Source organism: Gymnodraco acuticeps, unplaced genomic scaffold (genome assembly GCF_902827175.1).
Source record: "Gymnodraco acuticeps unplaced genomic scaffold, fGymAcu1.1, whole genome shotgun sequence".
NCBI lineage: Eukaryota > Metazoa > Chordata > Actinopteri > Perciformes > Bathydraconidae > Gymnodraco > Gymnodraco acuticeps.
This window is the reverse complement of record NW_022990025.1, coordinates 801,419-873,507: the sequence shown is the minus strand read 5'-3', so window position 1 is coordinate 873,507 and position 72,089 is coordinate 801,419. Positions and strand designations below refer to the sequence as shown.

Sequence of the window (72,089 nt, the reverse complement as noted above, 5' to 3'; positions counted from 1 at the left end):
AAAAGTAATGCTACAGGAAGTTTTACTGAGCTAGAAGTGGGGCCAAAGGCTCATCTGTTGGTCTCATACAGTATGTGGAACAACCAATTGCTTGGTGACAGCTTTCTGCAATTTGTTCATGTTGATTAACGTTTTGGCTATCACTGCGATTGCTCAGATACTAATTCTGGATTTTCACAATGTTTGTTACAGATATTCATGGACCCCAGAGGATGAATTTGAGTATTTTCCGTGGACACATGAACCTCCGGTATCAAAATCCAAATAGAATTCACGGAGATAATTCCTGTTCCCAGACAATGAACCACATATTATTGAGGCTCGAAAAGCAACATTTTTAATTTGTGTTTTTCGTTCTGACAATTTGTAGTTTGAAGTAGGGCTGAACGATTAATCGATTTTAAATCGAAATCGCGATTCGAGATGATGCGATTATCAAATCGCAAAGCCTGCGAAAATTTTTTACTTTTTCTTTTTTTTTTACATTTTTTTTTTTTTCTTCTTCTTATGTGTCAGTCATCCACACCAATCAGAAGTGCTGTGCTCCACATGTACCAGCCATTGTTAATCAATCAGAAGTGGCCCATGATAGAAGGTGATAGACAGATTGATCCAATCACCTGCCAAGTGCTTTTGAAAGTGCCTGCCCTTTCCAAATGGCTTCCAATGGAGCTTTCCTAGATAGTTTGGTGAAACAAACCATCTGAGTCAGGTTAGTAATGCTCCATCACATGTTCTACATCTAAAAGGGTGAATCTTTAACTGAAGCTTGACTTTAAAAAGCAACCCAACGGAAGTTTCATGTAAGTTTAGTTATTTCACTCGTAGCTTGGGCTGCGGGGGTGCTAGAGACGGGAGTATGTTGATACGACCTTCCTAGCCGGAGTTATGGCCGCATTTTACAATAACCTTGCGTTGGGTCGCTTAAAAATAAATATCGCAATTCGAATCGCAATATTTGTCAGAAAAATCGCAATTAGATTTTTTCCCAAAATCGTGCAGCCCTAGTTTGAAGTATAATGAATAAACGCATCCTTGTGGAGCAACTAGTAGGGCTTTAGAAATACAAATCTGAGCAGAGATGTCTCTTGCCCTAGTGATAAAATATTTTAATAATGTTGTATAGTGAACCTTTTAAAGGGTGTAAGAGCTTTGAAATTGTTTGCATCCAACATGTTGTTTGTTAACACTAATATGACCAGGACGATGGAACAGCAGACAGCCAGTTTTCATTTAATTGTGGTTTTTCATTTTCAGCTAAAAATGAAAACCTGGATGTCAGCTATGGAGTAATCTGTTACTAGTTTATTTGGAAAAAACACAATTTATTGAAGCAGTTTTAGGAGTTTATACCTGTGCTTCTGTTGAATTGTATTGTGTTATTGTCTTATGTGGCAAAAATGCTCTTAATATACACTTGTTTATTATTGTCACTATAATTACACTTTCAAATAAGTGAAATATGTTTTGCAATACCCTGTTCAGGGTCTGTAGGTGTTCTGAAAACCACCAATGAACACAAAGTCGATTACTGTTGTTATGTTGTTTAAGGAAATTGATTTTAAGTGATTATTATTCAGTATTGTTGTTTGAATGTTGCTCACAGCATGTTTTGTCAACTGAAAATTATAACACTGTGTGACACTGACACTTATTTCATTTGATTGTATACAAACTAAACACAAAATGTGTATTATTTTGGAGATACGTGTACAACATCTAATATGTTAGACATTAAGGGGCTTCCAAACTAAAAAAAACTAAAAAGTTGACTTTATTTAAATGTATTATGTCAACAGATTTCTCATTACTGTATTAGGTTAGTTGAAAGCAATAATATTAAGTTTAAATAAATAAGATTAGGTTCAACTGAATATTATTGCTTTTAACTAACCTAATCATTTTATGTTACATTTGTTGACATCATAGATTTCTTAAAGTCAACGTTTCAGGTTTTTCAGTGCATGGAAATTCAAAGTTGGCAGTGGCCTGTTCTGTTTGTTATGTCTGTCGATATGTGACGCTTGAAACCAGCCAATAATGTTGTAGTCTACAAAAGGGATATGATTGACGTCATGATGGTCACATTTTATATTGACAACATCTAAACATTAACAAAGCAGTAACAAACTAGAGTTATTGGAAGCTGCTCTGTAAAGGTTTCCTTCTCGGGTGGCTGAACACATGTTTGAATAAAGAAAGCCATTATAAGGTTAAACACATAAACACGTGTGTGTTTATAAGGTGGATCCCACAGTGCTATAGAGCTGTGTTTATGTTCAAGTATTGGCTGATCAAGATGCCAAGACATGCTGCAATGTGCCAACAAAGTCAGGGAGAAAGAAGACTGCAAGCTAGTAGGATTGGATTTAAATTAGCCTTAGAAATGTTTTAATAAAAGGGAAACACACTGGGCCCATGTGGAAGAGCTCAATATACCCATCATGGCTTTTGTTGAGTATAAAGAACACTGAATGGGCTGACAGGGCTCCTTTTTAATGTGCACCTCAACTCTGTACAGAATATGCATTTGCATTGATGTTCATGTAATATATGAGTAAAAGAACAATAAAATAAAATGAATAAACTCTGTCTTATTAACCCAGTTTGCTGAACATAATTTAACTGTTTACATTCCAAAACCAGAATTTAACCGTTACTTATTGTTACAGCTTTGAGCTAAAGAACAGCACATACATAGTGATATACAGATCTATACTTTCAAGATGTTGATCTAATAAGGCAATCAATGATATGGCAACATCAGTGATAAGGTTTTTTTTTTAAAGCTTGATGGATATTTAACACTTTCTTCGGTTGAGGATTAAGCTGCAATTGCCCCGTAATGGTTTGGAGTTTCATGCTCCATATTGCCATATCGTTATGTTGGGCAATCTCTGTCTTTGGGGTTAATTTACCTTATTTCTCTTTTTTTTTCTTCTTTTTTTTCCTTTATTTATACAGATAAATCCCATTGAGATCATTGATCTCTTTTTCAAGGGAGACCTGCTCAAGTAGTTCCACATGAAACATAAAAACATAAATAGAACAACAAAAGGACATCATACAGCATCATTTACATAATTATCCATATAAACAGGTACCTATAGCTTCCGATTGAGTAGCATCCAACCGAGCTTTAAAAACATTTAGTGGCACCAGATTGTTCAGTTTCCATTTAATTTGCAGACTATTCCAAGACAGAGGAGCTGCGCATCTAAAAGCTGTCTTCCCTAAGACAGTCCTAGCAGTTGGCACATTTAATAAAACCACAGCATTCGATCTCAGGCAGTAGCCACTTACAATTCTCCATGAGATCAGGGAGCAGATATAAGATGGAAGTTTCCCTTACATGGCTTTGTATATAAAAATGTACCAGTGACTGAGCCTCCGTACAGTAAGTGAAAGCAAACCAGCCCTTGCATACAGGGTACAGTGATGGGTTAATGCTTTACAGTTTGTCACAAATCTCAGTGCGCTGTGATACGCAGCATCTAACTTGATCAGGTAATGGGCAGGTGCATTCATATACATCAAATCACCATAGTCCAGCACAGGTCAAAAGGTCACAGAGCCTTTTCCTGGCCTCAAGAGAGAAACAGGTCTTGTTCATGTAGAAAAAACCTAGCCTAACCCTCAGCTTTTTAAGCAGGTTATTGACATGAAGTTTAAAAGTGAGACAATCATCAAGCCAGATACCAAGGTATTTGTAACAGGTAACCACTTCAAGTTTTATTCCTTGCGTAGTTACAATATCTAAAACAGGCTCTGGTGTCTTTAGCTTTAGAAAAGAGCATTACCTTGGTTTTCTCAACATTTAAAAGAAGCTTTAGTTCAGAGAGCTGAGTCTGAATAATGTTAAAAACAGCCTGTAATTTAACACCAGCCTCCTTAATGGAGGGACCTGCACCGTACATCACGGTATCGTCTGCATAAAAATGTAAAGTAGCTTCATCCACATTTTCACCTAAACTATTGATGTAGATGGAGAATAAAAGTGGACCTAAAACAGAACCTTGAGGAACACCATTTGCAATGTTCAACCACTCAGAAGACAGCCCATCAAAATGAACACATTGGGACCTTTCAGAGAGGTAGTTTTCAAACCACCCCACTGCATGGCTGGACATGCCTATACTGGCTAGCCTCTGCTTTAAAATGTGATGATCGACGGTGTCAAACGCTTTGGAAAGGTCAATAAATAGAGCTGCACAACTCTGCTTATTATTTAAAATACTCGCCACATCATTCACCACTTTCATTGTGGCAGTGATGGTGCTGTGTTGCTTTCTGAAGCCTGATTGATGTTTAGACAGGATGTCATTTGTACATAAAAACTCCTTTACCTGTTCACTCACTAAGCGTTCAAGAACCTTAGCCAGAACTGACAACTTAGAGATTGGCCTATAGTTATTTAATAAAGTGGCCTCCCCTCCTTTTAGCAAAGGCAGGACATACGCTGACTTCCACAATTTTGGAATTGTGTTAGTGCTGAGGGAGAGATTAAAAAGAGTAGTGTGAGGTGGAGCAATAACATCTGCAGCTATCTTTAAAAAGAAAGGTTCTACGTTGTTCGAGCCAGCCGGTTTGTTAGGATCTAACTTGGTTAAAGCTTCACGAACAACATCAACAGTAAAAGGGGTAAAACTAAAAGGGTTTTCCAACACACGTTTTTCAGAGTCACATACTGTAGTGTTCACAGAAGCAGAGTTAGTGACAGAATCAAATAGAGAACCACAGGACACAAAATGCTCATTAAAGCAATTTAGCATAGTAGCCCTGTCCGATATAATGCCAGATGCTGTGGTAATGCAAGGAGGTAGCTCATTACGGATATCGCCGGTGGATAGCGGTTTAATGGCTTTCCAACATTTTCCAGGATTATTCAGATTCTTTGTGGTTACTGACAGATAGTACTTTGATTTAGCACTTTTGATATGTGAAGTGAAGCTATTCCTTAGCTGCCTAAAATGCAGCCATTCTACCTCTGAGCCTGATTTCCTAGCCTTTGCCCAGGCCTTGTTTCTCTCATGAAGGAGACTGGAAAGATTAGCAGAAAACCAAGGATTGTCTCGTCCCTTTACTCTAAATTTACGCAGGGGTGCATGTCTATCAATGATCTCCATAAAACCAAGATAAAAATAAGACCATGCGGTTTCTACATCAGCACACAGATCGATTTTACCCCAATCAAAATCAAACAGATCATGCACAAAACCCTGCTCCACAAAATGTTTTTTGTCTCACTTAAAGATAATGCGAGGTTTAACCTTTTGGACCTTAGTGTCCCCTAATTGTGGCTACAACACAGTGATCACTCAGATCATTTGCAAATACTCCCACAGATGAATATTTATGGGGAAGATTAGTTAAAATGAGATCAATTAGGGAGGATTTATTAGGGGACTTAATGTTAGGGCGAGTAGGACTGTCCACAATCTGAGTAACATTTAAAGAGATACAAAGGTTTTTAAAATCCTCTGACACTGCAGTTAACCAGTCCCAGTTAAAATCTCCAAGTAGCACTATTTCCTTGTAGTCTAGTTGTGATAAAATATTTGCTAGTGAAGACAAGGAGTCTTTGACAGCTGAGGGGGGTCTGTAACAGGGGGTTACGTATTGTAACCCTAGTTATATAAGCACAGGCGGAGCCCTCTACTGGACTCTATGGGTACTACTCTCTATCATGCTGTGCGTGCTTTCACCTACTGAGTTTTCGTAAACGTAGCCAGCCAATCCTATACACTCTTCAGCGAGCGGACTAGGAAAGACAGGGCCCCCAGGTAGAGGGCTCCGCCTGTGCTTATATAACTAGGGTTACAATACGTAACCCCCTGTTATATTTCACACAGCCCCGATGTTTACACGCCCTGTCATCCAACAACATCGACCCACCACACCGTCCCTGACCGGCTTTTGGCTAACATCCATTGCATCCCCACTTCCTCCCATCCGGTTGTAACCGTAGAGAAGTTGGGGCTGCAATTTGGATAAGGCACACTCACACACGCTCAACTCGTGTAGAGTGTGCATGGAAAAGATCTGTGTGGAGACTCCGTCTGGAGCCAGGTCCCTCAGGAGCATGGGAAAACATAAGTGCACCACGTCCCCCACACTCACACACGCTCTGTGTAGAGTGGGCATGGACAATAGTGAGGAAGGCTTTCCCAGCCTGCCTCCAGTCCAGCCCTGTATGGGGCTGATTGTGCACCATGTCTCCCGAGTCCCTCAGGAGCATGGGAAAACACAAGTGCTTTATGTCCAGGGGGGGGGGGTCAGACACCTGCTGACCCACAGCCACCCCCCCTCTCACCAGTCATGCGTTGCCTCGGCAAGCACAGATGACGAGAAGGAGCCATAACATGTTATGAAGGAGCCTGGCGTAGACCAAGACGTAGACCGACGTGCATATATCTTCTACACTCACGCTGCTGAATAAGGCTGTTTGACACAGCCCGTGTAGAATGCGCATGGACCCCAGTGGGGAGGGCTCTCCCCGCCCGTCCATAGGCATGTGTAATGCACCCGCATAGCCATCCTGTTAGGCGCTTCTTGGAGAGAGCTTTTCTAGCCACACCATCCCCAAAGCACACAAACAGCTGTTCAGTGCGTCTAATGGCAGCCGTGCGCTCTACATAACATGCTAGCGCACGCACTGGGCAGAGGAGGTGCAATTTAGCCTCCCTGGCCTCAATATGGGGTGGAAGATTAAAGCCACCTAACTGAATAGCCCTTGACCTGAACGAACTCCTTAGGCTCTTAGGAGTAAAGGAGGGGTTCGGTCTGAGTGTCGCCCCGCTACGGTCACCCCGGATCAAAAGGCAGCTTGGGTGCACCGACAGAGCGGTCAGCTCGGACACTCTTTTGGTCGAAGTCAAGGCAAGTAGCAATGCTGTCTTCCATGACAGTGCTTTCAGGGAGGAGAGCTCCAGGGGCTCAAATGGTTCTGTGACCAGTGCCTCGAGCACCAATGGCAGGTCCCACTGCGGGGCAGAGGCATGCTCTATTGGGCGCTGTCTCCTGACCCCCTGCAAAAACCGCGACATAAGCGGCTGACTGAAGGCTGACCTGCCTCCAAATCCCTCATGGCAGGACGAAATGGCTGCTGCATACACCTTAATTGTGGAATGAGCCAGCCCCCTGTCCACCAGTATCTGTAAGTAGGTAAGAATAGAGCCCAGCGTGCATGACAGAGGCTCTGGACTCCTTCCTTCACACCATCGCCGGAATCCCGCCCACTTTGGCCTGTAACAGGCTGTGGTGGATTCTGCTCCTGCTGCTTGGATAGTCTGAATAACGTTGTCAGACAGCCCCACCTGTCTCAGCCTGTCCCTCTCAGGAGCCAAGCCTGGAGAGGTTGGCCCAGAGTGGGTAACGCCCCTATTGCCCCTGCTTCCTGAGACAGCGCTCCCCAGACCTGAGGAATAGCCCAGGGCTGGCCCACCATCATCTGTGTTACCCCGCGTACCACGGCGCCAGGCGGCGATCTGGGGCCACTAGGATGACTGACAGCTGCTCCCGCCTCACCCTATCCAGAAGGGGGGGGGGATAAGGTGCAGCGGTGGAAAGGCGTAACGCAGCTTCCTTGGCCATGGCTCGTGTGCAAATGCGTCCACCCCCAAGGGCGGATTGTCCCACTGGGCCAGGGAGAACCACAGGGCACAGTGGCTGTTGCACCGATTGGCGAACAGGTCCACCTCTGCTCTCCCGAACTGAGTCCAGAACTGCTTCACCACCTCCGGGTGAAGCCTCCACTCGTCTGGCAGGGGTCCACCTCTTGACATGAGGTCGGCCCCCCCCGTTCTCCCATCCCGGGATGTGCAGGGCCCTTAGAGACAACACAATCTGTGAAACCCACAACCACAGGTTCTCTGTCGTGGTCAACAAGGCTATTGAGCGGACTCCGCCTTGCCTGTTGATGTACGCCACTGTGGTGCGGTTGTCGCTCCTCACTAGCACATGTTTGCCCTGTATTAAGGGTTTGAAGTGCTGTAGGACCAGCATCACTGCTTGCAGCTCCAAGAGGTTGCTGTGCCGAGCCTCTGTCAGAGGCCAGCAACCACCTAAAGCTCTCTCTAGGCACGTCCCCCCCATCCTGTCACTGAAGCGTCTGTAAAGACTGTGATATAGGAGGTCACTTGCCCCAGTGGAGCTCCCCTCCGCAGATTCTCTGGGGACCCCCAGAATCGGAGGTTGCTCTCTACTGAGGGGGGGATGATCACCAGACGTCGTTTGTGTCTTGAGATCTAAACGAAGGCCGGTAAGCCACCTCTGTATGCGACGTGCATGCAGAAGTCCGAGTGGCACTACGGAGTGAGCAGCCGTCATGAGACCCAAAGTCTGCATGATGATCAAAGCTGTCACCGTCGCCCCCTGACACAGCCTGCAGACTGCCCGCAGCAGGGATGCCTGTCTGCTTTCTGTCAGGGTGGCACGTAGTCTGCCTGCATCGAGCATCACCCCCAGATATTCTACCTGCTGGTGAGGTATGGGGGAGCTCTTCTTCCAATTGACCGCAACTCTTTTTCAACCCAACTTGGTTAGGTGTAGGATCAATTGGGCTGTGTGAAACATTACCCATTCCCTGGACCTGGCCATGACTATGAGGTCGCCCAGATAAAAGAACACCCTCATGTCATGGTCCCACAGCGGTTGCAGCGCCGTAGCGTGCGTGGGGATAGGGAGTAGCCGAACGTCAGTCTGTTGTACTCGTAGGCTACCCCCTGGAAGGCAAAACGCAAATACTTTCTGTATTTTGGAGCAATTTCGCCATGAAAGTAAGCGTTCTTCAGGTCGATGGTTGTGAACCAATCGCCTGGCTGCACCAGTCCCAGTAACTGTTCATAGTTAACATATGGAACTTCTTGCATGCAATGTGCTGATGCAGGCATTTGAAGATCCAGAATGGGCCTGAATTCTCCTGTCTTCTTGGGAACCAGGAAGTACAGGGAATAGTGCCCCTTCTCTCTGACTTGAGAGTGCACATGCCAAGAGGAAACCTATCTCCTCCTGGGATGACAGATTTGCCTCTCTCATGACTCTGAACGGAGGAGGGATGCTGCAAAACTGGAGTGAATAACCCAGTCTCAGTGTCCTGTCCGTCCGCCCTGTTAACACACCACTGATTTTCCATTCCCCATAAAATTGTGTTAGGGGATGTGCAATCAGCTGCGGAGCCGCAGCTTTGAGGCTGTGGTACTCTCTGGTGGCCCACTCCGCCGTCAAACCCTCCATAAAAGGAAGTTTGACCCATGGGGGGCTGACACAGAAAGGGCCGTTTTTCTATAATGCAGTTTCCACTCAGAGAACAAAACGGCCGATTTTTCACTGAGGTCCCTGAACACACCACGGCACGCACAGTGAGAGAAAGAAGCATAATCTGAGCTTCTTTAATAATAATCCTTATATTTATTATAGCGCTTTATCAATGCTACTTTCAAAGCGCCTTTACAAATACACATTACAGATCATACATTCATGTAATGGTCATCTACTGTGGACAATACCCACAGGAGCAAATTCGGGTGAAGTGTCTTGCCCAAGGACACAACGGCCTGACGCAGTGGGGCAGGAGTGGGTTTCGAACTGGAGTTCCCCAACGCCCCCTTGATCTGATGATCAAACGCACAGACCACTGCGCCACCCCGATATTGTCCATGAACGCACCACGGCCCGCTCTCGGGTGGGGGTCGTCATAATGCCGTCTCTTTGAAACGGACATTATGGGGAAATGTGGAATGTGGAGAGAGATGTGATTGATTGATTGATTGAAAAAGTTTTATTAACAGCTTGTATATTGGGTACAGTACAGTACAGCTCAAAACATACAATTGTTAAGGGGATGCAGACCAGAGAAAGACTTTCGTCTTGTTTACATCAGGGTCCCCCATTTCCAATTCATCATGTCATTTAAGACATATAAGACATATTTGACATACAGATGGCTTATTTACAATGTACATACAGGTGGTTTTTTACATACAGATTGCTTATTTACAATTTTCATTTTAGATTTCGTTCTAATACATCCTAACCGGACATTTAAGACATACCAAGTCTACAGATATACAGTTAGTAACAGAGTCTAAAATGCGAGTATATACATAGATGGGGGGGGGGGGGGGGGGGGGGGGGGGGGAAGATGTCCATTGAACGACAGGTTGATATTTGTACCATTACCGGGGCCAGTTTTGGCCAGTAAGATGACTCTTACTCTGGGATAAATGCACTCGTTTTCTACTGAATGCATTTTACACACACATATCACTAGAACTAGAGTTACACTACGTAACCCACTGTCTTCTGCGGAGGTCCCTGAACGCACCGCGGCCACTCTCACGGGGGCCGCGCCTCATAATGGGTGTCCAATTAACATCGTATGAAAACGGCCTTGCCGATCTCAACGAGACTTTATTGGAAAATGTGGAATTGTGGAGAGAGATGACTCTTACTCTGGGATAAATGCCATAGTTTTTACTAAATGCATTTTTCACACACACACATCACTCTAGAACTAGGGTTACAATACGTAACCCACCGTTCATGCAACAGGGCCTCTTTTCGACTTCCTGTTGAAAGGAAACCTATCTCCTCTATTGCCCCTGAAAGGAGGAGGGACGCTGTAAAGCTTGAGTGAGTAACCCAGTCTCAGTGTCCTGCCCCTCTACTCTGTCAGTACACAGCTTTTGTGGGGCTTCCATTCCCCACAAAACTGTGTTCAGGGGACATGCCAGCAGCTGTATTCTCTGGTGGCCTACTCCGCTGCCAAACCTTTCCATAAGAAGGGAGTTTTGGCTGACACAGAAAAGGGCCGATTTTCTACTGAGGTCCTTGAACGCAGCGCGGCACGCTCCCGTGGGGCCGCGGCTCTTTGAAACGGACATTATGGTGAAAAGTGGAAATGTGGAGAGAGATGACTCTTACTCTAGGATAAATGCAATCGTTTTCACTTAATGCGTTTCTCACACACACATCACTCTCTCTTGAACCCGCACAGTGTTTTGACAGCACTTCAGTTTATTCCACTCACGTGCACGCGCCCACCTGCTGGCTCCTATACTGGAGTTTACAGAGGGGGCGGGGAGTGTGGGACAGTGTTATTTCCTCTGGGGATGAGCCAGAAGCAGCCACGCTGCGACTACTCCTCACCAGGGGCGGATCTACGGGGGGAAAGGGGGGGCAGCTGCCCCCCCACTGTAGAGCCTTGCCCCCCCCAGCTGCCCCCTAACTTATGTTTCCCTAAAACTGTACTAAAACAAACCTACACTATTTCCACAAGCTTCTCAAGCAACGAAACAAGCATTACATTAGTTAAAAGTGAATCATTTTAAATATCATTTTAGGCCCGTTAAAAACGCAGCTACGGCCCTGCATTAAACTGTGGAGCGGCGTTCACACAGACCACGGCTCACACCGCTGCAGAGAGGGAGCGAGCTGTCCCACCACCTATGGATCAGCTTCCCCTGGGAGCATTTCCCTTTCCACTAGTTTTGTTTTTACTAAGGACGAGAGCTTGAAACTAAATGTTAATAAAACGCTGCCATTTGAATCGATAGCGTTTAACAGACGGGCGCTGTTTTACGTTACAAAATACTACGCAGACAGCGTTAGCTGGGAGATCGATCACTTTGCTAAACTACGCGGTAGCCTACTATTAAATCCACGTAAACTACACATCACAGCGATGAGGCCAGATCAATGAAACCAGGATACATCCTTTACTGTAAAAACTGGATCCAAACACAGCTGCCTGTGTGCGCTTGATCAATACTTTCTGATGTTATATGCTACATATTAGCTAGGCTACATGGCCCTAACGCGTAAAGTTATACAAGCATTTGTACCAGTGCTTTTCACAAGTAGACTCTTGCAGGCCAGAGTATAGGAGTGATTCAACAACAACACAAAGACATATGAGAAGTGATCAGGACGAACAGAAAGAGGAAAAGGAAAAGAGAGTTCACTGAAGAGACCAGGAGGGTCAGAGCATGAGGAAGCGGAGGAGATGAAGAGACCAGGAGGGTCAGAGCAGGAGGAGGAGATGAAGACATTAGTGAAGAAGAATAAATGTATGTGAGGAAAGAGGGCCAGAGGCAGGGATCAGGAGGCAGATGCAACTCCAGCTGTACCACATGGTATGTTCTTATTCTCCTTACATATTCCATTACAGCAGCACAATCTAGCAGCTCTTAGTATTGACAAATATTGATTGAAATGTGTTGCTGCACAGGTCACCTGTAGCTCTCTGAAGAGATGGGTGATGTCATTTGTGTACTTAATTATAAATTGAAATGTTGAGCTTGTCAATCTTAATCTGAAAATACAAAAACTGAAATATAGGTAAGATAAGAAACTGACACTTTTGTGATGTAATTCCCTCAATGCAGATCACACATGGACTGATCCATTATTTTAATAGGAGGGTAAATGGTATGGCGTGACGGGGTTGAAACAAACTGAGGGACAATATTGCAATTTCATAGATAATTCAAGTATTTTTTCAGAATTTATTTTTGATCAGTTAAAGTTGACAAGCATATGATTATATTAGCAGCAACATTTTTGGGATAATTGGCCATTTTGATTGGTTTGATATTAAATTAATATGTAATAATGCTTAGTGAGGACATGCAAATATGTCTGTCTAATACTAAGAAAACCAATTTTTTTAAAACAAAATATATATTTAGTTTGACATTGTAATGCAAAAAAACCTGTTCCATTAATTCATTGCTTTAAAATACATTTTGTAGTTTCCTTTCATTTAAAATTATTGAAGTAAGCTTGGGGGACTCAAAGGGCATCCGATTGTTTGTCTGAACACCTTGTTTCTCTTGTGCATTAAGAACACTTGTGTTAGGGCATGAATTAACAATAAATAGGTTATATACAGTATAAAATACCACGTACTGTCCGCCCTCCCATGCCACACTGGCATGACCTCTTGCCCCTCCTTTGCCCCCCCCATGTAAAATGTTCTAGAACCGCCACTGCTCCTCACCCATGTAACCAAGGAGATCGATCCAAAGAGCCCTTCCGTAAACACGGGGGCTCCCGGCCCGGGAGATCAACAACACGGTCCTTTTGGAAAGTCCCATGCGGCGTGATCCCTCACCGGGATATCACACGGCAGACAGCGGCCACGACCAAGCTACAAATAATCGCTCTGATCTGGTGAGGTGGGGGCATCTCCAGCAATGAGCGAGATGCCCAACACCCCCGTGTTTATTTGCAGTCGCCTTGTCACGCGGTAGCGTGGCAGAGCTGTTTTCAGCTCCCTGCCCAGCCTGCTGCCCGCTGGGAGCAGCTGCGCTCCGCCGCCATGGTCATCACCTAGGGCGGTGGACCTCCATGGACCGGACCCGGAAGTGCCCGACAACGGCAAACGGAGCCATCCGCCCCGCTGGAATAGCGACGTGAATGGCACCGCCTCGGCCATATCCTGGTCCCCCAAACACTCTAAGCAGAGGTGGTGGAGACCGGCACCCGCGATCAAACCAGGGCAGGTGCATGGCCGAGCTTCCAGTAATGGTGAGTCCATTTTTCCTTCTAATCTTCGTTTGTTTAACTCTTCGGTTGTCAGCTCGTCTGAAGAGAAAAAGGATAGTGGGCGGCGGGTGTAGCTGCCTTTATATAATGTGGGCCTGCGTGCGCATTCAGGTAGGCTCGCCCTGATTGGCCGGCTACGTTTACGAAAACTCAGTAGGTGAAAGCACGCACAGCATGATAGAGAGTAGTACCCATAGAGTCCAGTAGAGGGCGGAGCCTGTGTGAAATATAACAACTCACTACCATGACCTGTTGACCCTTTGCCACTTCTATATTTATGGCTAAAAATTCAAATTGCTTACTGATCGATTTGGAAACTAATGTGGTTACACTGAACTTATTCTTAACATAAATGGCAACGCCACCACCTTTATTAGGCCGGTCGGTACGATACACATTATAACCATTTAAGGCAATGTCAGAGGCCAAAATATATTTATTTAGCCATGTTTCTGATAAAACAATGACGTCAGCGTCAGTTGAGCTCGCCCAGATACGGATACGGAGTAGCGATCTGACTACTACTACTGGGCGGACCAGGGTTAGGTTGTACATTTCCTGACAGTGATAACAACAACAAAAAACAGGCATCTTTTCCTCTTAAACGACACACATACATTGTCATCTAATTTAGAAACACCGGAAAAGTCTGCGAGAGTGTGATTTGAGCTTAAGAAGCAGTCTTGAAGAACCATCATCGCAGGAAAACAAAAAAGACAAACATATTTTGTCGAGCAGATTGTCTGTGACAAGGCAACCGGTAATTGTTTGAGCAACACATCCGAACCTTTGCAGGGGATGCCCACTGCGGGTGGCAGAATAGACCTGAATCCAGTAGACTTCTCAGAATGACTAGAGATCTTCTCATAGTCCAAAACAGTTAACAGGCACAGCAGAATCCCGATATGGGCCATTTTCCCAGACCAGCACACAGTATCCGCGATGTTCCTGGAGCAAAATCAGCACAGCAGCAAAGGACAGGCGAAAACAGCAGCGTGGAAGCGCTCCGGTCCCTCTGTGGTATTCCCGGGGTGAAAGCAGGCCTCTGCAACAGCAGAACCAGGACAGGTGGAAAGCAGGCCCCAGCGGTGGTAAAATCCTCCTCCGTACAGCAGCACACGCCCGGTGGAAGCAGGCCAAGCCCGAAGCGTGGATCCACTCCGTCTCTCCGCGACGACTCCGGGGTAAAAACCTCTCCAGTACAGCCGTATTCTACAGGTGGGAGTAGGCCTCCGTAGATCGCAGATCGCAGGCAGCAACAGGTGGAGCCGCTCCGTCTCTTCGCGACGAGCAGGCCTCCGTAAATCGCAGATCCCATGCAGCAACAGGTGGAGCCGCTCCGTCTCTTCGCGACGTCTCTGGAGGAAAAACACCTCAGTACAGCCGCACTCGACAGGTGGGAGTAGGCCTCGGCAGATCGCAGACAACTAAAACTACTACTTGTATAAGCAGGGATGGCTAAAAGTTTGTAAGCAGGAGAGCTAGATGCTAACAGATGCCAGATGCTAACAGGTAGTGCGAGCCTGTAGAAATTGCGACTGCCTCCAATGACAGCGACTGGTTCAGGTGTATTTAGCTTTGACCTTACCACATCAATTATTTACACCTTCAGTTGAGCCCCGAGCCTGTTTTTCAGGCCTCGAAAATGACATTCCCAGAACAAATGACCATATTTTCCCTTCTAAAAGGGATACATTAATAATCCTTTTTCTCAAAGTAATGATAAACCTGTGAGTTGGATGTAGAAAAGTCAGAATCAATATAGATGTTTTTTATTTTAAAGTAAATTCAGATTGAACATAGTAAACAAATGTAAATGATTGTGTCCGTCCACAAAAAAAACATTACTTATAGTGAAAACCACCCTTGAATGATGGGATAGTAGACTAAAAGCTTTGTGAATCCACACTATAACATATAAGTACCCTGTATCAAGATTGATGCAAAAATGAGTGACATTTGACTGAGATTTTTTAATTTTTTTAAACAGTTCTGGGGTCATTTGGGTGCATTTTCCATACCTCTGGCTCCCGTTGGTCGATTTTGATGATTGACACCTCTTTTTAATCGTTAGAGCCAATAGAATCGAGGGGAAGTTCCTCAAATCCATCTAAACATTACCCATTGGTGAATGAGTGATGCGTAGCCAGAATGCCCCGGAACCGGAAGCTGTCATACACTCTAGTAGCTATCGTAGCAGCCAGCGCCGTAAAGCAGCTACAGTATAGAGAGGTGAAGTCCCGCCCATCTACTTCCGACCCTTGGGACCTTATTTCTGAAAAATTATGTATTGAAGTCAATGGGGAGAGAAAGATTATCTTTCGATCCCGTTTGAATTGTGCCACGAATTACACATATGATGTTTGTCAATCTTAAAAAAAAATTCCATGTAAAAAAAGTCACAGTTTGTCGTAAAACTGTTGAAATATAAGACTATGAAAAATACGCAACTAGAAAGACTACAAATCCCAGAATCCCGGTCCCGCATGCTGGCTCTTACGGAACCGACTAACTCCCCTTGTGTGTATGTACAGTACAGCTCTCAACATGCCCAGACTTGTAGTGGTTTTCACCTCGTTTAATACTTTTCGCCTCATTCGGAAAGAAAGAAGTGAAATATGCCAATGTGACGGCCATCTTGGTGTGTGGTGCGAGACGGGAGATGTAGTTCATTGAGAGTTTCACCCTCGCGGTGAGGCCCCCTCCGCGAGTTGAGGCCCCCTCCGCGAGGTGAGGCCCCACGCAGTCTGTGTGATCAGCCTGTCTCCATCTTCCTCTGTAATGCCAAAAGCCTGCACACCGTTTCCAGACATCTACATGTTGCCTCTCGTTTTGTCTTTCACCAACAAAAAGAGGCATGATAATTTCCTACGGTATAAATGTTAGGAGGTTTTTTGTTTTGATTTTGTGATTTTTCAATAACAAAAAAACAAAAAACTCCTTTTGCACTATAACAGAAACATGGATTGTACCCCATACTGGGGGGAAATGTAAACAGCCACATTCTGTTACAACTCCATGTACTGAGGAAGATCATGTGATGTGACGGAAAGCACCGGAACAAGGGACGTAATGGTAAGGCTTTATCTGTTTGAATTTGAACTAAATTGATCAGCACTTATTGTAAGTTGCTTAAAGGCAAATAGTAATATGTTTTTCCAATTTAAACAATAACTTAAACCCTTAATACAAATACAAATGTTTGTAATAGAAAAATGGCTCAGGTACATTTTTTAAACCATGAATAAGCATTATCTTTTTCTGTGATTGCTGTTCAAAATAAAAATGACAAGGAGCTAGTATCCTGCAATAACAGTAAGCTGCATAAGAGGTCCTGGCCACACATACTAGCACTATGGGTGTTGTAGGACGGAGTCAGGGAATCATGGGAGCTGTAGTGAGCTAGTGTGTGTTTAACTGCAGTGACAGATGAGATAGCTCAGCCAAGAGGAGGGTGTATTTCCCCCTCAACAGCACAGTCACAGTCGCCAGCAGCATCTTTATTCCTCTCAAGCTTTTTTTCCCCCGTAGGCATAGCTTTGTGCCCCCATCCCAGTCTCCCAGCATCTCACCCAGCCTGCCTCCCTGCCCGAGCCTCACTGAGCATGCATTGCCTACGTCACTCCTTTCAGCAGATGGGGAGGAGGAGGAGGGGGGAGGGTAAGACAGAAAGAGAGAAAGGGGAGGAGGAAGAGGGAGCTGTATGCCTATCCTGCATCAGCGTCAACATCACTGCCACGCCGGCCCCGTCACAGGAAAACAAGGAGGAAGATAGGCGCACAACGGAGCTTTAACACCATCAGCACCAGCAGCTCCTCCACCTCCACCAGACGTGCTTCCACAGATTAGGCCATAACGGTTTCCAGAGCATCTAAAGACTCCCCCAGGCAGGAGGGGCTCTCGCTGACATGACCTGAGAGGAGAGGCAGGAAGCCATCGGTATTGCTATCAACATGGGCAACCAGGAGGCGAAGCAAAAGAGAGCTGCAGCAGCATCCGGTAACGGGAGCTACCCTTCCCTGGATGAAGGATGGAAAGAGGGAGGAGGCGACACCACCAAAAAGGGGGGAAAGAAACCACACAGTAAGCATGGAGGTAAAGGAGCAGGCAGCGGTGGAGGAGGAGGGGGGATGCATGGCACAGGACCAGGGAAGAAGAAAAACAAATCCGAGTCCAAGTCCTCTGTTTTCTCCATCCGGAAGAGAAAGGGCAACCTGAAAGGGAGAGGGGACGTGTGCTCGTCAGTGACGGGATCGAAGGAGGAAGTTTTATTCTCCCAACATGAGGAGCTGGACACCAAAACACCTGACCTGTCTGCAGACGAGCTGGGGCAGTCGGACACTGAGGTTGAAAAGAAAAAGAAACCAGAACCGGGGAAAAAGAAAGAAGAGCCAAAGCAGGAGGTGCAGAGGAAAGCCTCGACAGCAGCAACCTCATCCGCGGAGGATGGGGGGCCGAAGAGGGGCAGCTCAGGGTCCGACACTGACATCTACAGCTTCCACTCCGCAGCCGACCACGAGGATCTGCTAGCAGACATCCAGCTGGCTATCAGGCTCCAGTATCAAACGCAGCATGGGGAGGTTTATCCTACTTTGGATGCACAAGGACCGGGAGAAAAGGATCTGAGTCTGAGGGGAGGAGAGGGGAGGAGGAAGAGTAATGGGGAGTTAAATGTACTCCTCCAGAGGTGATTGACCTGACTCCAGAATTAGAGCTGGGGTCCGATGCCCTGTCATTCCTGGAAACGGGAACTGTGTCCAGCTCTGTCAAGCTCACGGAGCAGACACCACACCCCTCACCCACTGAGGTACATGAGGGGGGGCTGGAGCATCCGGAGCTAAATGAGAAGGGGCAGAGGGAGAGAGAAGCCCCTCTTTGTGTTGCCACAGGCACAAAGCAGAAGCATGATTGGGTGCAGGAGCCCCCTCACACTACCATCACCATGGCTACAACAGGGGGGGAAACAGTCAGCCCGGTCTCCATGACAACCAGTGGTAACAGCTTCACTGACCTCACATTTGACAGTGCTGAGACCCCGGGGGAGAGAGCAGGAGGTGAAGGAGAGGAGGAGATGGATCCGGGGGTGGAGGTGGATCTCAGCCCTCCACCAGCAGACCCCCCCGAAAACGTGCTGAGCTCAGGGGTCGTGTTCAAAGAAGGTGAGGGTCTGTTGGGCTCGGGTACCAGTGCAGAGTCCCTTGAGGACAGCCTGAGTGTGGGGTCTGCTGCCCCCCCCTCCAACCAGCAGTGCAGGAAGAGCAGCGTGTGCTTCACCCCGCTGCCCCCCAAGGAGAGCCCCACATTAGCCAGACATCTCCTCAGGTCCACTCACTCCTCCACCTCCTCTTCCCCTGTGGTGAAACCCTACCCTCCCATCTTCCCCTCCTACATCAAGACCACCACCAGGCAGCTCAGCTCCCCTGGACACTCCCCCGCCCCTGTCCCCCTCCCACAGCCCCCTGTCCCCGCGCAGAGCCCACCACCACCTCCACAGGTACCTGGGGTGAAGTCACTTATAATAATGTTATTATTTCTGATTTGTTGATACAGTATGCGTTTTAACAGTCACAAGTGATGTTAATCCTTTGCAGTTAAAGTGTATTGTATTTGTTAGATAAAGAGGATAATTGAAGTTTATTACAAGATAGTGTTATTTTAGTAGTTAGAAACATACGAATTATTACAAAGGTTATTGATGGGGTCTGGGAACTTTGTGTTGCAAAAACAGAGTGTAATGATGACTGATCAGACAACGAACCTCCAGGTTGGTCAAACTTGGTAAAATGATCAAGTTATAACCCAAACATCCATCACAGTTGACAAACAACCTTCTTACTTAAACACTGACCCAGTGTAGTTTACATGCACAGAAAGAGATTAAAAGCAACACCACTTGCATAGTAACGTCACCAAGTTCCCAGATCTCATTACCTAAGTGAATATAATGTAGGGATTAAAAATGCACAAAACTATAATATCTAAATCTAACCAAAAGGGCACTCTGAGCATCGGCATCAATAACAGCGGCAGCACATGTTTCACGAATAAATCTCCCCAAAGCCAACAGGGAAATTAAATGTGATGTAATCAACAGCAAGTCCGCAATATTTTGAGGGTTAGGGTTAGAATGCTACCCGCTAGCTGTTTGCTGTAAGTGTCAAACAATGCTAAACTAACACCAAATAATAAAGTGAATACAATTTTCAAACACAAAATGTAGTAAACAGTCACACATTAAGGAAAGCTAATGTTATGGGTTTCATTAAGCAAGAAACAGCTTGGTTAGTAATGCAGATGGGCCTACGCTTCGTTAGCATTCAGTTAACAAACACTCAGCTAATTTATCTTTGTCCAGATGATGCACCTGGCTGTTAGAACTAAAGGTCCTGTACCCTATGTTTGTCCTGTTTGTGGGTACAGGACAAACATAGTACCCACAGCAGGTGCCAAATAACACATCCACACTCAGCTCTTTCTATAAATATCCTGTCATGTCTGTAAGGAACATTGGCACAAAAGTAATCCATGTCTGAATAACAGAAAATCAACACTATATAGAAGATAGATGTACCCTGCAAGGTTTCATATTCCATTTCTGAAAGGGCTTTAACTCAGGCATGTGGTTCCCTTCATATCCATTTAGTTTTAGAGCCCACTTGCATCCTTGTGATGGGCATTCCTTTAAAGTCAGAATGATGCCTGCTATTGTTTTTGAAGTAGCACTACTGAGTGAAATTCATAAATAAATAAAAGTATATATATATTTAAATTAATTTAGACCATTGGCTTTTGGAAAAATCCAAATAAAATGAAGTCTGAAAAACTGTAAAAGTTGTGACTTCTGTCTTTGACTATACAAGGTGTGTCGTTTATTTTCAGGCTTAACACTCACATTTCAAAACAATTGTTGCTCCTTTCAACAATCTACATTACCATAGTAACACACTGACACTGTTCAAATGTTACTGTGTTGGATTTGAAGGTAAAACATCACAGTAAAGGCACATTATTTGGGTGCTAGATTTAACCAGACAGGGGGGATTTATGTCCTTTGAGTCTGCTACAATACTAAAAGTGGGCTACTGCCAAATTTGAAGAACATTTGTAATTTGCCTGTTTTTATTGTATCATTGTAGTTTGCCCATTGTAAAAGGTGTTGTGAGGGATCTGTTTCCAAAGCAAAGCTAACCTGTAGTGTGTGTGTTGACAGGACGATGGCTGAGAGTCCTCGGGTCCGGCGGCAACGCTCTCGAAGCCTCGCTGGCTCTCTGAGTCGCTCTGCTGACTGGACGGAGGCGCTGGAGAGGAGGCTGAGGAGCAGGGAGGAGGAGGGGGGTGGTTCAGGGGAATATCTGTTGAGCTACAGAGGAGGAGGCAGCCAGCCCCTCTGTGCCACCAGAAGATCCTCCTGTGGACAGGTTTCTACCTGCAGCTTTCAGGACATCTTCACAGGTGAGCAGGAAGCAATGTCACTGTGGGCAAGAAGAAAGCAATATGCTCAACGTAACAAGTTGGAATCAATGGATATGCAGACACAAACAATTCAGTGTATGCTTAATTGGATTTCTTCTGATTAATTCAGCTAGATGTCAGCTAGAGAAAGTGACACTGGTAATTCCTAAAATCACTGGAGTATTCTTTTGAATGTCATGCATATAAGGGTCCATTACCTTGACAAGCTGATTGACCAATGATTTGCCAATACAGATTTTTGCTGGAGAAAGTGGAGTTCTTAGCCATGTATGAGATACGTCCTTGTTTGTAGAATAACTCCATCCAAAGTCCAACTTTAACTGAAACTAACACAAAGTGACACCTAGTGATGGTTGACTATTTGATAACTAAAGACTCTTCAAGTTCAATCTTTTTGTTCAATGTGCTGTCAGTAACAACTTACTACAGTGCATGTACACCCTGTTTTTATTCAGCTAGGATTTTGAGCAAATAGCGTTTGTTTGATCATGGTCTGTCAGGGCGAACCCTCCTGGAGAAGCTGTTCCTGCAGCAGCAGCAGCAGGAGGAGCCGGAGGAGGCGGAGCGGCTCTGCTCCAGGATCCTGGCCATGGGGCTCCTGCTGCCGTTCGCTGACTGCTTCAGAGAGCAGCTGGAGGGCAGCACCACCCACCTCCCCTCCACAGCATCAGCCAAATTTGATGTATGTAGACACACTTCATAAAAGTTTTTCAAAGCTGTGGTTGGGCTATGTTTGCTGCTGTGTTCTTAATAGAACCCTGGTACTTGTGGGTTATCTGTCGCCATTTTCTAGGTTTAGGGTTAGGGTTGGGATTGGAAAATGTAATTAAAAAGTGACGACAATTATTGGGGATTTGTGTTTGATCTTTATAAGTATTACCTAGGTGCCATACAACATACAAAGTGTAGGCCGGGATTGCCTGAGTAGGGCTATTTCTTCTTACGTCAAAAGTAGTGCTGTCAGTCGTTTAACACATTTAACCATGTCAATCACAATAACAATATTACTAATCATTATTAAACACATGATTACATACTAGTATTTAATTGTATTTAAGGTGGAAATAAAGTCAATACATGTGTCCCTAAACCTACATTTAAAAAAAAAAGTACCTAAATTATTTCTAAAGTGAGAAGGCATCTAACAAACTGAATGCCATGTATTTTAGGAAACAAAGTGAACAGTCCCTTTTCACACTGTGTCGAATAACATTACTCAGTGTGAACATTGTTGTCCTTCCACTAGTCAACTAGTTCATAAAGTACCTTTCTTTAGAGCAGTTGCACAGGCAGACGAGCTTAGCTAAAGCATTGACAAAGCCACTGTTACTGACATGCCCTCTGTATAATGTGCTCTAGACAGGGTTACATCTCAACACCGGGGGATATCTCCTCAGTCATCAGTTTATCTCTATTTGCTGTGTAGTCACACACATTTATAAAGGTTTTAGGTTTCCAGAGACCGCAGGTGTTAATGCGTTAACGTGTTTGGGAACATGTCTAGGAAAAATGGAGGTGCCAAAAATGGCAACTAGCAGTACTGGCAGTGCTAATAGTGCTAACAGCGCAAACAGGGACAACAGTGCTGACAGAGCCTACAGTGTCTAACCTGGAGGGGGGGCAGCAACAGCTGTATGAGCGACTGTGATTGAACAGCCAGTGGGACACACAGGGACTCACCTTCACTAACATGCATGCACGACGGGCGGCCAATGAAACAATGCAGAAGATCTGAGAAAGTGACTTCATTCTGAACCAGATTATATTTTGTCTTAGCAAAGCAAATATCTGTTTGCTATTACATTCAACCATACATCATCATCATGTTTGTTGTGAAGGTTCTGTGCACATACACATCCTGTGATCTGCAGTGTGGTCTTGCAGAGCCCACACACGCCATATCATCTATCTTTTCTTTGTTTTGGTCAGTGGATGTTTTGGCATTGCAAGACCACAGCCTATACTGTATGTAATGTATATTAATTTCCTCACCAATATATGCATTAGCACATGCTCATGATTGCAGGGGCAACCTAGTCCAAGAGGATGTGGGATGTGATGAAAAGAGTATAACATATTTTTACAATCTCAGTTTCAGAAAATTCTATATGTTTTTTATTCTATCCTACGTATGAACATTTCGTTGCTACTACTTACAAAAACGTAAAACATACTTGTTACTACGTACTTGCTTTTAAATGTACCTAACATACTGTATGAATATTTTGTATTTTTTCTCCTTTTTGTGTTAACCCTGTGTGACATATTTCCTATTTTGACTCACAATGCTGTGAATCAGAATTAGTTTGTTCACAGCATCGTTACTAAGGCAACATACTGTTAAATGGTGGAGTAAAAGTACAAATATTTGCTGTACATTGTCATATTTGTAGAATGATAATCAAAAGCCCCCCCCCCCCACAGCATGACCAGCTGTATACCTGGGCAGCAGTTAACCAGCCCTCTCACTCCCTGGATTCTCTGGAGGGGAAACTACCGGCGCAGCTGAGGGGCCCCTGGGCTCCTGTTAAACCAGGAGGGGACACCAAGACTGGGCTCAAAGCCACAGAGGCGGGTAAGATCAACACAAACTCATCATCTATATATATATATATATATATATATATATATATACACATATATATCGCAAGCTGGCTACTTAACAGGGCTGATAAGTCTTTCTCAACGGTAGCTCTTTATTTGTGTAGACAGTAGATTGTTGGAAAGATGCTGAGATTTATGTGAGTCCCTCAAAGTTTGGAACTTAGGATCAGAATTTGTATCCACTGACAATCATCTTGTTTTTTGGACTAGTCTACTTTGTGTTAGTCCCATTTTTCATGTATTATAATCTGTTTATGCTTCACAGTATGTGTTAAGATTTGCTGGGTGTGACAGCCATGAGAGATGTATCCATTGAGTCCATGTTCAGTCTAGAGATACACAGTTTTGGACAGTTGTTAAGCCCAAGTGAGCACATATTCTTAATGTCTGACAGTTCCAGTACCAAGAGGTAGATGTTAGCTAAAGGTTCAGTGTTCTTGAAGAGGAATACCATGAGTTGATTAGGTCAAACATTGATACAAAACTGTTACTGTTCTTTTCAAACCACAAAGAACAGCATAGAACTGATTTTATGTTAGTATTACAGTAAGATTTATGAATTATTTACTTAATTGTATTCTGCCACATGTGTTTTGTTGAGTCTCTTTCCCTCCTAAAGAGGAACACATTGGGGAAAAAGGCAGGGTGGAAGCTAGCATCAAGAGGGAAGCATTGTTATGTGTGTCCAAGTGCTTAAGATTCACTGATGATCGGCCCAGTTTTAGACAAGGATTCTCACCTTTGTATTTGTTTTTCTTCCTTTTTCCATATCCTATGAAGATAGGATATGGAAAAAGGAAGAAAAATGTACATACAAACCAATGAACATCCCATTCAGATCTTAATGGGATGTTCATGCTTTGGCATTTTAGAAGTCAATCAAGGTGAGTGTAAGGGAAACTTCTGCAGCAATGGAGAGTCAGGACTCAGAGAGACACAAGGAGAGTTGGAGCTTTGTTCACATCACAAGTCACACAGCCAGAGATTCTGACTGCCCTGGTGGGTTGCCATGTCAAATCTGACCAGCCTCTCTCTAGATAGACCTTTTAACTAGTTTACAGAGAGTTAATCCACATATTGGGGGATGGTGCGTAAACACCTGGGAACACTGGAGATATCGCCAACATCTGTAAATACTGAATCACTTGTCTGTGGGGCTTAGAAGCCAGCGTTCTCACAGTCCTAAAACCCTCTGTGACCGATAGGTCAGGCCATACAACTGGTAATGTCAACAATAGCTGAGACTTCCCATTCCTTAAGGCGAGACACCCCAGGTGAATAGGGTAATTTTTTTCACTTAAAGGTATCAGCTAGAAATTTCTCCAGTTAATTACTTACAATAAGGCAATTGTCTTTTGTATTACAAGTGTTCTGAAATAGCATGTTTAAATATGCAAATTATCCATTATCTCATTAAATATGCACATATTTTAACACATTTCAGGAATCGAAATCTGAACTTTGGATATAGCCAGATTCAAAATTCTTGTTTCATTTTGTAGTCATATTAGTATCTAAGGCTTTTACAGAAGGGATATTGGATATCTCTTTTTATCACTCCATAAATCAGAAAATACTGTCAACAGCCCTAAAATATCCATTTTCGCCATGTTTTTAGGTATACAATGTTGTATAATTCAGGATATGAATTATATATGAACAAACCCTTATGTAAAAGCCTTCATAATATTTATAGGAATATAACTGGAAGGTTTGGTGTATCTACGTTCTACTGAAGTTGACATTTCGAACTCAGAGTTGGAGAAAAAACTCATTTTGAGAAAACGACCTTTAAAGATTGCAGTGAGGCGCTAGCTAAACCCTCCTGTTCTTTGAATGACAGCTTGCGCATCGACGCACTCCGTGAAGGTATTTCATGTTCAGGGTCATTTTTTTTTTATAACCTTGCTTGTGCAAGTGACAATTGTTGTCGTCTTCTCTGTGAACGTTTTTTTCGCCGTTCTTTTGGCATTTTGAGATTTCAATTTCTAGCTGAAAGCTAACCAGGAAGTGTTTTAGCACACCACGTGACGCATCTGAACGAATCACGTTGTCAGAAATTGACACCAGCCAATGAGATTTCGTTTCTTGGTTTAAGACCCCTTTGTGCTTTCACGATTGGTTGCTGATACAAAGGAAATGACCATATTTGGATCCGATGAGATTGTGCAGGAGATACACAGCTTTCCAGCGATACCTCTGTTGACATGGTGCACACAGCGGTCGCGGTACTTTATGTTACGTTAGAATGCTAACTTTTGGTGAATTTAGGAGAAATCTACAGACGCAAATAGACAAACTATAGTAAAATAAACACTTAAATGTGTATTTTGTACGTTTTCCTTCCAAAAGCCTGAAAGAAAACATGTTATGGAATCAAAATAGCACAAAATCTCAAAATTGACCAGTACTTGAAAAACGATGTTTTTGCCTGCCGTGTCTCGCCTTAAACGGCCCGTACACACAGCAGCTTTTGGCGATTTGTCCACCGCTTCCAGCGCGTCTCCGCCCATTGACTTTGAATGGGGATGACGTCACTTTCCCTCGCTTGTCGCCGAACTGCATTGTGGGGGGGCGAGGCGAAGATTTCCAGGATTTCCAGGATGTTCACGGCCCGTCCACACAGCAGCTTTTGGCGATTTGTCCACCGCTTCCAGCGCGTCTCCGCCCATTGACTTTGAATGGGGATGACGTCACTTTCCCTCGCTTGTCGCCGAACTGCATTGTGGGGGGGCGAGGCGAAGATTTCCAGGATTTCCAGGATGTTCAGGATTCCAAAGTTGAACATTGTTCAACTTTTGAGGCTGAGCTGGAAGCGACAGCCAATCAGATCCGTTTATGCAAATCTGACAGTTCAAGCGCTAGCCAATCAAACCGCGTGCAAGCTGGGAGAACGAGACCCGCAGTTCATTTCTATATTCCACAAAAATGGAGGAGAACTTAGTTATTGCGGTAGCAAATCACCCGGTTCTTTATGACCAGTCCCTATTTACTTACCGGGATACAAACCGGAGGAACCAGGCATGGGGGGAGGTGGCAGAGGCAGTGGGTGAAACTGGTAGGTTTTCGCTCGTTTGGGGATTTTATATCCAGTTTACTTCGTTGCTAGTTTACTTTGTTGATAGCAAGCATAGACAGTATCATTAGCCAGCATGGAATGTAGCATAAAATAGCACCATAAACATTAATCTCATAAATGTTCAAAATGTTAAAAAAATAAATGTTCATCATAGCCCTTCCTATTTGACAATAGTGTAGAAGAACCGGGTTTTTTTGCTTTGTATGTCGGGGGGCGGGATATTCATGTGATATTCATGTGATTGGTTGTTGGTCGCGAAATCCCCAAGCTGTCAGACACGCCCAGCTCCAGGATTTTCAAGATTTGGTCAAAGCTGCTGTGTGGACACACCGTTAAGACAGATAACAGACTCAGGGGGTTGGTCGTAAACGTCAACACACAGAAAAGGTTCAATATCTTAGGAGTAAGGAAGAATTATTCTTTGACAGTGAGTAGTCATTTCTGTAACCTGGAAGCCAGAGGATTTGCAATTGCTAGCAGATTGAGATTGATGGTACGGGGCTATGATAATATTAAGTTCCCTAAAGTATGCTGAGTCTTTTAATTTAACTTTTCTTTTTTAATCTGACCTCCTATTTTGTATTACACAATTTCCCGCATATACATTAGTGCTCTCTAAAATAACAGTGATAGGGCAGGGACACCATGATGACATGGAAAGTTGGTGTTTGGCAGCATCGTTGGAGAGCTAAATGCATCACTCAGATTACACTCTAATGCTCACCTCTCACTGCTGGCATGTCAAAGACTCCTACCCATAATGTCAAATTGCTCTGAAAGCCATCAGCCGTGTGTGAGTGTGTGTGTGAGTTAGATGATAAACAACGCTTGGAAAGCAGCCTTGCCATCAGTGAATGAATGTGTGTATGGATCATAGGTATGGATGAAGAAATGCTGGCAGGTAGTGTAACAGTGCTTCAGGTGGTCAGAATACTCTTTTGTTTATGGTATTGTATTTTGTCATTTCAGCAAATAACAAAAAACAAATACTTTTTTATATACCATTTGAATTTGAATGTGTTGATACATTTTGTCCTTCAGTACTATTAATTAGTATTATCTCTCTATCTGATAACACTTTAGTGGGTCCAGTTACTCATGCTGACACTCTGCTGTCCACAGGACCAGAGGGACCCCCATCTCTGTTTCTATATTAACCTTCTGTTCAGCTTCAAATCTCTTCTGATTAAGAACTAATTTTCCTTCAACAAATTCATATGAAATTCCTAAATCTATCCAAGATGTTAGGTGTGCCAAGAATTGAGTGTGTGCAGCTTAATGTGTTTTTTGCTACATGTGCAGTTCATTTTCATGTACATGTACATACAAACCAATTTAAATACTCTTCACTGAGTGCCACAGATTAAACCCGGCAGAGACACTTGTGATGGGATTTCCCTTGAGCAATACAATTGGAAAACACAAAGAAGCTGCTGGAATTTGGAACTGATGTCTAACAACATCGACAGTTTAATATAAAGGCTTGTGCAAGGGAACAAACAGAACACAGAGAAGTGTGTCCGGCTGATCTCTCTTCTGCTCTGCATATTTAACTGACCCTTAGATAATAAACAAATATACCTTCAGGCAAAACATGTTAACACTCCAAAAACAGAGACGCCACCTAACAGCTGCATGGTGTGACATGAAACCTACTTAAGTAATTCCTAACACAAAAACAGAAAAGGACATTCTAATCAGAAAATATGTATAACATCCAATGTTTTAATATATATTTATATATACTGTACAGTATGCATTGCATCATGTATCACAAATAGTACTTTTTCATACCAAGGACCACTTAACCAATAAAAAAACACTCGCGGACCACCTAACTCCACAAATATCCAAAATCACATCGTTTTTCTAGAACAGATTACAAATCGCCTGAAAATGGTACAAACAAGTGGAAAGGTAATAGTTCCTGAAATCTCAAAAGAGCACCATGTGTAAAGAACTGATTCATGTATTCAATCAAAGTATTGAAATCCTGGAAAATGTGGAAACCCTTACCTGTCTATAAAGTATAGGGCATCTTCCACCCCACACTCAGTCCTCTGCTGCACATCCACAAATCTTGTATGCCTCAGAAGAGCCTCCTTCAGAGGGAGTTTATTGATGCCATACTCCACAGCCCTGACCAGAAATGCCAGTGCTGCCTGTTGGAATAGCTGCACTTCCTGAGGTGTGATGTCTCCAGCCTCAAGGAGCCTATTGAGGGTAGCTCTGGTGGTGAAGCCAACATTTAGATTTTCTCCTACCAGACAGAGAACAGAAAGAGATAGAGAAGCAAATTAAGTCCAGGTAGTTTCAACAATATGCATCAGGTAGAGACAGGGATTTCACTTGGCAATTTAACTCAAAACTAGACAAACAGTCAGTGTATAGATTCAGTCTGTCTACTTTTGAGCACTATGTGCACAATAAGTGCAAGTGGTTGAAGGTATTCCTCTATGTAAGCATACCATTTTACCCATAAACTACACAAGCATGGTATGCCTACACACATGCTTTTTAACAGCCATAACAGAGATATCACCCAACTCGCCCAATAACAACAATCTTCCCAAAAAGTATATTTGAGGTCAATGAGAATACAGACTCCTTATATGAAACTTTTACCTGGCAGTTGGTTTAGTGGGTCCTTGTAGAGGATGTCATGGACTTGTCGGCCCTGTAGTGCTGACGGCTTCATGAACCTCGCACACAGTTTCTTGATGAACTTTGTCATCTGCAAATTTGTAGTTCATAAAACATTTCCATGTATTACTTGAAAAAGGACATATCAGCCAATTCAAGCAGACATACTGTATTTGGCAGCAGGATGGCCTAACCCTTGCATTTTACCTCTCCGTGGAGCTGAAAGATGGAAGACCTTTCTCTGGAGGAGGAGGTTCAGTAGGGTGAACACTGGCAGCGTCGCTTGATAGAAGAGTAGGTAGACTTCAGTCAGGGGGTTGGAAAATGCATCCACCAGCCTTCTAAATCTTGGTTGTTTCTCATCTGTGAATAAACAGTCAGTGCTTAAAAGTACACATTTAGTCTGGTGTAATGCACCTGTATTACGTCAATGAAACAAACAACATACTTAAAGACTTAAAATAGCTGGTAAGTGGCCCATACTGTCGCAGAATTTGTGTGATGCACCTCTCCAGGCTTAACCATCGCACTGAAATGTGCAGCAGCATTTCCATGTACTCGCTCTCATGGAATTCACAACATTCTGGAAAATATAAAACATAACATCAACAGTAAACAAATTAAAAATGTCTGCATTTTGTTGTATAACAGTAGAGCTGGTTGAATCACAAACCTGCCAGGTAACCTTTACGGTTGGTGCTTCCTTTAAACCAGTACCCAACATCCTCGGTCAGATCCTCTGGATCAAATCCGGATATCTGCAATACATGAATTCAAGTATCTATTGCAACACTATCAGCAAACTGTTTTACATGGCATTGGGCTTAACGGATTGGTAATATAGAGTGTACATGTTTGAACTTACTTCCATAAACTTCTGTTTGGCAGTGTTGTGGATGATATGACAGGGGCATCCATGGATGTAAATACTGCCATTTTCCTTCAACATTCTGGCTGAGATTGAATTTCTGGCAGCTGTATTTACAGGGGCATTGTCAATAGAGAGACCTACACAATTTCTCCAAGGGATGTCATTTTCCTGCAAGGTGTCAATGATGTTTGTGTAGATCACTTCAGCGGTGCCACAGCTCCTCCCACTGGTGGTGCACATATCAAGGAACCTGTGCACAACTTTGTTGGTGTCAAAAATTCTGACAGTGAGAGGATTCATCTTCTCTAGACCTGTAACAATAAGGACCATAACTAAAACAATATGTTGTTCAAATTGTATGAGTGCATGTAGAAATGGATAAAAAATAAGTACTAATTACTGATAGAAGTTGTTAAGCACATACCAGTATCATTCGAGCCATCTGTGACAAGTGTGAAGGGATTCTCTCTCATCTTCATCACCAGTTCCTTCTTAAAATGAGGTGCCACTGCTTCATTTATGAGACACGTTGTTTTTGTGCTTGCGCTCTTAAAGCCCTGAGCTGTAGGGGAGTCTCTAAAACATTCTTTGTACAAGGGGCTGAAATGGTCAGCAACGGCAAAGGGAACATTGTGCTGCACCATTGCAACAGCAACCTTCACCTCAGCCCTCCTGGTCTGCAACAGAAACAACTGATTACATACCTCATAACCTTAAATACGTTTTCAAGGTAATATGACCATCAATTTGAAGAGAAATGTAATTCATCAAACATTGCCACCAGCTTTTTAGTTTTCCTGTGCTACACTATACTGTATGTACCTTGGCCTCTTGTACACTCATGCCTCCAACAGAAGTTTCTGGCACATAGAACTGTGCAATACTGCTGACTGAGTTTAGAGACTGTTCTTTGGCCCGATGTCCCTTGCCTTCCACATGCCTGCTTATGTCCCTCACGCCTTGATGAGCACAGGAGTTCTCTTGTCTGCACACTGAGCACCAGTAGAAGGAGCTGGTGGTTCCCATTGTGATGAATGGCCATCGAGTTGACCACTCCTTCTTAAAGGAACACCTTTATGTGGCTGCTCCACATAATCCTCTCCTTTTCTCTGTTTCCAATGGGTTCTCCCCAGTCTCCTCCACTGCCTCCTCTACCTCCTCCACAGTCTCCTCTACTGCCTCCTCTACTGCCTCCTCTACAGTGTCCTCTGACCTGGCCACCTTTTTAGGGAGCTGATTGTTTTTGAAAGCATGAAAGAATGCTTAGTTGCCTCTTTCCTGACATCTTTGAAAGACAAATGCAATAATTATTAATATGCTTTGTTTTCTGATAAAATATACACACACTCACGCCAGGGATGGAAATGAACACCAACCATCAGCCAAATGCTGGTAAAACATAACAGTGGCTGGTAGATTTTAAATGCATAATACAAATGTACCATTGGTTTACTACTGAATGGCTGGTAGTTTTTCCCCAGTGGCTGGGAAATGTTCATGTGTTGTTTTGAAAAATGTATTTCCAGCCCTGGTGCGCGCACACACCGGAAAAATAGGAGACACAGGGACAGTCCAACAAGGGAGCAAATAGCCTTGGTGCTTACTACAATAACAATAATGATAATAATAAATAACAATAATAATCATTATAATAAGTTAGTGTAGGCGCAAAATTCCGAAGAAAACAAGCGTCAGAATAGCTGCTGAAATTAGCTAGCAGTGATTCAACCGGCTAGCTAGGCTAGTTCATGCATACTCTAGTAGTCTAGTCAGTCAAACTGTTAGCTAAAAGCTCCCTGGACATATATTCCATAACAACGGAAATCAATGATGAGATGTGTAAACCTATGGGGGTTATTCCCTATCTTTATTCAAGAGCGTGGTATTTAAATTTGAGAGCATACTTTATGTATTTATTTCCCTCAAACCCTGTCCTCGCACTCAAATAGTGCCTGCTTGCACTTAGATTTGCTCTGCTTGTGCTCAAACTGTACACTTGCACTCAGATATATTGCTGCTTACATATTTTTTCTGCTCTCAGATTTATTCTGTGCGCGCTCGAAACTTTTGTGCAACAATCCTGTCAAAATCCCTCAACCAATAGGAGGCCAGGTGTCCTTGCGGGTGCGTTCGCTTTACTTATTACAGCGTCCCGTAAGGGCGGTTACTCTTTGGTTTATAAACTCCCGCCCTCCACGGCTTTATAACATAGCATGTACTTCACTTGTTTGATTTACAACTTTTTTGGGGGGGGGGGGGGGGGGGGGGGGGGGGGAGCACAGTTAGTATATATATACCAGCACCTTACAAAATAGCTACGTTCAGTGGCGTACTGGGACTAAAAATCAGCCCGGGAATCTCGACCGGCCCTCGTTATTGCTAGTAAATTGTCAACGGGGGAAGGGGGGATTGCTAGTGAATTTTCCGACCGGCCCACTTCTTCTCCAGACTGTTGTTCTGCTCCAGCACTGTTGTGCTACGGCTTGGTTCGGCCCGACGCGAAGCGGGAGTGTCGACAACTCCATATTGTATAGATATTCGTATATCACGGCCTGAAGTGAGCTATTGCATTTATAAAACGGTTACCACGTGTGGCTGACAATGTGAAAGAAAAATACACACTCCAATTTAAATAGTTTTTATTATTAAATAATGATGTTCAAAATAAAATAGTCCCTCCGTTGCCTTCTGCACAGAACATAGTGCGAGGTGGTTGCTATGCAACAACAATAACAGCTAGAGAACATATTAGTCCAGGGTTGCCAACTTTGGGTACCTGGCTGGAGTGAGATTTAGGATATATATATACAATATATACAAATACACAATATTGGACACAGACTATAAAGGGCACACAGTTTCATTCACTAATGAAAGTCAAACACATGTTTGTTTCCACTGTTTTATGTGTGCATAGGCCTGTCGCGATAAGCAATTAATTGACTTATCGTACGATAAATAAAAATGAACTCGATAAATTTCCATTTACATGAGGATGTGACTAGCAGTTTGAAAGGATGTACTTTAATTGTTATTATATATTATCATTATGTCAGTGGTCTAAAATGGTCATACAACGGTGCCGCAATATTATCGTTTATCACAATAATTTCCGGGAAAATGTAACCAACAAAATTAATTATCGTGAGATGCACATGAAACACACACACACAAACACATTTACAGACGTACTCCAAACTGCCAAATATATTAATTAACACACTCTCACTCTCATACTCTTTGACTCTATTTTGGCCTATTCATTTCTACTGGATCTTAGATCTGCGCATGCGCAATACGGGGCGGCAGTGGCGGCCACGGAATATTTTTGTTGGGTAATCTGATAGGGCCGGCTAACCCATACAGTGGTGGTGGGGCTCAAATCAGCATTTGCAATGTAATTACATACACGCTCCCCTTGACAGTGAAACGCCACCCGTGAGGTTTAGATTATTTCCCTGTCTCAATCCAAATTGAACTGTATGAAATAAAAAGGCACATTTGTCTTGTAGTAAATAAAAAGGGCGACCTGGAGCCAATCCTGCAACTTCCCCACAAGTGAAAGAGTTGACATGCTGAAAACCCAACCCCTGTGGGATTCTCCCCCAGGAGATTTTTTGAAATACTAACATAAAATACACATTCTGGTACTCTCTTGAGAATAAAAATAAATACATCTATTACTACACGACATATTTAAAAAAAAAATGAATGCCATTTTAGTTTTGTGTTATTTTGTTCTGAAAGCTGAGCCTGCTGCTCCTCACAGAGAGAAGAGGGAAGAGGCTGTGAATTACTTTACATTGTGGATAAGGGTGGATAGCCCCCATTGTTCTGTGTGTCAAAATGAAAGACAGCCCACACACCTATCAATCATCAAACCGTGGGGTCTTATTTCATTACGTGTTGATTTCTATCAACACGTAATGTTGTATCGATGTATAGAGATTAGAGATGTTAAGATTCACCGATTCCCATCGGTGCATCGGCATAAACGTTCAAGATGCGAGTGCACCGGTTGAAAGAGTGCACATCGGCTACAGTTTGGGTTGAACCGGGTTGAACTCGCGATGCATCGATTGCGTAGCGTCTTTGCATCGGTAAAAAACCGATTCATTCATATAAAATCCCCTAATCTTGTCAACGCTCAGCAGATACGATCTTTGATATCTTCGCCACTACGGAGGCCGAGAGTCTCAGTTATCAACACACACGGAAGTCGAGGAGAAAGAGAAACACAGCGCACCGAAAAATACCTACAAATCAAACGTTTGGCAACACTTCGGATTGTTCAAGAAAGACGGTGTAATAGTCCTTTATGCTAGGCTATATAGTTGACCGCAGGTCATGGAGAGTAATAAGGTATCCGTAGACCTTTGTATGAGGTATCTTTATTACTTAACAGGTCTACAGCCATGATACATAGATCCGTCCTAGATGCGGGCTTGCATACACACAGTATCACTCCGCAGCCGCACCCCATCAGTAACATCCTGATGGTATATGTGCGCGGCACAGACGGTCAACTTGAAAAATTGCTCGCAAATTGTTAACGATGCCGAGCCGATTTAAAGTACACAAGTAGTACGAGGAACTTAGCGACGCACATAAAGAGTCGACATGGGGTCTGCGGCTGAAAAGAGAAACCTCAAAGTTAGACATATGAGTTAAATCACTCAGTGAGGTGTTCTGTCAGAGAGAGTGGTGTTTAGTTTACAGCAGCCTGTGACGGCCAATAATAATTTAAATGTATTCCTCACTGTAAGCAGTTATGAAATACCTGTTTGTGAAAGGTTATTTGTATTCTTTGTTGTTCATATAGAACCCACTGCTTTCTGCTCACTGGTGAGTTAGCCTATGAATGAGTGTTAAGCACATCAGGCTGGCAGCTGTATGGGCATTGCTCTATGGTAGCTGTTATTTGCACATTGTTAATCATGAGCAATGCATCCTTACATTGTTTAACTGTGAGGTGTTATACAATTGTACTCTGGAGAGCTTTTAAAAGTAAAAAAATAAACGGCATGATGGGATGTGCAGTACCAAATATGTAAAGCACTTTTTTGTTAATGTATGATTTGCTGCATATAAGGAATAAAACAAAAATCCTCTGTTGTACCAAATTGAAGTATCATTATTTTTGCATCGTGTTGAATCGCATCGTATCGCACCGAATCGCATAATGTTGAATCAAATCGTATCGAACTGTATCGCAACAGGGGTGAATCGTATCGTATCGCATCGCCTGGTGTTTCAAATGTATCGTTAATGTATCGTATCGTGGCAACGTATCGAGATGCGCATCGCATCGGCCTCAGTGATGGAGATGCACATCCCTAATAGAGATGTATTACAGCAAAAGTATTCTCCGTCGGGACTTCCTGCAAGTACACCACGCCGTTATCGTGATTCTGATTGGCCAGAAGACATTATCAAAGATGTTCTATTGAGAAGACGATCACTACGTGACAAAAGTTTTTAAAACCCTTTCTAGTCTTCGGTATTCTTGTTTTGGCGTGAGAATAGTTTGGGCAGCGTGAGAGCGTGAGATTGAGAGTGAAAGCGTGTGTCACACGCCAGATGCGTGAGAGTTGGCAACCCTGTATTAGACGTCGTTTAGGTGCTTTTTTTGTGTGGAGATAGGCACTTCTCAATCCACTCCTCCATAGTAAGGCCACCCGGAGGTCAAAGTTAACCTTAAATGTTTCCATCTTAAGCTTTGTTAGTTAGCCTAGTTAGTTAGTTTCATAACGGACGTAATGTAACAGTTGTAACGGTTCTCAGACGCGGAGGGATACTGATTTTTGAAAAGTAACTACAATTATACCCGGGATATACGCTCATTATATCAGCTAAGAAACATCAGATTGCTTGATTTGACTTGTCCGTTTTATAAACATATACTAAGTGTGCTTGGTATGGAGTCTCTGAGAAGGTTCAAAATTGGTACTTTAATTAATAAAAAGCGCGGTAATGTTACAAACAGGATATTGTTCAGTCAGGAGAGAAAGACTGCAGCTTCCTCTCCTCTCCCAGGTGCTGGCCGTGCAGAAGAGAGGTTACAAGCATTCGTCCTTCCCGCTTGCTGGCTGTTCGCTCCTCCTCTCTGTGAGCTGTAGTGAGGTAGGAGACTTTCCCCCTCGTTCGTCTGTGTCCGATATCGCGTTAATCAGAGGATTTCGACATTTTACATTCATTGCTTACTTCCACATGCCCTTTCTCCTCCTTATCTCTTTCATAACTATGTAATCAGTGCTTGAATTGGAATGAAAAAGGTGCCAGTACTCTAAAATCAGCAACTTTTTCAAGTCAATTTTATATATACAGCCCACAAACAAGAATTTGGCTACTATAATGCTGGTGGATTTGTCTCTTTACTACTGTATATTTTAGAAAGGTTCACTGTACTTAACATTTTTTATGATAGGCAGCGGATATGGCTAAAGCTCAGTAAGGTCAATATTAACTGAAAATATAGCAATCAAAGTCTAGATCTTCTGCTGAAGACACATGAAGCAGAGACCTTTCAGGTGAGAGCCCCTCTGGTGGTGTTCAACATTAATGACAAGGAAACAAAGCTCTGGTCAGAAGCATTTTTTATAAAAAGCTTTAACAAAATTAAGTATTTCTGTACATTTTGAATGCAATCTAACTTTCCAACTCAGAAAACGAAAAACGAAAAAGTGCCAAAAGTCTTCTCACATGGCTGAGCTGCTTTGCAATATACTTCACCACTGAAGAATACAAATATGTATAAAGTAAACTATGATGCAATCTAACTTTCCAACTCAGAAAAATTATAAAGAGCATGAACAAAGAACATGTAAAAACAAATGCAAAATTTGCACAATCTAAAATGAGAAACTGTAACTGCAAGTAACAAAGTCTGAGCCATGGTAAAGAGTTACATTGAACACCAAGCTGATCAGATAACTCCCTGGTTGGTCTGAAGTCCTTCTATCTCCAGGATCTGTACAAATCGGCACATTATGCCAAAAGTCTTCTCACTGGGTGAGCTGCTTTGCAATATACTTCACATTGTTAGAAAAGGCTCCAGAAGGCCTTGGGGACATCAGTATCAGGGGCTGGAGCTGGACAGGCTCTTTCATCAGCACTTCTCCTTCCCTTTGCCAGCCAGGACCTCACATACTGTTACGGATTGAACTGTCCTAGTGATGGTCCATTACATTTAATGAAAACCAGGCTGGACAGTCGGCTGACAGAGAGAGCATTCCTTTTTGCAGTAAGGATATCGTTCATGCAGCTGAATGCCCGCTCACACTCACTAGTGGAGACAGCGATGGTTCAGACTGCTTTCAGTAGAGGCTCCATGGCAGCAGGTGTACGGGATGCCCTGGTTTCCTTGTATTCGCGAAAGCCCTGAACAGTCTCTCTTCTGTCCACTTTCAGCACTTCGCACAAACGTAGCACCTCTACGTCCCCATACTGTACGTCTAACTCCTCTTCAGGCCAACTTCCAGGATGGATAACTTTCATGTCCTGGATTAGCTGATTGTCCCGGGCCTCCCGGCCATGTAATGGGATTTCTCTTGTGCTGACATGAGAGGAGGTTGTGGAAGTCATTCTGTGTCTCAGATTCTCTACCATACTGCGGAAAAACTGACCTGCATGAATCTGTACAAGCCTGCCATTCTCACGCAGGGCAACACCCTTGAAGGACTTCTCAGCTAGAGCTGTATGAACTGTAGTCATGTGTGGGCCAGGCATGGTGACCATGGATTCAAAAACTTGTATTTCTCGAGTTAAGAGCCTATCTGCTGTAGGCAGTGTCATCTCTCTTTTTTGGAGTTGCCGAGAGAGGTCGCTGAGCTCTGTGAGCGCATCGTACATCAGTCCCAGATTGCTGACAAACGTTGCAGATGTGAGCACATCATCCAGGCCCTTGTACTTTGCTCTGTCTCTGGAATCCCTGCTCGTGTCGTTTGCAGCATTTGTGAAGTGATCATGAAGCACTCGGTAGTTTTCCCAGACTGCTCTGACGCTCCTTTCACTTGAAGCCACCCAGCGGATGGACAAAACACGCCCTATCACCAGGAGACGCTGTCCGACTGCTTGCGCACACTGCGCTAACTGCCTCTGATTTTTGGGGGAGGCATGGAACAAGGAATAGAGTTTGTCAAAAAAGATCTGGAAATGATTGAGCCCTGAGACCTCCTTGACCACATCCCCAACTGCCAGCTCTAGACGATGATTGGAGCAGTGCCACACAAACAGGCTTGGGAATTTACTACACAACTGGGTAGCAACGCCTGTTCTCTTCCCTAGCATGACTGAAGCCCCATCACATGCAAAAGAAACGAAACACTGACCTAAAAAGTCCTCTTAAAATCTCTTCCAAGACACTCCATTAACGCCTTTGTGATGTCATCAGCCGTTGTTCCATCCAACTCGATCAGCTCCCAAAAAAACGTTTCGGGCTCAGCATCAGCTAATGCTGAGCGTAGACACACAACAAGCACCGTTTTACCACTAATAGTGGTAGATTCATCGAACAAAACACAGAGTTTTCTTTGGTTTTCTGTAATGTCTTTTGCCATTTTTTTCTTCAGCTCATGAGCTATGTGGTCGATGATTTCGCCACAGGTTTTATTGGAGTGCAAAACCCTTCCCACGTTCAGCCCATTCAGTTTCTGTACATTCAAATCAATTGGCATGTCTGTGAATGGCCGGCTATGTTTGCCAATTTTATATGCCGTTCGAAAAACTCTGATAGTGGTGTCTAATTCAGATTTATGCATAGACTGCACTTGATGTTGAATAGTTTCACGTGAAGCAGATGTAAGGATGTCAGCAGCTTTTACATGGGCTTGTGATTCTTTATGTTCTTTGATTTTTTTTTTCTCAGGCTAGCTTGTTGTTTGCCCTTGTCAACACCGAAATGAGACACTGCACACTCACCCCATTCAGTTGACAGTTTCAGTCCTTGTCCAGTGTGTATTCCCAAAGATTTGACATCTCTGCATATCCGACATCCTAGCTTCTTATCTTTAAGAAGGAGCCATGCATTGGTCTTGCAAAAATATTGCACCTGGTCCGTTGTCCAGCAGTCAGGTGCATCGCTTTGCCTGGTGTTGGTGGTGGCAGTTGCGCTAGCAGCAGCTAACGTTAGAGGCTCTGGAGGAGGCGGCGGAGCTAGTGCTAATGCTAATGCACTAGAACTTGGAGCAGGAGGATCAACCAAAGAAAGCTCCCCATCAGACACAATTTCCGACACAGGCACAGCATTCTCTGTATTTGAAGTTTCTTCCGGCGACAACCGCTGTCTTTTTGCACTTTTATTAATCCACGCTAAACATTTTAGAAATGCTAATTTGTGACGTGACTTGCTTTCCTTCTCTCGGGGGCGTGCCTGCTCTGTTCTATCACTCTACATAGCCACCCACTGGGTGGGAGTTGCACTGCATAAACACAACACACGTGCATCTAGGTATGTAAATTGTAAAGCATTAAAACATGGTTTTACTAACAGTTTTCAGTATGTTGTTACTTCGGCATTATTATTATTATTATTTTGAAACGTGTATTACTATTAAATCACGGTCAAATAGGTTAATTTTGACATAGTCGTTTCCACCACAGTATTTACATGGAGAAGATAAGCCCCGCCCCCTCTCCAGCACGTTCTGTTTGAATGACAGGAGTAAACAGCTGACAGCCGCTGTGAAACTCCAGCGGTTAGAGCGATGAGAATGTCCGTTCGGCACCTCATGACGCATCTACTGAGTACCGGGCGGCTGTATATATATATATGGATGTATAATAAGAACGGCGGGAGAGTGTTGAGTACTGGCACGGTGCATGAGTACCGGAGTACCGCCAGCATGCCGGTACTGAGCAAGAAGTGCCGGTACTCCATGGGTCAGAACCAGAAGTGCCGGTACTGCGTACCGGTGAGTACCGGCCCAATTCCAGCACTGTATGTAATACATGTTAACGGCGTCAATAGCCACTTTAATGATACTAATGGACGGTAGTCCCGGATGTCGTCATGAAGGATTTGCAGAATAAAAGCTTGGTATTGAGAACTTCCGGTTTTTTCCAGAATAAAATAACATTTAAACTGACGGTATGTTTAAGGTACATTATGCCATAAAACATTGATTTTAATTTCTAACAGATGACTTACTGTACTGAAAATATGGTCTTCTCCCACGTCGAGCAGTCTGTAGCCACGCAAAATGTCAGTGAGTGACTATGTGACATCCGTCCTCTTTGGTTACTCTTCAGCGAGCGTCTTAATCATTGGAATGGAATCAGAATGTAATGTTGTAGCGGAATGTCTAAATCCTACCCGGATACAGCCATGTTATTTTCTAATTGGCTGTTCGACAGCTTACATTCTTTTGATTGGTTGATGCGTCAGTGATTCTGTACTAGTTTGTTTACAAAATTGCGGCGCAACTTGGTGGGCGGTACCCTGGAAATAAATCTCTGCGTGAGAAATACAAGGTGTGGCGTGTGAGCGTGTGAATGGAGTGAAATGCGTGTGTCACACGCCAAATGCGTGAGACTTGAGAGCTTTGCAAGTCGTCAGTAAAAACAGAGTAACAGTGTTGTGCCTTTTGTAGCGTTAGCGTATTTCTTCTTCTACTACTTCTTCTTCTACCTACTTCTTCTTCTACTACTTCTAATTCAATGTACCTGCCCGCGAGATATTGGACAAAAGAAACTCGGCTAGTAGTGTCAACTAAATCCGTAGTATTACAACAAAAGTGTTTTAAACGAGGTAAGTTACGAATTTATGTTCTCAATCGTCATGTGTGGGATTGAATATTAAATTAGTTTAGATTTATTGTCCCCAGGGGGACATTCATTTTCACAGCTCTGTGAAAACAATATGAAATCAACAACAAATAAGACAGACAACTACAGCACCACACATGATGGTTACTTGTTATTATTTAGGGCCGCCTGTATGGATCAGGTTTTTGCCAAATCGAGCCCTTTTACTATAATAATAATAATAAGTTGTGTATTATATCAACCGTATTGGTACAATGAGCGACATCTAGTGACGGATTTTGGAACACTGATTTGATTTTTCTCATGGCAGTTAGACTCTAGAGACAAACCAGGGGACTTTATTTGTATTTTTAATCTGTGTGTCTGTCCATTTTGTGTAGTATTTTATCCAATATTACATTTGGTTTATATATTAGTCACTTTCTTATGAAATGCCAGGTTTTAGGTCTTGATTTGAACATTCAATCCTGGAAATAATTGTTCTTTAATCCTGACATGACTAGAGTAGGTAGTAAGTAAGTAAATCTGTATAGGAAGACGAGTTAAGGGATAGAGGAGAAAAGGTTATGGTATAATTACAGAGTCTGTAGTCTGTTAACCAAAGTGCAGCCATCTATCTATCAACAACTATTAAAGATCAGAGGAAAAGAACAGAACGAGAGGGGTAAATCCAGAATAACAATAAAGAAGCAAAGAGATTGTAGAGCAGTGAGAAGGAAAAAAGCTTGGTGAGTCAATTCATTACATTGCCAGTATTTTTCGTTGTTGTGAAAAAAAAATCACCCCCTCTGATTTTTTAACAGCCCCCTCAGTCATTTCATCCTGGAGCCGGGCCTGACTAGGACTCTGAGGCAGATCCCAGGCTCTGGAATTCCTTCCCCAAGATCTTCGTGATTCCGAGTCCCTCACACTCTTCCAGTCCAGCCTCAAAACATATATTTTCACCTCTGTCCATCCATAAGACACCCCCTCCCCCCATCAATCCATTTCCTGTTGACTGTCTTTGTTTGTCCTTGTTTGTACACCCTCCCTTATACTGTAAAGCATCTTTGAGTTCAAGAAATAATAATATAATTTATTATTATTATTACTTGTGTAAAAACTATCTTTACAGCACCTAGACATTTTCTCTTTCCTGACTAGTCATGCTCTAACTTCTCACCTTTCTGCAGTGATGGACAGGTCACCGTTGGGTTCGGAAATATGTGAAAACCCTCTGATGGTGTGGTAGTGGAGAAAAACTCCACAAAACAAACAATCCTATGTCACACACACATTGATACAGTCACAGTGGCCAGAGTGTTTCTGTGGTTCTGTGTTTTGCTGACCGGCTGATGTGTTTTCTGTTCAGAACACCAAGCAGCCATCTTGTCCACTCAACAACCGAAGGAGAGCCATGAGGTCAGTCTCTTTCTTTATCTTTACATAAAGCTGAGGCTGAAATAATTTAAAGCATCATGTCATAACTTTATATTTTTATTTTCATTATAAAATAATTTTATTTTTTATTCTCAAGATATTCCAATAGGAGGAGCCCTGGTTGCCTCATGTGGTCGGATTGTGTTCAAAGCTATTCATTCATGTTTTATCACGTAGATATTATGAATACATGATACAGATACATGGATTAGTCCCATCGGGTCATCGTTAATTTCTGAATGTACCAGTGACCATTTCGGATGTAAAGGAGTGATTTCTACATTCGCCAATCAACAGATTTCACACAAAGAAACATCTCTGATTTGTGTTTTGGTTCGTTTATATGAGCAGGAGGAGTGTGTCCTTCCTTCAGCGAAACTGAAGGCCAAACACGTGAACGTGATCCAGCAGCTGGAGCAGACCATCGAGGCCCTCAGGACCAAGATCGCTGAGCTGGAGCAGCTGCCCCCCCTGGACACTGTGAAACCCCCCCCCTCCACCACAGACCGGGAGGTGGGCGGAGAGGAGGGGCTGCTGAGGGCAGTGTGTGACGCCCACCTGCAGACTGAAACCATTGTAGCTGCGGGGGGGGCTGGAGGCCAAGTCGGTGCAGACCTCTCCCATGGAGGACAGCTTTAAGTTCAAAGTGCCTTACAGTGAGCCGGGTGGAGCGGACCCTCCCCCGCAGCCTCCACCCAGGCAGGAAGGCTTTCAGTGTCCCTGTCAGCTGCAGCCCCCCCCTCCACCTCCACTTCCAGGAGGAGCAGTACCTCCACCTCCACCAGGACAGATTATGGCACCGCTTCCTCCACCACCTCCCCCTCCACCTCCACTTCCAGGAGGAGCAGTACCTCCACCTCCACCAGGACAGATTATGGCACCGCTTCCTCCACCACCTCCCCCTCCACCATTACCAGGAGGCTTAATGCCACCTCCACCTCCATTACCTTTTGGTTCAGCATGTCCTCCACCTCCACCTCCACCTCCACTTCCTGGTGGTATTGCTCCACCCCCACCCCCTCCTCCTCTCCCTGGTGGCATGGCTCCACCTCCTCCGCCATTACCAGGAATGGGAGCCCCACCTCCTCCACCTCCACCTCCAGGGTGCGGGCCTCCTCCCCCCCTTCCTCCACCGGGAGGCATGTGTGCTCCACCCCCTCCCCCCGGGGCTCTGGGCTCGCTGCCTCCTCCTCTGCCCATGGGGCTGTACGCTCTGGGCCTGATGCAGGAGAAGCCCCCCAGGAAGGCTCTGGTGGAGCCCCCCAGACCCATGAAGCCCCTCTACTGGACCAGGATCCAGCTCACCACCAAAAAGTAAGGGTGGTGTAGAAGATGATGCTGCAGATTGTTTAGTTTACTGACCATTCAAGCCCAAATCTATTTAACCCTTAAAGGTTTCTGTACCCTGGGGGATACAGTCGAATATAGAATGGGAGTACTGAAAGTGTAATACAGTTGAAATATGGGTGTAATGTGAGACTCATAATAGGTGAAATAATAATTTAACATGGGTAAAATATGGGTGTCATCGCAGTGTAACATGGGTGTAATAGAAGTGTGTTAGTGTGTAATATGGGTATAATTATGGAGTGATGTTGGTATAATATGTAAGGGATAATGTGCAGCGAGGCGGTCATTATGGGTAAAAGAAAACTCGACAGGCTGATCAGGAGCCCGACGCGAAGCGGAGGGATCTTGATCAAAAACATATATGTGAAGTGAAATGATTAATTAGAGTTCAGTACAGCCTTTAGCCACTTAAAAGTTAAAGTTGTAATACATTCCATGTACAAAGCTAATTTCAAGCTACACTATAAAACTGCCTACTCTATAGTAGGCAGTTTTATACTGTAGCTTTGAGGGATCATACATTTGCACTGCAAAGTATGTATGTATGTTTTTATATATGTATGTGCTTTCCTAAATTATAAACATCTTTCATATATCATCAAACTTTTGACACATCATGATTCTTATTATCTTAGTAAACCTACACATTTAATAATTCCAATCGATGCAAAACTGCAACACCTTTTTAAGGCCAGTTAAACTATGTGTTAATATTTACTGTTAAAAAAAGGACAATATATAAGTGCTCTTCTGTGTTTCTCAGGGAGGTTTCTTCTTCGTTGGTGTGGGACACAATCGATGAGCCTGAAATGGACTTTGAGGAGTTTGTAGATTTGTTCTCCAAAACAGCCGTGAAGGAGAAGAAGCAGCCGCTCTCTGACACCATCACCAAGTCCAAGGCCAAACAGGTGTGTGAGCTCACCTGGGTTACACATTGGGCATGTAGCTCAGATTTGTATTGTATTTCTTAAAATGAAAAAGTGATATATGGCTTATTATCTATTTTATTAATGTCACATTGAATCTTACTTTTATTCTGTAAAAAAAGTTTGATGATATATGAAAGATGTATAATTTAGGAAAGCACATACAAAAACATACATACTTTGCAGTGCAAATGTATGGTCCCTCCCACTAAGCCTACCTTTCAGTCTTTTGTTGTCATTAATTGTGAATATTATTCATATTTTTCAGGTTATGAAGCTCCTGAACAATAAGCGTTCCCAGGCAGTAGGGATCCTCATGTCCTCCCTGCATCTTGATATGAAAGATATCCAGCATGGTGAGTTCATAACACTTGAGAACGCTTGATATCAATAATTCTAATTCCACATGGAATATTATAAAACAGGTGTATGCCACACTGAGGAAAGGATCGCCTAGTCATTTAGCCACAAATTCCGCTGTCAGAGACTAGTTTACCTAATTGAGAGAATTTATGTTCTCAAGGAAAACCTCGCTAAAATATTCCTACCATATCTGTATAAATATTTTTGGGGAAAATATTCATTTAGGTTTGAGTATGAAGTATACTCCAAAACACACATTTATTTGTGTTGCTCTGTGCTTTGAGCCAGTTTATAATTTTGAACCTTTGCTGGTATAAAGTATTATATTATTTTTGTGTGTCTTTCTTCCTGTCCTAAAGCCATCCTGAACTTGGACAACACCGTAGTTGACCTGGAGACCCTGCAGGCGTTGTATGAAAATGTGAGTCACACACTTTATCTCACTTGTCTGTAATATAATCTGAATCACTCCAGGGGTCCAGTTGTGACTCCTGGTCTGCGCTGGGAAATCTGAGCATTTGAGTCCTGGTTATACATTGTTCAGAGGTTGTTTATGCTAATACAGTCCTTTAGCACTTATGTAATAAAACCTGTAGGGCATAAATCAGTCCAATTTGAACACAGGGATATATCTTTGATTAAATATGATTGAACATGCTGTCTGTATTTTATGTAATGGGAGGGACTTTGAATTGTCAGACTCTGAAGCTCATCTGTTCTGTTGGGTGGTATGACATGGTGGTCTCTTGTGTCTCTCCCTCAGAGGGCACAACAGGATGAGCTGGACAAGATAGAAAAGCACATCAAGTCGTCAAAAGACAAGGAGAACGCCAAACCCCTGGACAAACCTGAGCAGTGAGTTTTTCTACTACTTCTACTGTACACAATGATCAGACGTAGTGCCAGGCTGTGTATCATTCTGTAAACAGTGTCAAACAACAGGAGGGAATAAAGAGTAGAGAGATGGTGAAGAAGACATGAGTGTGATCGGTGTTTCCTCGTGTGTTGCAGGTTCCTCCACCAGCTCTCTCTGATCCCAAACTTCTCCTCCAGAGTCTTCTGCATCATCTTCCAGTCTAGCTTCCACGAGTGCATGTCGTCCATAACGAAGAAACTGGACACTCTGCAGAGAGTATGCCTGGTGAGTCAATCTCTCCAAAGTAATGAAATATAGTATCTCAATGTCTGCATAAAGCCTACACACTTAGAATGTTTTCAGCCAATAAACGGCCAATATCAGTTGTCATTGGGAGAATCAATTTGTGGCTCAACGCTAACTCCTAACTAGCTTGGTAGGTCGTTATCATATGTATGTGACTGAGTTCATGTAAGAAACAGACATATTTTAACTGTGATTTTATTTTCCTAAACGTTGCCTGGATCAGTCTGATATTTTGAAATAAACCTACTAACGCCTCCCTGATTAACATGTTGTTTTAATTAAACCAAATTAAATGTATTCTTATTTTCAGTGTTCAGACAAAAGACATTTGGTTTAAAGAAAATGTACCTGCTGTAACTATTTCTATATATATATATATAGAAATGTTATTCATTGGGATAAACCCCTTGAGATGCACCATCTCGTTTTCAAGGGGGTCCCGTCAATAGCAACAACTTACATAAACAAAAAGACAAAATGCAAAACATGACACACAAGACAAACCACATACAGTCTGTTAAGTACAATTCAAGCAATGCATACAATCATTACAATTTGAGACAGTCAAGCAAATCAGTTTCATCAATATCAGTTATAACAAGTACAGACCAGTTGAAAGTGAGATAACAATGCATGTTTAAACAAACCCAATGATGCAAGAGATCTAATAGCAGCAGGTCAAGTATTCCAGTCAGTTGGGGCTTTAAACATGAACGCTCTTCTGCCAATCCATTTTTTTGCAGAGGGGACAGAGAAATAGATAGATAGATAGATAGATTCAACTTATTGTCATTACACAGTACAGGTACCATGTAACGAAATGGTTTCTCTGCATTTGACCCATCCTAGTGTTAGGAGCAGTGGGCTGCCATTATGTACGGTGCCCGGGGAGCAGTGTAGGGAACGGTGCCTTGCTCAGGGACACCTCGGTAGCACTTGGTCTTTCCGGGACTTGAACTGGTGACCTTCCAGTTGCCAAGCCAACAAATAAATCTGTGTAGGAGTGTAGGAATACTATGTAAAAGTCCTGCATTCAAAATGTTACTCAAGTAAAAGTAGAAAAATATAGTGAAAGTAGCGACAGTAAAAGTAGTCATTGTGCAGATTGGTCCATTTCAGAATAATATATATGATATAATAATAATAATAATGGATTTATTTTGTTGGCGCTTTTACAGGTGCTCAAAGACGCTTTACAGATATAGTGAAGGGAAAATAAAGGAACAACAAATATATCGTTAAAGTTAAAGTCAAATAATACAAAAACAATCACACATTAAAAGCCAGATTGAAGAGGTGAGTGTTTGTGAGTTTTTTGAAGGTGGTGAGGTCAGTGCAGTCTCTGATGGGTTGGGGGAGTGAGTTCCAGAGGGAGGAGGCAGCGACGGAGAAGGCTCTGTCCCCCCAGGTCCGGTGATTGATGTGGGTGGGGATGGATAGGATGTTGGCTTCTGATGAGCGGAGGCAGCGGGAAGGGGTGTGGTGGTGCAGCAGGTCTGTGAGGTAGGGGGGGGCCTGATTGTTGAGGGCTTTGTGAGTAATGAGGAGGACTTTGAAGTCGATTCTTTGACGGACGGGGAGCCAGTGGAGGTTCTGGAGGACAGGAGTGATGTGGTCTCGGGAGCGGGTGTGGGTGAGGAGGCGGGCAGCAGAGTTCTGGATATGTTGGAGTTTATTGAGGAGGTTGGATGGTATGCCGTAGACGTAGAGGATGCTATTGCAGTAGTCGAGTCGTGAAGTGATGAATGCATGAATCAGGGTTTCAGCAGTCTAGGAGGAGAGTGATGGGCGGAGACGGGCAATGTTTTTGAGGTGGAACAAGGCGGTCCTGGTGATGTGATGGTTGAATTTGAGCTGACTGTCGAAGATGACTCCGAGGTTGCGGATGTGAGGGGGGGGAGGGGGTAGAGTGTTGCTGTCAATGGTGAAGTTGAAATTCTGGATGTCTTTGATACGGGATGGGGGGCCGATGATGATGATGTCTGATTTGGCACTGTTCAGTTGGAGATAGTTTGTTTGCATCCATGCTTTTATTTCTGAGAGACAGTTGGTGAGAGTGGAGTGTGTTGTGGGGGTGATGGTTTTTGTTGAGATATAAAGTTGGATGTCATCGGCGTAGCAGTGAAAATGAAGGTTGTGGCGACTAATTATTTTGCCAAGGGGGAGCATGTAGAGGATGAAGAGGAGGGGGCCAAGCACCGAACCCTGGGGGACGCCTTGGGACAGAAGAGCAGTGGAGGAGGTGCAGTTGTTGATGTTGATAAACTGATGTCTGTCGGTGAGGTAGGATTTCAGCTAGGAGAGTGCAGTGTCAGTGATGTTGAGTGATGATTCGAGGAGGGACAGCAGGATGGTGTGGTTGATGGTGTCAAATGCTGCGGTGAGGTCGAGGAGGATGAGGATGTTCAGGTTGCCGGAGTCAGAGGAGAGGAGGAGGCCGTTTGTGATTTTCAGAAGAGCTGTTTCTGTGCTGTGTTTTGATCGGAAACCGGATTGAAATGGCTCAAAGAGGTCATTGGAGCTGAGGTGGGCTTTAAGTTGTGAGGCAATGACACGTTCAAGTCTTTATGACAGAAAGGGGAGATTTGAGATGGGCCGGAAGTTGGACATGATGTCAGGTGTGAGTCCAGGTCTTTTGAGAATGGGTGTGACAGCAGCCAGTTTGAGAGAGGGGGGAACTGATCCAGATCTGAGGGAGGAGTTAATGATGGTGGCGATGAGTTGGGAGATGGCAGGGAGTCTCTCTTTAACACATTTGGAGGGCATTGGGTCAAGTGTGCAGGTGGAGTTAATTCCAGTCATGAAGTCGGACAGTTGCATGGGGGTCACAGGGGAGAAGTGGGACAGGGGCTGTGAGGTGAAGGGGGGGGAGCCAGGAGGGGAGGTGGGGGGTGCTGATGAGGGTGTCAGATTGCTGTAAATGTTGCTGATTTTGGTTTGATATGTTTTATAATGATTGATCATGAAAGTGTTCTCAAAGCTGGTAAAGGTGCAGCTAGTTTGAATGACTTTGTATACTGCAGGGTAGCTTGTGGATTTACTCCAGGTGGAACTAAAGTCTGATTTAACACTTGATTATATTTCACATCATTCATCCACATCTGTGAAGTAACTAAAGGTATTAAATAAATTAAATGTAGTGGAGTAAAAGTACACCATGTACCTCTGAACTGTAGTGGAGTAGAAGTACAAAGTAGCGTAAAATGGAAATATTCAAGTACAGTTAAAATATCTCAAAATTGTACTTAAGTACAGTATTTCAGTAAATGTATTTAGTTACTTCCCACCTCAAATATTAAACATACAATCCAACAGGGTTATTAGAGAGTTTTAGAGGTGTTAATTGTTATATTTTCTGACTCTGGACAAAGCCAAGCTAGGTATTTGAAGTCTATACTGCACTAACACAGGGAAAGGATATACAACTTCTCATGTGATTTTCAGTCAGGTGTCAGAACCTGGTCTGAGGTCTGTTTGTTCACTCTCCAGCTAAATGCTGCTCACAGTGCCCTCTTTATAAACCTTCTATTTTCATGTTGAGATTAACAATCATTTATTGGGATTTTGAAATGATTTTGAAATGTGCAGGATGACACTTCATGTCCTTCTCCCATCATGTTTGTCTCTGACCCCCCCCCCCCCCCCCCCCCCCCCCCTGTCTGTGCAGGCGCTGCAGGACAGTGAGACGGTGAAGAAGGTTCTCAGTCTGATTCTGGCTTTCGGTAACTTCATGAATGGTGGGAATCGAACCAGAGGTCAAGCTGACGGCTTCACCCTGGACATCCTGCCCAAACTGAAAGATGTGAAGAGCAGCGTGAGTAGAGAGGGAGCCATGTGAAACACACCGACACATCATTACATCTCTCTACATAAGTACAAATATAATTCAATGCTGCCATGATCAGTGGAAAGTCTGTGCGTGACCCCCCTTTTCAATGTGCAGAGGTGTACTCAGAGTACTCAGATCTTGTACCTGAGTAAAAGTAGAAGTACCAGAGTGTAGTATTACTCTGTTACAATTACAAGTCCTGCAATCAAAAGGGTACTCAAGTAAAAGTACAAAAGTATTGGCATCAAAATATACTTTAAGGACTATCTAAGTAAGTATAAGTACTTATTCTGCTAATGTCCCTTTTTTTAATCATATATTAAATACCCGCATTTTGTTATTGCTGCATTAATGTGTTCATCACAGCTGGTAAAGTGGAGGTCATTTAATTACTGTATATACTGCTGCTGGATACTTTAACCTCTAATTATGTTTCATAGTTTATTTATATTTTGTATCAAATCAACTCAAGTTTAATTTATATAGCACATTTAAAAGCGATTTTGGTCGAGCCAAAGTGCTGTACATGTAATAAAAACACATTACTACAATCACAATAAAAGACAATCATTTACAACAGAAATATAAAAAACAAAAACACAGGGTCAGGTGTCATGCTCCGCTCTGACTAGAAGGCCAGGGAGAAGAAGTGTGCCTTTAGTGAGGATTTAAAAACCCCTAGGGTCTGGGCCGACCTCACATGGAGGGGCAGAGTGTTCCAGAGCCTGGGGCCAGCTGCTGCGAAGGCTCGGTGCCCTCTGGTTTTGAGCCTGGTCTTGGGCACTATCAACAGCAGCTGATCAGCAGACCTTAAGGCTCTGCCTGGGGTGTCGCGATGGAGGAGTTCTGCTAATAGGCCGGAGCCAGCCCATTTAGGGCTTTAAAAACAAATAAAAGGATTTTAAAATCAATTCTTAACCGAATTGGAAGCCAGAATTGGGGTGATGTGGTCATGCTTTTTGTGGCCAGTCAGAAGACGTGCAGCTGCGTTCTGCACTAGCTGCAGGCGTCTAATTGAGGCCTGGTCCATACCCACATACAGAGCATTGCAGTAATCCAGTCTCGAGGTGACAAAGGTATTAATAACCCTTTCTAGGTCTTTAAAAGATAAAAACGACTTGGTCTTGGCCAATAGTCTTATTTAAAAAAAGCAGGATTTGACTACGGTGCTGAGGTCAGCACCGTAGTCAAATCCTCGCTTGTCAAATTTAAAAGGGCTACTGAAGGTCACTCCAAGGTTCATGACAGAGGGGAGGATGTTTTCATTGAGAGCCCAGAATATCAACCGGAGAGGCTGGAGGTTGGGGTCCAAAAAAGATGATCTCTGTCTTGCTCTCGTTGAGGTTGAGGACGTTTTTGCTCAGCCAGGATTTGATCTCTATCAAGCAGTCCATCAACTGCTGTAGTGAGTGTTTGACAGTTGCTTTGAGAGGCAGATAGATCTGTACATCGTCGGCGTAGCAGTGGAAGGGAATATTGTGTTTAGTGAGAATTGAACCTAGGGGCAGTATGTACAGTAGAAAAAGGATGGGGCCCAGAATCGAGCCTTGGGGAACCCCACAGGTAAGAGGGGCTTTAGCAGAGGAGAAGGCACCTAGCTGCACGGAGAAGCTACGGTCTGTCAGGTAGGACCTGAACCATGCAAGGGCAGAGCCTGTGATGCCTGCGGACTGTTCAAGCCGTGACAACAGGATGCTATGGTCCACAGTGTCGAAGACAGCTGTCAGGTCTAACAGCACCAGGACAGCTTGGGTACCTGAGTCGGCGGCTAGGAGCAGATCATTAAAAACTCTTAAAAGGGCTGTTTCAGTGCTGTGCATGGGTTTGAAGCCAGACTGAAACTTTTCATGGATGTTAAGAACGACTGCAGCTGGACAACAGGCGCATTCACACCGCAGTACTTTTCCCACAAAGGTTAATCAGAACTTAGTTCATGAGAACTCTTTAGTTCTCATGAACTAAGTACAGATCGCGTTCACACCGGAATAAGTTCCTGGGGAAGGATTAGGCAAATTAAGTCACTTGTTCTTCTTCTGCTTTGGGTTTACTGGCAGGCCGCAAACAACTTCACGGTGTATACTGCCACCCGGAGTCCCCGGAGTTGGGGACTGGCTTCAGTAGAAGCTGCTGGGAGTCCCAGCAGCTTCTACTGAAGCCTTCCGAGTAAATCGCCAGAACGCCGACACCTCCTCATCTCCACCGCTCCCATGTTTTATTTTGTGTTGCCATAAGTTAGTCTCTCTGCGTTTGTGCGCTGGGCTAATGCTAATGCTAATAATGCTAATGCGAGGATAATAAAATGGCGGGTCCACAAAACTTTTTAGGAGTTTTAAGGGGCGTGGTTTGCAATCCGCCCAGCCAATCAGACATAGGAACCTTTTTCTCCCACGAAAGTACCTGCTCTGCAGGGACGGAAAAGGGGGTAAAAAAGGTTCTGATGAACTAACTTTAGTTCTGGCTCTTTTTGGTGTGAACGCGACATTTCGGAACTATATCCAAACTAAAGTGGGAAAAGTACTGCGGTGTGAACGCAGCTATAGACTACTCGCTCCAGGGCTTTAGATAAAAAAGGTAGCTGGGAAATGGGCCTAAAATTTGCTAGAATGGAGGAGTCGAGATTTATTACTTTTAAGTAGTGGCTTGACCACGGCATGTTTGAAGGCAGCTGGGATACATCCTGAGCCAAGAGAGGTGTTTATTAGTAATAAAACACTTGCTCCAACTGATTCGAAAACATCTCTGAGAAGGCGAGAGGGAATGCTGTCTAAGGTGCAGTTTGTCGGCCGCAGGTGCTTGACTACATCCGAGAGAGAAGAGAGGGATACAGGCTCAAAGTGGTCGAGGACAGCAGGGCACAGAAAGGGAGCAGGATCTGGGGTAGCACTAGTGTGCAGATACTTTTTCGATAAAAAATGTAAGAAATGTATCGCAGAGAGTAGTTGATGGCACAATTGAAGAAACATCACAGGGATTAATAATAGAGTTGAGGACATTAAAAAGAACCTGAGGTTTATGGCTGTTTTTAGAGATTAACAGAGAAATGTGCTCTGTTTTGGCTGCTTTGACTGCCGTCTGATAATCGGAAAGGCAAGCGCGAAGAATTTCTAGGGAGACATGGAGTTTATCCTTTTTCCATTTTCTCTCTGCACGCCTGCAAGCGCGTCTGAGAGCGTGAGTACAATCATTGAGCCACGGCTCTGAGAGAACTTTGGTGCGTCTAAGCGTAAAAGGAGCAACAGAATCCAGTATTAGTGTGCATGTCGAATCAAACAAAGAGATAAGCTCATCCGCACTAAGAGCACAGTTCACCTCTAATTTACAGATCAGGGAAGCATTAAAAACATCAGAAAACTGTGAGGCAGTCCAGGGGTTAATTGAACACAGAAGACGCGCAGGGGCACGTGACTCGACTCCCGCAGAAGGGATCGAAGTTGTAAACAGAACCGGTAAATGGTCTGAGATACGCGTTGCTGCACAGATTTCATCCACAGAGACAGACAGTCCAAACGTATTATCTTATTATGTGAATATGTAAAGTAATAGGAAACTAGTTATGTTAAATAAATGTAGTGGAGTGAAAAGTACAATATTGGCTTCCAAATTGTAGTGAAGTAGAAGTATAAGTAGCATCAAATAGAAATACTCAAGCCAAGTACAAATACCCCAAAATCAAACTTAAGATACAGTACTTGAGTAAATGTATTACATTACACCACTATAAATGCGCTTCAGTTACCACTAACCCTCCGACCTCCCTCACCTGTAGAGCTACAGAAAGTCACCTGACGTCTCCACTCCTGTTAATGATCCACTCGTATATTTTCTCTGCAGGACGGTACGAAAAGTCTTCTGTCTTACATTGTTGCATACTACCTCAGACACTTCGATGAGGTAAGCTTTTAGCGATTATACTCCCTGCCATACTGTTAATTTCTATTTTCTAGCTTTGTCCACTGCCTATTTTGTCCCTAATTTTCACATATTTCTGACCTTCTGTATGCAACACACACCACATTTCCGCATCTCTTGGAAATATGTACTTCAAACAGTATCAGACAATAATTACTACCTGCTGTCTGTCCCTCTCAGGACGCTGGCAGAGAGACGTGTGTGTACCCCCTCCCAGAGCCTCACGACCTGTTCCAGTCTTCACAGATGAAGTTTGAAGACTTTCAGAAAGACCTGACTCGACTCAGGAAGGACCTGAGAGGTAACAAACACAAACACACACACACACACACTTCAGGGGACATTACATTACTTACATGCATTTCCTGGAGACTTATCCTAACCTTAACCATAACCAACACATCCCTAACCCTAACCCATTTTACATATTTGTTTGATATTTTAGATATTTTAAATATTTAGTTTCATGTGATTTTTGTTAATAGTACTTGTTTTTAAAAGCACTTATTCTATTAAGCACTTTTATATATGTATTTATAATTTTTTCACACTAATTTTACCTGCATGCCGATTTTAAACAAAGTCAACCTCGGTACTTTTAGCCAGATGTTTTTAAACCACTTACCAGGTCTTTTACCAGATGTTGTGGGACACAGCCTCAGACACCCCACCGGGGTACAGGAGTACAGGTTTTAACCCTGCCGCATACACTCTGTGCTTCAGCCGCTGCTCTCTTTTATCCCTTTTATTGTATTTTCTTAAACATTTTTTAACACAGACCAAACAGGGCTTTTATAAACTTTTTTTGGTTTTCCTACAGGAGTTTTTAAATAGGTTTACCCGAAAGCCCGTGCACCACGTGCACCTACGGAGCGCCGCACGTTCCCTAGTACCCTAACCAAGTCTTCACCCTAACATTAATGATTCCCCTTATGGGGACCTCCCTTATGTCCCTATAAGGGAGGCGAGTCCCCACACGTGACTGCGTAAACTGATTTAGGTCCCCACAAGGATAGTAATGCTTGGAGACATACACACACACACACACACACACACACACACACAACTTGACTTTATGTGATATTTGTTTCTGCATTTTTTAATCAGCGTGCACATCAGAAGTGGAGAAGGTGTGCAAAGTTTCAGACGAGGACAACTTGCAGCCTTTTAAAGACAAGATGGAGGAGTTCCTTGCACAAGGTGACTAACAACACGTTTATTTTTAGGAACATTGAACATGCTTGCATTGAACTTCATTTAGGGTTTTTTATTGAGCAACAATGTTCTTGTATGATAAAACATTAAGACAAAAACCATAAGCTATTAAAAACTGATTTTGTTCTGACCTTCTGAATGTTCCCTCCTTTCTCAGCTAAGAGTGAACTGGAGACCCTAGAAGCTCAACTCAGCAGCACTCACAAACTGTAAGAAAGCACTTTTCACACTAAACTAACTTCTGTGTTTTATTTCAACTGTTCTCCGCACTCTGTTTGTACCAGTGATACTGAGGAGAGCTGTAAATAATACACTTCATCCTCATTATGTTTAGCAGCAGAAAGTATAACTCAGGTCTTGATCATTCATTACAGATGTCTAAAAACAAAGGTCAAAAGGGAAGGCTTGATTAGAACAGGATATGGCTGGGAATGTAGTTTGTATTTACAGTTTACTATTGTAGCTCATGCCAGTCAGTGCACTCGCTGTACGATCACATGTGTTGGAAGGTGGCCATGATTTGTTCTTGTTACAGAAGAGCCTCTACACATAGCACAAGGCATCTGCTGCAAATATTATAAAAGATGTTGTAAATATATGTAAAAAATACATTTTAAAAAGAGGCCTAGAATTCAATGTAAACTGTCCACAGAAGACACGTTTAACTAACCGAAGAGTGAGCATCGTTCCCTGTTAACAGCACAGCTCTGAGGCCTTCTTATCAGTGCCATCCTCACTGCAAGGCTTCTGCTTTCTGCTGCTACTAGGCAACAGTTTCACCTGCTTGAAGGATAGTGGGCTACAATTATTAATACGTCCAGAAAGATAGTTACAGCACTAAATGTACATTATAGAGTGCATTGCCCTGGAAAGAAGCTGTATTCATTACTATGAATGCAAGTTTCACTTTTCCTAACAGCTCAACTTATATTGGGGTAATCATTTGAAAATAAAGAGGTAATAATTAAGTAATTCCATGACACCAAAGCAATATCTGGTTAATAGTATTATTGATGGGTATGTCTGGATATTGTGAGACTGACATGTATGTAACAGCTTCCAAATGCTAATCTTCCTGTTTCTATTTATTTTCTTGTAAATATTAACCAGTTTAGCCCTAAGCCTGTTTTTCCAACACACTCTCACTCCCTAAGCGTCCAGGAGCGACGTTTGGTCAGTGTCCGTGGCGTGCAGTTGTGACGCTCCTAGGCTCCTTCAGCGTCATAAAGGGACGCAAATAGCTTTCAACTGATTGCAATGTATTCCCATCTGCGGTGGGATTTGACGCTCATGGAAGCACGGCATTCGTTTGTGTCGGCTGCCCTTAAAGGCAATGTGAGCGTCCATTCTCATTGGATAACGGAGAATTGTACACCCGGAAGTAAGCATTCCCCTTACTGTCGATTGATTTTACAGTGATATCTGCACTACTCATCGACTAAAAAACACCAGATTATCCTTGTTAATTACACAACATTGATTGGTTTAAATTGTGTGCAATGCTTTTGTATTTTTCCCCTTCGATTCGGAGAAACAAAGATTTTTTTCGGAGTAAAGGATGGCAGAAGACACTACACTACCCAGAATCCCCAGCTATCGTTTGGACTACACCATGTGCTCTGTTTGACAAACCCCATTTTTTTTTCACCATTCATTCCAATGGCTGGCGTCTATGTCACGTGATCTTCAAATTTCTCCCTGCAGAAAAAAAAACATGGCCGAACTTCGTTTTATTCTCGGTGGAAAATGCCTATTTTAAAGTTAGTTTGGCCATTAAAATGCGTTTTGATGTCATTTGATGCGAGAAATATGAGTTGTTATTTCAGATTATGTGTGCAGTGGATGTCCATGATCTTTAGTTTACTAGTTATTACGAAGATTACTTCAGGAAATCGCGATGTTTTCATTGTTACCAAGGTGGTTGCTAGGGACGCTGCTATCGATATTATTTCTGTTATGTTGTGTAACTGTTTAATGGTGTTATCTTTATTGCTACCCCCTTCCCCGTCAATGTATAGAGTTGGTCCACAGCGCAAACATATTAGTTTAACAAAATCCGCATCTAAAGATAGCCTACGTTATTTCCCCCTGTGCAATTCCAGTCTCACATCTCACAGCACATCGTCATTAACAAATACCGGAAACAGACCGAAAACATTTACAAATAATAAAATAATACTTTATTTCAAGTGTGCTTGCTTTTCTCTTTGAAAGTCATCACATAACGGCATTGTAATACACGGTTCGGCTGCATTAAATATTACATATCTGCCGTAGTTCTGTATTTATAGAGCCCTGATGAGAAGACTTCTAGACAAACATGAGGAACTGAAAACGTGACGTGGATCATAAATATATCAGCCATTAAACAACATCTTACATTTCTTTTCACACAATACGTCTCCTTGCAGTATCAACACTAATTCGGCTGACTTTTATATTTGATCCAATTGGTAGATAGGCTGTATTTACACCATAAAGGTGCACAGCTGATATAAAGGGACACCTAGTGGTTAAAGCATGTTATTGAAATTCATTATTTTTATTATTAGATATTAATAGGATCCCTATAAAGTATATTCATTACTCGTTATTCTCTACTAATAGTTAATTAAAGACTGTATATAATGACTATTTTGCACATCCCTTTCAAGATTTCAAGATTTTCTAAGGTTTATTGACATATCATATAGGCCTACACAACTATGGTGTAGTTCTGCATTGAATGAAAAACTTGGGTCACAGGTTCCTCAATAGTGCATTACAAGACATCTATCAATATGTGTGCATACCTCCAGCAATGTTAACTATGTTGAAGCACTTATTTTAACTGATATTATACATAATGTATTATACTCTTATAAGATGTATGTAGATATTTCATCTCCGGCCTTGTCAGGTATTGAACAATCAATAAATAAAGAACACAGAATTGTTAAATATAAAACACAGAATTTGTGTGATTATACTAAATGATTTACAAATAAACACCACTGCATATTTACAACTGTTACACATGCTGATGTAACGCAAATGTTCCAACTTGGGATCAATAAAGTATATCTTATCTTAAGCTGATCGATGGCTACTGCCATATTTGAAAAATTTGCCTCTGAACCTTGACAAGTGCATGTTTCAGGCTTATCAGTTAATGTAATGTAATGTTATCAATTAACAACAGGGGTCACAAACATAAGACCAGCTGTTAAATAAAGCTCTTCTGACCTTAGCTGGCATGTGTGTATATATATTAATGCTGCCCATTATGGGCACAAGCTATTTTCACCCATTTATTAATTATATGTTTTAAATTTGAGTGTTTCCTATCCCCTAAACCTCCAGGGATGTACACAGTTTAATACTGGCAACTTCTTATTATGGGAAATACGAAAACGTCTTTTAAAACTACAACTCCCAGTAGAGACGTGCGGCACGTGCCATAGATAGAGAACATGTTGCGAAACAGAATAGCCAGCATGTGTAGTTCTGGGGACGGGGTGGGGGGGGGGGGGGGCGCGGTGGACCCGTTCAAATCCAGTTTTGGACAGTCTGCCTTGGTTCCATCCCATTTCAAGTGCTGTTCGAGAATCGGCGTAACCCTCGGAGCACACTCACCAATCACAGAGCTTGAGGACTATCACGGGGTTTGTCAAACAGAGCACATGGTGTAGTCCAAACGATAGCTAGGGATTCTGGGTAGTGTAGTGTCTTCTGCCATCCTTTACTCAGAAAAAATATTTGTTTCTCCGAATCGAAGGGGAAAAATACAAAAGCATTGCACACAATTTAAACCAATCAATGTTGTGTAATTAACAAGGATAATCTGGTGTTTTTTAGTCGATGAGTAGTGCAGATATCACTGTAAAATCAATCGACAGTAAGAGGAATACTTACTTCCGGGTGTACAATTCTCCGTTATCCAATGGGAATGGACGCTCACATTACCTTTAAGGGCAGCCGACACAAACGAATGCCGTGCTTCCATGAGCGTCAAATCCCGCCGCAGATGGGAATACATTGCAATCAGTTGAAAGCTATTTGCGTCCCTTTATGACGCTGAAGGAGCCTAGGAGCGTCACAACTGCACGCCACGGACACTGACCAAACGTCGCTCCTGGACGCTTAGGGAGTGAGAGTATGTTGGTTTTTCAGGTCTCGGGCTCGAAAATGACATTCCCAGAACAAATGACCATATCTTCCCTTCTAAAAGGGTTAAATTAATAATCTTTTTTCTCAAAGTAATGATAAACCTGTGAGTTGGATGTAGAGGAGTCAGAATCAATATAGATGTTTTTTATTTTAAAGAAAATTCAGATTGAACATAGTAAAAAACTGTAAATTATAGTGTCCGTCCAAAGAATTATTTTGTACTTATAGAGAAAACTATCCTTGGATGATGGTAAGTGTTACGTTCCCTTCTAAATCTAGGGGGTACAAAGGGAAGTAACAACACACAAGGATGACCAAGCACGACAAAAGGAGAGAAAACCGATCTCTGAGTAATGAACAAGTCGTTTAATGAACACAACAGGAACACGGGCTCACCAGCCAACTTGCACAGAATAATACAGCATCAATATATATCACGGAGCTCCCCTCCTATCAATCGGCAAGACACAGGTCTGCACACATGCAGCCAGAGGAGGAAAAAAGGAGAGACCACTGCAGTCTTCCTCCGGTCCTATATGGAGGCCCTGATTAGGAATTAGGAACACCTGGGGACAATCAGGCTGCACCTGGGGACAATCAGGCTGCACCTGGGGAGTCAGAGGGAGAGAGAGAAAAACACACACACGACCACACAAACACTACGGCACGTAACAGTAAGGTAGACTAAAAGCTTTAGGAATCCAAAGTACAACATATAATAAGTACCCTGTATCAAGATTGATGCAAAACAAGTGACATTTTACCTTTTTAGACAGATTTAGCAAAAAAGCTCCACCTCTGAGGTAATTTGGGTGTAAATGGGGGTTTTACCGTTTCTCTGGAACCCATTGGTCGATTTTGGTGATTGACATCTCTTTCTGACCGTTAGAGCCAATAGAATCGAAGGGGAATCTCCCCACTCACACACATGGTAAAACAAAAAGGTGGGGGCTTCGCGGACGCAGTTTTGCATGAGAGTGAAGCTATAGAGCTATAGCTCTAGCTCTGACATCTGGAAACCGAAAAGCAGGATTATTGCTCATGGATTATCAGAAATCATTTCAAATGGACACAGACACATTGGATTAACCTATGGATTAACTTCAGCATCGTTTTTATCGTTTTAATGCCATTGAAGACCACTTTTGACCAGACTACGACACAGGTGAGCCATGTTAGCGTTTTTAGCTACCTAGCGCCATATGTTTTGATGTCTGTTCTTGTTATTACCTCCGCGAGTTCGTATAATCAGTACTCAAGTTGTAAAAAAAAATCAGGGGGGATGGTGGATTTTATCATATGGGGACATAATTTGTGCTGATAACCCGTCGAGGGTGGGAGACCAACCAGCATAAAGATAATTATTATACTCCTAAAACAACATGCATGTTATGGATGTTGTTAACTGTGTTCTTATTCTCAGCGTCCAGGAAAGAGAAGCTTAAAAAGGAGACTAAATGGAGTCTCTGGAGGTTCAAAATTGGTACTTGAATTAATAAAAAAGGCGCGGTAAAGTCACAAACAGGAGAGAAAGTCTGCAGCTTCCTCTCCCAAGTGCTGGCCGTGCAGAAGAGAGCTTACAAGCATTCGTCCTTCCCGCTTGCTCGCTGTTCGCTCCTCCTCTCTGTGAGCTGTAGTGACGTAGGAGACTTCCCCCCTCGTTCTCCTGTGCCCGATATCGCGTTAAACAGAGGATTTCGACATTTTACATTCATTGCTTATTTCCACATGCCTTTTCTCCTCCTTATCTCTTTCATAACTTTATATGTAATACATGTTAACGGTGTCAATGGCCACTTTAATGATACTAATGGGCGGTAGTCCCGGATGTCGTCATGAAGGATTTTCAGAATAAAAGCTTAACAACTGGTTGTGCACAAGAACTTCTGGTTTTTCAGTATAAAACAGCATTTAAACTGACGGTATGTTTAAGGTACATTATGCTATCAAAACATTGATTTTAATTTCTAACAATGTTCAGATACTCCTGTCATTGCTCTTGACCAAGGCACCTCAGAATTAGAGTCGGTCCCCGGGCTGCCATGGCACCACTAACATTTAGGGTCAAATGTAGAGGACAATTAGTGCAAAATATTTTTTTCACTTTAATTTAAAGGGGGGGAGGGGATACAAAAATGTGGTTATAATGGAAGTCTATGGTACAAATATTGTAGGTTAACAGTCCCTCATTTATTATTCAGATGGATCAACTGATTATACTAATAATAAAGTCAAAATAGTTTTTAGAATATTGAATTATAGTGTATTTTTTCAAAAAAGCAGTTACTGGTATACGATCAAAACTGGTATCTAAAGGGTTACATTTGTATCGTAATTAATGAAATCATTATGTAAATTAAACACTTCATGAAAAATGTGAGGAAAATAATTAGAAAAATATTGATCCATCATCATTTTATTGCAGTTCAAATACAAATATTTTATGTTAACATTCCCAATGTTACTTTTTTTAACAGGGCATTAAGTGCAAATTGAAATTGTTTACAAAATATGAAAATATATTAAAAGATTATACAGATAATACAAAATAGGACCAATGTTGTCAATGGCTGCCTACTCCACTCTCCCCCATCTCATAGAAGTTTCCAAAGATTTTCATAATCATGCTTTTTGGTCTCAAATGTTCTGCTCTTGCTTTCGGATTGTTAGCTAAGCAATGGCTTTGAAGCCAAGTCTTGACATATACCTCTGGTCTGAACTTGTTCAGTGGAGGGCCAACACACTTGATGAAAAGCAAGGCTGACATGCTTTTGACCTCTAGGGAGCTTCTAGTTGTGGTTAAAATGTTCATCCGACTAAACCCACGTTCACACTCAGCTGTGGAGATGACCAGAGTGTTCACTGCTTGAAGGAGGGGTTTCAGCTCTTCTGGGGCTGGTGGTATCATTTCATCAACAGTTTTGAGTCTTACCAGCTAGCTAACACGAGAGAAACACGTAGCTAAACTCCAAACTAAGTTGTTATTGCTGCTTATGTCCATAGATTCCACCTTTGGTGACTAAAGTAATGACTAAGATTACTGACTCTTGACTTACCTGAAATGTTATTTTTAGTATTTTTAAATATGAAGTCCCTCAGATCGCGTTGTCCTCCTGGTCGCTTGGCCATTGTGATGACCGTTACCTGCGCTTCTGGCATCGATCAAACAGGCGCACTCGCATAGTATAGCGTCAGTGACTTGGTAAAAATGTCATTGCGTGTGTGCGTGCTCCCTCGCCCACAGTATTTTACTCAAAATGCGCAAAATTAATGTTGAAATAGCAGTAATACCAGTGCCACGTTCATTGATAAAATTACATAAGGGATGGAAAGCATTGTGGGTTTCTTTTTGATTTTTTTTTTTAAATGATCAGTTAGATGAGTTTCTTCCCGTTACATGGATATAAAACATTCATAGTTTATTAAATGAACATGCCCTCAGACACTGTTTTCTGCAAGATGTTGTGGCAGTGCCCCGGTACCGGGGTCTCTTGGGCTTAACAGGTTAAGGTTCAAGGTTAGTTTATTTGTATAGCACATTTTAATACACAGAGGCAATTCAAAGTGCTTCACTTAATACTTTTTAAAACAAACACACAAACAAAAACATAAACAACTATTAATAAAAGCGATAAATTAATGGTTGCAGCTAAAAGTGCAATGATAAGGCACGGTTAAAGGATCCCAGAATAGGCTGCATCAAAAGAAAGGTTTTTATTTATTTTCTATTTTTTTGTAAATATATGTATTTCTTTTCTCAGTTTTTCTACAAGTGATACAGAGCATGTACATTTGGTTCCAATTCAAGTAAAGATATATACACACATGTTGACAAATCAAAATCTCCATTTCAATTCCACCACCAACCCACCCACCACCCATTAACCCATTGAGTTACAGGAGTACTTTAACAATAAATACAGTATTGTTTATTAATGTAATGAGTGCAAGGGGGCTGAGAAACATAAAGGGGAAAAACATACATAAAAAAAGGGGGGAACAGAGGGACACCAGCAGAACAGTATCAGCCGGATGATGTGCAGGCAAACGAACCAGAGGACAGCAGGGCCGGTCAGGGAGCAGGCGAGGCAGGATAGTCCAAGGACAGGCAGGATCAGGGATCAGGCAGAGCAGGCAGGTCGGGGACAGGCAGGGTCGGAACCGGGTAGGCAATCTGATGAGAAACGCGTGAAAGACTGGCATGAAGGCAAAGTACGATCTGGCAACAGGTGTGTGTCTGGTGAGGGTTTAAATACTGGCAGTGAAACTAATGGGTGCCGTAGAGAAAGAGAGTGAGCTAAAACGTAGGTGTGGTTAACAGGTGAGACAGGTGAATGGAAAACTACTGGTGAATGATGGAGTAGACTGTGACACCAGGGTTGGGGCGGGTTCCAGGCTTGTGGTGCATAAAAGCTAAAAGCTGCCTCAGCAAATGTAGTTCTGACTCTGGGGACAACGAGTAAACCCTCCTGATGATATGAGAGCTCTGTTTGGCTCATAGCAGCATCTCTGACATGTAAGTGCTTTGTATGTTGAAATTAAGATTTTGAAGTGTATCCTTTGTGTAATAGGAAGCCAGTGCAGATTTTTGAGAACTGGAGTGATGTGGTAAATTCTCCTAAATATTAGATTAAAGCCAAACATCAAAAGGGAAACTAATGGTTAAAGTTAGAAAGTAAATTGTGATGGTGTCCTGCAGGTTCCTGGAGCTCACCGTGTTCTTCTCAGTGAAGGCCAAGTCAGGAGAGAAGGAGGTCTCCCCCAACACCCTGTTCTGCGTCTGGCACGAGTTCTCCTCCGACTTCAAGGATCAGTGGAAGAAAGAGAACAAAGTCATCCTCAAACAGCGGTCAGTCACGCAGCTTTAAAACTGGCCCATTTCTTCTTTTATTCCTTTCAAGACCAAAATAAAAGTAAAGATATTATGGATCTTAGGCAAATTAAGCTTTGTGTTTTCATATTGTGTGTATTGCAGGTTAAAAGCAGCTGAGGAGTGTTTCCGGCAGGCTAAGGAGAAGTCATCCTACAGCGTCAAACCCAAACACGCCTCTGGCATCGTAAGTTCACCTCTCAGCCTACTTCAAGTGGCAACCCTGTTTAACTTAAGAGTCGACTAAAGGAAAAAATATATATATTTCCACTGCCTCATAAGTACAGACAACAATATAGCTTTATTATTAAGTCCTCCAGCATTATATAAACACTTAAAGGTGGGGTAGGTAATTCACTTCAGAAACACTTTTTGTTATATTCCATGGAATGCTCTTAACATCCTGATAGCAATGAATATATGAAATGCTTTGACAATAAATACATACAAAAATGTCATCTGTGGAAGCCGAGTGAAATGAGTTCTGATCGCTTCCATCTCCAAAGCACAAAGCAAACATGGTTAAGCTGAATGTTTATTCGCTATCACTTCAAAATTAACACTGATCTCATTTTAAGTTATGTACTTGTTTGCATAGATTTGCACTGCTTATAATACAATTATACACAGGTGTATTGTACTTACCCTCTATTATCCTATGACTTTTTTCACAGAAAGCCAAGCTGGGCATGAAGATTTGACTGAACTTTGGATACTTGTTTTCCTGTGGAGTACCAGACAAAAAAGTACGAAGAGGACGGAAGAGAAACAGTGCCGCTGAGCCTACTCTGGACATCTTATTTCATTGATTCATTTCTTCCAGTTGAGCCAGTTTCACATCAGCTTGATGCCTTATGTTGCTCTCCTGTCCGTCTGTCTGAATTATGGATGGATGCTGCTGCAGGGCCACCAGGCCCCATGTGTTGTTGAGATCACCACAGCTCACAAACAATATACATCTCATACATAACTGTTGGGACTATACGCCTACATTCATACAAATGTCTCACTAGCAGAATGGTAAAGGCAAACAGAGTTCAACACAACCCATGGCATTACTAGCACCCAACAGCATGGCACTTATGTAAATATTAGGGATTCTAACTTCCAACTGTTAAGTATTCAGATCCACCAGGTGTGAAAGCTTCTGTGAACAATACCAGTCAATCGATACGGGAGGTTGACAGTCAAAACTAAAGTGCTACAGGAAAAGTGTTCTGCAGAAACACTGATGGATCTACCCAAGCACAAATATGCACTCAGATCTCATCTCACCACTTTTATGTTTAGTTAATTTAACACACATTGGATTTACTTTCAACACCACATACATTCACCATCTTTGTAAATATACATCAGCATGCAACCGGAAGTTGGATTTTTGGTTTCTTGTTGACCTTGGAAACAGCAGTTAACCAAACAATCTCAACTTTTGGAGTCAACCCACGGGAAAAGTGTGGCCGTTTATAAAGCACTTTATGTTCTGGCTCATCACCTCTAATGCGAGGAGTGAGAGCAAAATCATTTTGTCTTCATTTGTTGTGTAACATTGCTAAACTTTTTTCCACAACTTTGCCAAGATTTCTAAGCTTCTTCATACTTTCATAGTATTTGCATCCAACCTTGAATCTCCATTTATATAAGCACTCTTCTATTCTAAACCTGGCTGTAGACCTATTTCCATTACAAATGGTCATCATACCCCCTTTAATGCATTACACAATTGCAACAAAATGTAGGTAGCCTACAATAGCTTACATTTATTATAATGACCATGACTAAGTCTGACCCATGTTCAGTTGTCAAATCCTCTTAGTCCAAAGCCCTAATATTAAGGTACTCTTCAAAGTATAGGTCCCCATTAGATATCAGCATGATTGTCCATTTGTGATTTTGAGGCTATTTCAGTGAAACAAGGCTGTTTTGAACATTTGCTATGCTTTTTGATGAAACATTTAAAACTAGATTTTGAATCTATTTTAAAGTGAGCCAAGAGTGCCAGTGAATACACGGAACCGGCCAAGCTGGACACCATAGTAATATGCAAATAATACTGTCAACTTCAGAATAAAAACAGTGTAGGTCTAGAAAGGACAGCATCTGGGTAAATCCTTCTTAGTGTCATTACCAGGTGAGACATCATTAGCAGCAGCATTGATGGGCAGGAATAGAATGTCATTGTAAACGTACATGTGTCATTTTAATGTACTGTATGTTAAATGATAAGCCATGTCAAACCACATATACTACGTCAAATATGTGTGTGGGTGGGTGGGTGTGTGTGATATGTACAGTGCATTAAATTACAGTTGGATTCTGTTGCAAAGCTAATGACTATCAATGTAAGGAAATCAATTGTTTAAAAAAAGTAGTGAGACACGTTTTGTGTTTCTTTCAATGATATATTTTTCTGCTGGCCAGCCTGATACTCTCTACAGGACTACGTTTGAACGGTTGTTCATGTGGAATAAATGTTTATACATGTACATAAAGAGGATGCATGGAGCTTGGAAGTGGTGTAATTTATTTAAAATAAAGAGAATGAATTCTTGGTTTTATTCAGAACTTCATTAAAGTGACAGCACTAAGGTGTTTGGAAGGTTGCTGACTCCACTGGGAAATGAATTAGATCACTCCTTCAAGTCTACAGAATTCACAATGCTGCTATGCAAGATCTATTTTTATTATCGACAGTAACAGACTGAAGTGTTTCTCAGAGAGTACAGCTCAAGTCCTGGCATTACTTCCAGGTCTCAGCTCTACCAGATTCTGTTGGACCTAGTAACTGTGAGGCGCCTCTGGGGCATGACGGTAGTTCAAAAACAACTTGAAGCTGTTAAAATAGTTTGGCTTGTTTGTCTCCACAGTGAAGGTGAAAGAGTGGTTGTAATACACAGCTAATTGAGACAGTTAAGAAATGTTAAGACAACTAACAAAGAATTGCATTAAAAATCACAATCCTATAATAACTCCCATAATTCTGTGTTCTTTAAATCTTTGACGCCTCCCAAAGGTCAGGGTTGTTGCAGGGGTACAGTTAAGTCTGGTTATTAATAGTATTTCTACTTAAAATGAATAAAACTATTTAAATCATAAATATGGAGCACAAGAGTTAATGTACTCTCGTAAAATAGGCACAACTACCATATTTGTGATGGAAACTTCTGAAGCAATGGAGACGAGACTCAGAGAGACACGGAGAGAGCTCAAACTTTGATGGCAAACACTGATGGTATATTTGGAGCTTCGGCCAGAGAATTCACAAGACATGTGCTGTGCCACGAGGTGACACAGCTGCTGCCAAACCAATTCTGAAGATCTCTACCCCAGACCCATGTATATAGTTCTGAGAGAATAATCAACATTGTGCGCATAACAAGATAAAGCACTATATAACACCTCTATCAGCTGACGCCAACAGGCAGGAATATGGAGACAAAACACTGAGAGCACAGCAGCCAAGGTTGCAGGCCTGTGCTCAGTGAGGGCAGTACAAACTGATAAACTGGGTCAAAGGTATGGGCCCAGGAAAATATTTCCCCAACAATATCAATATCAGGTTAAAGGACCTTCTTGGAATTCTTGGATACTAAAGTTGGGCAGTAATCACTCTTGAACAATATCAATCAAACCAGCATATTTACTAAACATTTTTTAATTAAATATCAATCTGTGCAGGAAGTCACAAAACCGTGAAATTTGTCAGCATTTTACCACCTCCGGTTCCCTCGTCTGGAAGTCAGTGAGTTATTGAATGTGTTTTTGGTTAGAAGCCTTAAATAAGGTCTGTGTGTAAAAAAAAAAGCTGAAGAGATATTCACATTTTGTTTTACAACAAAATAAATACCCGACTTGTAAATTATGACATGAAGTTTTGTTGTTAACAGTTGGCTAAACGGGACTACAGAGGTTGGTGAGGAGGTGGTCATCATCACACCAATTATTTCACAAAGTTCTTTGTTTTTTTTGCTAACGTTAGCTAAGCTAGCAAATAGCAAAAATGTCCACACAACGGTTTATTACTTTTCTGCAGGACACAAGTGGGCAATGTAAACTGCTCATTCTATCGTTTCCCAATCGATCCCAACCTCTATTATGACTCATTGGTTAAAGTGACAAAATACTTTAAATACACATCTACATGTTGGGCTACAATCCTGCTGGTCTTTGTGACACTTGTGCCCCTCTACCAAAGCAGTTCCAGGGCCAGTTCGGAGCTAGTGCCCGATTAAGCATCGGTTCTTCCTGTTTCCAGCGCAGCGGGGCCAGCTCTTGGCACCGGAAACCGGTTATTTTCTGGCCCCACTCGACTGCCCGTCCAGAAACCAAGAACCAAGTATATCAAGCTTACGTCGGAGCCGAGGGCAGGGGCGCTGAGCAAAGTGACTAAAACGAGATCACAACAGTGAGGCAACACTAACTAGGCAGAGTGTGATGTTGTTTGTTTTTATCTTGCTTTGAATGACCATCCGTTCACTGTTATTTCCCGTTTTGAAGACCAGCACAATGCCTCATACGTTTTCCAGTATTGTTTTTATTGTAGCAGCTATCGGGTGAAATCATAATGAAAATACGCTGGTAAAATTTGCATGTAGAAAACAGCTTTTGCTACAATATGATAACAACATCATAATCAGATGAGCATTGGATGCTATGCTAACATCACCTGTCTAATACCAGATAAACTTAAATAATGGCGCTATGATGCCAAAAAGCGCCAATTCAGACTGAAACACGCATTGCTAAGAAAATCAGCGACGTACCCAGTCGGGCTCTGGGCGATGGAAACACAACAGGGGCTAAAAAGAACCGCTTTGGAACCAGAAAAGCACTAGGACGGAGCTAGAACTGGAACTGGTTTGGTGGGAAAGGGGTATTACAGATACAAATTACTGCACACAATTCCTCCCAGAATCAAACTCTCAGACGATACAGCCATTCTTGGCCTAATGCATAGACAGCGGCCCATCAGTATGGAGCTAATTTCCTGCCGTAACTCCACAAACAAACTAAACAGGTTTTACAAATGCCTACAAAATGTGTACACATTCATGGTTGCTAACGTTTTTTTGGTGGAAATGTGTTTTTTCACAGCAAAGTCACCCTCTGTACTTGGACTTATTGGGAGAATTTAAAGGCAAGAACATCCCAAATATTCATTTAGGTCTTTATTTTAGACCTTTAGTGTTGCCGTCTGTGAGGAAAATAAACGGGGCTCAGAGCCTCGTATTTTTAAAATCTTTTTTTCCTTCTAATTTGTTATTCTTCTCAAAATAGCACACTGTTATTTACTCACCAATAACACACAATTATCCTTGCTTTTATTTATTGGTTTAATTCCATAATCTCGGGCTTTTTTGGCGTTCGCCAGGAACTGAATTTCAAAATAAAAATAACCGGAAACAGACGTAGGCCTATAAGGGACATTTCGAGCATCATTGCGATTGTCAACATTTTTGAGTTTAGGATGGCCGAAGACACTACACTACCCATAATCCCCAGCTATCGTTTAGGACTACAGTCCCCGTGATTAATCTTCAAGGTCTGGGATTGGATGTTGGAGTGGCAGTGCGCCAAGGTTACACCGAGCGTCAAACAGCTGTTTGAAATGGAACGAAACCACGCCAGACTATCCAAAACTGGAATCGAACGCCCCCCCAGAACTATACACTACACTATTGTGTTTCGCAAAATGTTCTATGGGACGTCTCTACTGAACGTTTTCCCCACAATTAGAAGTTGCCAGTATTAAACACATTGGTGTTATCAAATGTAAAACATATAATTAATAAATGGGTGAAAATCGCTGTCCATAATGCGCAGCATTAATATATAGCATTAATATATACCCACATGACAGCTCATTGATACTTTGTAATTCTACTCAACTACAATTCAGAGGTTAACCTGGTATTTTTACTCCACTACACTTATTTGAGTTACTTTGCAGATTCTGATTAATGATGTGAAATATAAACAACCCTTAAAGCAGACTTTAGTTACACCTGAGTAAAATTCAGGTATGGTGATTGTCAAGTGCCAACAATCAGGAGAGATATTTGATAGTTGGTGCTTGAGAAGACTAAACATGTATCTGCAATTGACATGAATGGAAACGAGTAATAAAGTATATTAATTACTCGTTATTCTCTACTAATAGTTCATTAAAGACTGTATATTATGGCTATTTTGCACATCCCTGTCAAGATTTTCAAAGGTTTATTGACATATGATATCATATACACAACTACGGTGTAGTTATGCAATCAACAGTTTATTACAAGACATCTATCAATATGTGTGTCCCTCCACCATTAAACTGTCATATTCTGCACATTTCTTATTCTATCTATCTACATAAGAGTATAATTCATATGTATAATATCAGTTAAAATAAGTGCTTCAACATAGTTAACATTGCAGGAAAGCAATATATTAGACGTTAAGTACTTTGTCAGGCTTAATATTGATCTGTAGATAGATACCCCCAAAGTTTTTTTCTTATTTAAAAGAAGACCTTAATCTGTTATTTAATGTTTAAATAAAGGTTAATTCGTTTTTCTGTTTTGCACCTCCTCCTATTAATATCTTTGTACATTCTGCACTAAACTGTTTTATTGTAGAGATCACTTATAGTATCTTCTTGATTTTTTATATTCTATATTTATACTTTTCCCCCTATGAAAGTATGTACTCTTAATATTTTTTTAAACAAATAAAACACATAAAAACAATAATTCAATAACGTGCTTTAACCACTAGGCGGTGCACACAAGGTACACACAGCCATAATAACTTTGTATTATTAGTGTTGGACACTTGTATGTACAACATCTGAAGATGTGTAGTTTTATTCATGCTTTCACATAATTTTACAGCATATTGCTATACTATTTCAGACTCAGTATTTACATTCTTACATTCAAAATGCAATCCAATTCAAATCAGTAATATCTTTAAAAACTGCAAATCCTTTTATATCAGCTGTGCACCGTTATGGTGTAAATATAACCTATCTATGAATTATATCAAATGTAAAAGTCAGCCGAATTAGTGTTGATACTGCAAGGAGACGTATTGTGTGAAGAGAAATTGAAGATGTTGTTTAAATGTTGAAATATTTATGATCCACGTCAAGTATTCAGTTTCGGCGGCATTTCTTCAGTTTTTCCAAAGGTCTTCTCATCAGGGCTCTATAAATAAAGAACTACGGCAGATCTGTAATATACAATGCAGCCGAACCGTGTATTACAATGCCGTTATGTGATGACTTTCAAAGAGAAAAGCAAGAGCACTCGGAATTAAGTATTATTTTAAAATGTTTTCCGGATTTCATATAATATAAACACCAAATCCCAGCATGCATTGCGGCTAAAACATCCAATCAGCGTAGCTGAGGATCTTGGGTAATCGCTCGAAATGCCTACGTCTGTTTCCGGTTATTTTTATTTTGAAATTCAGTTCCTGACGAACGCCAAAAAAGCCCGAGATTATGGAATTAAACCAATAAATAAAAGCAAGGATAATTGTGTGTTATTGGTGAGTAAATAACAGTGTGCTATTTTGAAAAGAATAACAAATTAGAAGGAAAAAAAGATTTTAAAAATACGAGGCTCTGAGCCCCATTTATTTTCCTCACATACGGCTACACTAAAGGTCTAAAATAAAGACCTAAATGAATATTTGGGATGTTCTTGCCTTTAGATTCTCCCAATAAGTCCAAGTACAGAGGGTGACTTTGCTGTGAAAAAACACATTTCCACCAAAAAAACGTCAGCAACCATGAATGTGTACACATTCATGAAGTAATCTTCGTCATAACTAGCAAACTAAACATCATGTACATGTACTGCACAAATAATCAGAAATAAAAACTCATTACTCGCATAAAATGACATCAAAACGCATTTTAATG

At 42.4% G+C, this 72,089-nt stretch overlaps 2 protein-coding genes across 2 annotated transcripts; one reads left to right on the top strand and one right to left on the bottom strand.

Moving 5' to 3' along the window:
• The first annotated feature begins 16,211 nt into the window (after window positions 1–16,211).
• On the top strand, window positions 16,212–66,725 carry LOC117545176 (formin-2-like). The gene is given in 22 exon segments (XM_034214864.1): window positions 16,212–18,210; window positions 18,213–18,985; window positions 18,987–19,042; window positions 20,759–21,000; window positions 21,522–21,703; window positions 23,446–23,596; window positions 42,334–42,383; window positions 42,753–42,989; window positions 42,991–43,715; window positions 44,515–44,659; window positions 44,946–45,033; window positions 45,400–45,461; window positions 45,804–45,895; window positions 46,052–46,181; window positions 49,870–50,016; window positions 53,863–53,922; window positions 54,121–54,241; window positions 55,048–55,140; window positions 55,313–55,364; window positions 64,004–64,153; window positions 64,280–64,361; window positions 64,849–66,725. Coding segments are annotated over 22 exon segments (4,374 nt in total). The 5' UTR covers window positions 16,212–17,501; the 3' UTR covers window positions 64,876–66,725.
• On the bottom strand, window positions 28,628–31,085 carry LOC117545177. The gene is made up of 7 exons (XM_034214865.1): window positions 30,643–31,085; window positions 30,213–30,529; window positions 30,021–30,105; window positions 29,555–29,710; window positions 29,330–29,438; window positions 28,721–28,964; window positions 28,628–28,638 (listed from the first exon to the last, which is right to left on the bottom strand). Exons 1-5 carry the CDS (start codon window positions 30,860–30,862, stop codon window positions 29,365–29,367), a joined length of 852 nt encoding a protein of 283 aa, XP_034070756.1. The 5' UTR covers window positions 30,863–31,085; the 3' UTR covers window positions 28,628–28,638; window positions 28,721–28,964; window positions 29,330–29,364.
• Window positions 66,726–72,089: the final 5,364 nt, after the last annotated feature.

Excerpts from the sequence above, each read along its gene's own strand:
- LOC117545177 (XM_034214865.1), bottom strand. The coding sequence starts at position 30,862 with ATGGTGCAGCACAATGTTCCCTTTGCCGTTGCTGACCATTTCAGCCCC. Across the intron at positions 30,530-30,642 it reads AGATGGCTCGAATGATACTG|GTCTAGAGAAGATGAATCCT; the intron begins GTATGTGCTTAA and ends TTATTGTTACAG. Across the intron at positions 30,106-30,212 it reads CCAAACAGAAGTTTATGGAA|ATATCCGGATTTGATCCAGA; the intron begins GTAAGTTCAAAC and ends CATGTATTGCAG.